Source organism: Schistocerca serialis, chromosome 7 (genome assembly GCF_023864345.2).
Source record: "Schistocerca serialis cubense isolate TAMUIC-IGC-003099 chromosome 7, iqSchSeri2.2, whole genome shotgun sequence".
Taxonomy (NCBI): Eukaryota; Metazoa; Arthropoda; class Insecta; order Orthoptera; family Acrididae; genus Schistocerca; species Schistocerca serialis.
In genome coordinates, this window is record NC_064644.1 from 362,497,525 (window position 1) to 362,569,613 (window position 72,089).

A 72,089-nucleotide genomic window follows, 5' to 3' on the forward strand; every position below is an offset into this window, starting at 1 on the left:
ACCAGTGTCTGATTTCTTGATCTCTGTCTGACCATGATGGGGCCAGCTGGAAAGTCCAATGCCTCGGGGGCTTTTCCAAGTATACCTCCTCCAGTTGTGAGTCTTGTACAGAGTACTCTCTATTGCCACCCGAAATTTATTTGCAGAACGCAGTCTCCCTTCCTTCTCATTTCCACTAACGAATCTTTATTCTCCTGAAACTCTGTCCTCTAATCATTCCCCTAAAAGACAATTATCTCGTTTTACACACTGAATTACCCATTAAATGTTCTCATATACATTTTCTATCTCTTTGGCTCATGCTAGCGACGTCGGCATGTATACCTGAGCTATCGGTATCGGCGTTGGCTTACTGTCGAATCACTGAACTGTTAACGGTCGTCCTCTCGCTACCCCACCTTCCATCTCATAATTAATCCAACCCTGGCCGTAGTATTGTCTACCGCTACCGATATTAACCTTTATTCTTCTGACCAGAAATCCTTATCTTCTTTCCATTTCACTGAAATAACCCCCCCTATATTTGGGTTGATCGATTGCTTCTCCTGTTGAAGTGTTTTAGCTTCCCTACCACGTTTGAACTTCTGAAGTTCCGCCCTCTGATTCGTAGAGTGCTACAGTTTCGTCGGTCAGCTTTTCTTTTTCACAGGGTCACCTTACCCTGTGCGGTCGCCTTCCGGAGGTGTGTATGGGTGGCGAATCTGAAATTGTTTTGCAATGGAGTGGTCATTAATTACACGCCTAATTACAGGTCACGTGTCCTGTGGATACAACTCATGTGTTTTTATTGCGCTGATCTCTGGTGCCTTCCAAATGTCATTGGCGAATCACACAAATCTGTTTACAGCAGTATGGATTTTTAAGAGTGACTAGTGATTTGAGTACCGAGTTACACCATAATTATCAGTGCATCGAGGAACCCTTAGAGTAAATTTTTTTGTCAAAAATAATTGTTTACTACGCTAGTATCAGTTGTATCAATCACAGAATACAAGTTAGGAAGTTACGAATCAAGTTTCATATACTTCCTAAAAGCAATGAGGCGAAACGGAAAAGGAGAAATGCTTGTAAACGTGCAGATCAGTTTCCAGTTACTTATTTGGACTATGAAAGGGATTTGAAAAGCAAACTGTTGAATACAGCTTCGAAATGAAAGTTGAAGAGCTATACTGTTTCACCACTAAATCTAGCATCATCCGGTGCTGATTTATGGCGTGGTGATAAGTCTAATAGTGAGGGAAACATTCCTGCACGAAAAAGAATCTACAGTGCAGAAATACGAGTGTAAAATATTTTACAGATACATATAACCAACTAATTAAGAAATTACTACTAAGCTGAACAGTACCGTGAAAACTAACACAGCTCTGAACGCAGGAATTCGATTTTACGTCAGTAATTAGAAATGATGGAAACAGGAGTAAAGGACTTTCGGTAAATGAATGTAGATGTAAATGAGCGTCTCTCTCTATGTAGCGCTGAGTTATTGAAATTAAAGCCTGTTCAATCAGTGATTCAGGGCTCTTTTCCTGAGTGCCAAAAACGGGTAGTGGTTATGGAAGGACAGTATACCAAACAGTGATCTGGAAATATTCCAAAGGCTAGGACTTCACGTTGCCCACCTTTCGTCAGGAACGTGTTGAATGACTCTCACCCTAGTGAAGTCAGTATTAAAAGAAGAGTCATGCAATTTATCATTCCACCAGGTGTTATTGATTTGAACATTAGTGCCTTGAAAACTGAATCAAATTTATTAACAAAATTAGAAAAAGACGTAATCTTAGCTTTGATGAAAAGAAAGTTAACAGTGATTCAAGTTTTCACCAGGCAAAGGAGATTAGCAGGGGATCACACAGCGATGCTCAATGTCCATCAGAAGTTTGTCATACCGAAGCAATCCATCGTATTTTTTTTCTAAAGTGAAAAGTGTTAGGCCTGAATTGGGCGACCCAAAGGCTTGACAAACGAAGTTTTGTAACATGCGAAACATGTACAATGTTGGTGATGATGTCGTCTTCAGTCAAGAGACTGGTTTGATGCAGCTCTCCATGCTACTCTGTCCTGTGCAAGCTTCTGAATCTCCACTTACCTACTGCAAATTACATCCTTCTGAATATACTTAGTGTATTCATCTCTTGGTTTCCTTCTACAATTTTTACCCTCCACGCTGCCCTCCAATACTAGATTGGTGATCCTTGATGCCTCAGAACATGTCCTACCAACCGATCCCTTCTTCTACTCAAGTTGTGCCACAAATTTCTCTTCTTCACAATTCTACTCAATACCTCCCAATTAGTTATGTGATCTACCCATCTAATCTTCAGCATTCTTGTGTAGCACTACATTTCGAAAGCTTCTATTCTCTTCTTGTCTAAACTATTTATCGTTCACGTTTCACTTTCATACATGGCTACACTCCATACAAATACTTTCAGAAACGACTTCCTGACATTTAAATCTATACTCGATGTTAACAAATTTTTCTTCTTCAGAAACGCTTTCCTTGCCGTTGCATTTTATATCCTCTCTACTTCGACCATCATCAGTTATTTTGCTCCCCAAATAGCAAAACTCCTTTACTACTTTAAGTGTCTTATTTCCTAATCTAATTCCCTCAGCATCACGCAACTTAATTCTACTACATTCCATTATCCTCGTTTTGCTTTTGTTGATGTTCATCTTACACCCTCCTTTCAAAACACTCTCCATTCCATTCAACTGCTGTTCCAAGTCCTTTGCTGTCTCTGACAGAATTACAATGTCAGCGGCGAACATCAAAGTTTTTATTTCTTCTCCATGGATTTTAATACCTACTCCGAGCTTTTCTTTTGTTTCCTTCGCTGCTTGCTCAATATACAGATTGAATAACATCGGGGATAGGCTACAACCCTGTCTCACTCCCTTCCCAACCACTGCTTACCTTTCATACCCCTCGACTCTTATAAATGCCATCTGCTTTCTGTAGAAATTGTAAATAGCGTTTCGCTCCCTGTATTTTAGCCCTGCAAGCTTCAGAATTTGAAAGAGAGTATTCCAATGAACATTGTCAAAAGCTTTCTCTAAGCCTACAAATGTTAGAAACGTAGGTTTGCCTTTCCTTAATCTACCTTATTAAACTGATAGTTCTGTAATTTTCACATCTGTCAACACATGCTTTCTTTGTGATCAGAATTATTATATTCTCCTTGAAGTCTGACGATATTTCGCCTGTCTCATACATATTGCTCACCAGATTGTACAGTTTTGTCAGGGCTGGTTCTCCTAAGGCTGTCAGCAGTTCTAATTGAATTTTGTCTACTCCTGGGGCCATTTTTCGACGCAGGCCTTTCAGTGCTCTGTCAAACTGTTCACGCAGTATCATATCTCTCATTTCATCTTCATCTACATCCTCTTCCATTTCCGTAATATTGTCCTCAAGTACATCGCCCTTGTACAGACCCTTTATAAACTCCTTCCACCTTTCTGCTTTCTCTTCTTGGCTTAGAACTCGGTTTCCTTCTGAGCTCCTGATATCCGTACAAGTGGTTCTCTTTTCCCCAAAGGTCTATGTAATTTTCCTGTAGGCAGTATCAATCTTACCCCTAGTGAGATGTGCCTCTAGATCCTTGCATTTGTCCTCTAGCCACTCCTGCTTAGCCATTTTGCACTTCCTGTCGATCTCATTTTTTAGACGTTTGTATTCCATTTTGACTGCTTCATTTACTGCATTTATAAATTTTCTCCTTTCATAAATTAAAATCGATATTTCTTCTGTTACCAAAGGGTTTTTACTAGCCCTCGTCTTTTTACATACTTCATCCTCTGCTGCCTTCACTATTTCATCCCTCAAAGCTACCCATTCTTCTTCAACTGCGTTTCTTTTCTCCATTCCTGTCAATCGTTACCTTATGGTCTCCCTGAACCTCTCTAAAATCTCGGATTCTGTCAGTTTATCCATGTCTCATCTCCTTAAATTCCCACCTTTCTGCAGTTTCTTCAGTTTTAATCTACCGTTGTGGTCATAGTCCACATCTGCCCTGTAAAATGTCTTACAATTTCAAACCTGGTTCCTAAATCTCTGTCTTAACATTATATAATCTATGTGAAACCTTCCAATATCTCCAGGCCACTACCACGTTACAACTTTCTTTCATGATTCTTGAACCTATTGTTAGCTATGATTCAGTTATGCTCTGTGCAGAATTCTACTAGGCGGCTTCCTCTTTCATTTCTTACCCCATTCCATATTCACCTACTACCATTCCTTATCTTCCTTTTCCTGCTTTCGAATTCCAGTCACCCATGATTATTACATTTTCGTCTGCCTTCACTATCTGAATAATGTCTTTTACCTCAACATGCATTATATTAATCTCTTCGTCATTTGCAGAGCTAGTTGGCATATAAACTTTTACTACTGTGGTAGGTGAGGTCTTCGTGTCTTTCCTGGCCACAATAATGCGTTCACTACGCTGTTTGTAGTAGCTTACCCGCACTCGTATTTTTTATTCATCATTAAACCTACTCCTGCATTACCCCTATTTGATTTTGTATTTATAACCCTGTATTCATCTGACCAAAAGTCTTGTTCCTCCTGCCACCGAACTTCACTAATTCCCACCATATCTAACTTTAACCTATCCATTTCCCTTTTGAAATTTTCTAACCTACCTGCCCGATTAAGGGATCTGACATTCCACGCTCCGATCCGTCGAACGCCAGTTTTCTTTCTCATGATAACGACGTCCTCCTGAGTAGTCCTCACCCGGAGATCCGAATGGGGGACTATTTTACCTCCGGAATATTTTACCCAAGAAGACGCCATCATCATTTAACCATACAGTAAAGCTGCATGCCCTCGGGAAAAATTATGGCTGTAGTTTCCCCTTGCTTTCAGCCGTTCACAGTACCAGCACAGCAAGGCTGTTCTGGTTAGTGTTACAAGGTCAGATCAGTCAATCATCCAGACTGTTGCTCCTGCAACTACCGAAAAGGCTGCTGCCTCTCTTCAGGAACCACACGTTTGTCTGGCCTCTCAACAAATACCCCTTCGTTGTGGTTGCACCTACGGCACTGCTATCTGTATCGTTGAAGCACGCAAGCCTCTCCACCAACGGCAAGGTCCATGGTTCATGAGGGGTGGGGATGTGGCTGTGCGAGTTTGAAACCAGAAAAAGGAAAGAAAATATGAGAAGTGGAGTATTAACAGATGATGGAATTATTCACCGTTCATGTAGTGTATTATTAATAACTTCAGTACCGAGCGGGTCTTGGCGCTACAGTCTGGAGCCGCGCGACCGCTACGGTCGCAGGTTCGAATCCTGCCTCGGGCATGGATGTGTGTGATGTCCTTAGGTTAGTTAGGTGTAAGTAGTTCTAAGTTCTAGGGGACTGTTGACAACAGCAGTTAAGTCCCATAGTGCTGAGAGCCATTTGAACCATTTTTGAACTTAAGTACACTCTTGATCAGAAAAAAAACATAACACCTTTAATGACTGGAGACAGTACGTTCATATTCACAGGACATATGCGTTAGTGTATTCTGAAGAAGTAATTATCATTTGGACCATGTCGGCCCGTGGGTTCCAAATCAACATCAATATCGCGGCGGCGGCGCCACACCATCTCTCGGTAAAATTGATCTGTGGCTCTAGCTGTCGGTGTAAATCCCAGGTAATATATCAGTGCGACTTGACCCCCCAGAAGTGCAATATGCCTCGCAGACCTATGCGCTAACCATACCGTCAAATCGGTGAATCTGAATGAAGCATTATTGGCATGAGCGAATGTGATGCTTCCATCCGGGAAACTGCTGCTCTTGTAGTAGGATGAAGTATTGCGGTAGTGCAACGGCTGTGTCTAAATGGATCACGGAAGGCCGTTAACCATCGACACACACGCGTTGCCGTGAGCCCCATGAGTGAGTGGGTAGCACCACCCAGACCACCCTACGGGGAGATCGACACCTCATCCAAATGGCACTGCTCGAGAGATATGCGTCCTCCTCGGCTCTGCCGCAGCAGTGCAACAGTGGAACACATCATACACTGTCAGGAATTACAGTGCGTCGCCGTAATTTACGGCATCGGTTACGTGCGTGTCGTCCATAGCTATACCCATACCCTTTTTGCACAACACCCCAGATGCCATTTTTCAGCAAGTAAATACAGGACTACATGTCGCTGCATTATCTGAAGACGTGTCTTCTCGGTGTCACAGGATGTCAATCTTTTTCCCTGTCCCACCAGATCATGAGACTTGTCGCAAATCGAAAATGTGTGCCATATGATGAAGCGACGAGTGCAGCACTGTGACCCAATGACATCCATCAGAGATGAACTTTGGAACCAGGTGAATGCAGCGTGGATGGCTATACCATGGGACGCCATTCGCGCCTTACACTCCTTGGTGCCATCACGTATGGAACAAGTATCAGGGCGTATGGTGGAAACTGAGCCTACTAGACAACAGGACACATACTGATTATTTCTGTAGAACATACTAATGCACATGTCCTGTGAATCTCTAATAGTTCAAGGTGTTTTTTTTCTGAACATAACTATAGCTACTGGTATCTGATAGTACACTGTAAACCGAAAATCAAGAGTAGCATTTTTCATAAATCGCTTTTAATAATTTTTCAGGTGCATGCGTCAGCTTTTTAGTACTTCCAGAAGCTGGAACTTCCAGACCAAAATTATATACCACGTAATAGCGGGGCAACGCCATTGTCACCGTCATCCTCACCATCAATGGAGCACCGTTACAGTTTTCAGGTTTGTAGGCTTACTTAAAGTAATCTTAACACAGCTGATAAATGCATGGAAATATTTTCCGGATAATTCTATCGTTTTATTGAAATTTCTGAATATTTGCTGCCTTTTGATATAAATGTTTAGTACGTAGTGTACCGGTACCTTACTACGCACTCTGCCACTGGCGTGAAGGTTAAATACTGCGTGTGTCTACACAGTAGCATCATACATTTTTGTTTGCACCAACCGAAAACACAAAGCTGTATACTTTTATCTAAGCCATTGTTTTATGTATTTCAAACAGACATGGCAGTTGAAGTATCGTCGGCAGCAACAACCTCGAGTGTAGGACAGAGTGCTGCATCACGATATTCTACACCAAGAAAAAGAAAGAGAAAGAGAAAGAATGGAAACAATTCTACTGCGCTTTCGTTTATTGCTAAAACACTTCAGTCCAATACTAATGACGATGTTGATACATTTGTTAAATACTTAGCTAAGGAAATAGAAGCCATTAGAAGCCACGAAATGAGGATGATGGTTAAAAAGAAAATTCTCAAACTTGTTTGTGATGATGTAGTTAGTCAATAAATATGTGAATTTGGTGTGGTATTTTTTATTCTTTCATGGAAATTCACAAAATCCTTATCTCGTCCTGAGAGATGTGAGCACTTCCATAGGACGCCTGGCTTGTCAATACTAATGTTAGCGCTAGTAATATACCTTTTAGCTGCCAAATCACTTTATATTTCGTCAGCCATAATGACTGTGTGATATAGTGTGGGTTCTGTCACATTTTGATCATAATTTGTGGGTATAGCTACGTCAAGCCATATTTTCTTGTATTTATCCACCATAGGCGTGAGTCGCATTATAAAAGTTAAAGTGATGCATACTGAACTAATGTTCAGAATTTATGCATAAGTTTCGATAGCTGCATGATTTGTGCTTGTATGCAACAGTACTGCAGACAGTATGTATTTTGAAAGACAAATCAGTGCACAACTGAAATAAAGTATGTCTCTAAGATGTGTGAATATTTCTACCACAACTCTCATACTCGTAGTGTAGATTTAAGAGGGCTAATACATTAATTTTTTAAGTTGGCAATTTATTAGAGGAATGTCAATGAATATAATTGTTACACATGGATTGATCTGAAGTCGTAAGTGATTACTATAGAGTACAACCTCAATATTTTACATTAGATAAACATATTATACATGAGTAACATCAGTACCTAGAGCCAAGGTCCAACCTTCAATGGTTGTCCTCCTTGTAACCAGCACCTCCACCAAATGATTAATAATAATGCAATATTACCATCAGCATGTGCAACAGTACATAACTGGTAATGCAGTACATAGTAAAACAACGATAACCTTAATATAATAAAGTAAAAAAATGATGGAATAAATTATTTTAGGTCTGCAATTGACTAAAAATTCATCCTAAATGGTTTAAATGGCTCTGAGCACTATGTGACTTAACATCTGAGGTCATCAATCCCCTAGAACTTAGAACTACTTAAACCTAACTAACCTAAGGACATCACACACATCCATGCCCGAGGCAGGATTCGAACCTACGACCTTCGGATTACGAACCACAGCGCTTACCGCTGCGCCACGACGCTGTAGAGAATTATTAATCGTAGAGAGTATTTCACTGCAACGGTTTCTTTTAACTGTCGATTTTCTCGACAACGGCTGAGAAGTGCATCTTGGTGCTTTACCACATTACACCTCTGGCCATGAGCTTTTATTATGCGCAGTTTGAATCGAATCTGAATTTCGCAATTGGCGGCCTCCCCTTGTGAGAGAAAATCTGTAATACATTTCACATAAATTTTTTCAGCATGTTATAGTCTTAGGTGGCGATTTCAATTTACCAGACATAGACTGGGACACTCAGATGTTTAGGACGGGTGGTACGGACACAGCATCGAGTGACATTATGCTGAGTGCAATATCCGAAAATTACATCAAGCAATTAAACGGAGAACCGACTCGTAGAGTTAACATCTTGGACCAACTGATAACAAACATACCCGAACTTTTCGACTCCGTAAGTGCAGAACAGGGAATCAGTGATCATAAGGCCGTTGCAGCATCTCTGAATATGGAAGTAAATAGTAATATAAAAAAGGGTGGAAGGTTTATCTGTTTAGCAAGAGTAATAGAAGGCAGATTTCAGACTACCTAACAGATCAAAACGAAAATTTCTGTTCCGACACTGACAATATTGAGTGTTTATAGAAAAAGTTCAAGGCAATCGTAAAATGCGTTTTAGACAGGTACGTGCCGAGTAAAACTGTGAGGGACGGGAAAAACTCACCGTGGTTCAACAACAAAGTTAGGAAACTACTGCGAGTGCAAAGAGAGCTTCAGTGCAACTTTAAACGCAGCCAAAACCTCTCAGACAAGCAGAAGCTAAACGATGTCAAAGTTTGCGTAAGGAGTATGGGTGAAGTGTTCAGTGAATTTGAAAGTAAAATTCTATGTACCGACTTGACAGAAAATTCTAGGAAGTTCTGGTCTTGCGTTAAATCAGTAAGTGGCTCAAACAGCATATCCAGACACTCCGGGATGATGATGGAATTGAAACAGAGGATGACACGCGTAAAGCTGAAACACCAAACACCTTTTTCCAAAGCTGTTTCACAAAGGAAGACCGCACTGCAGTTCCTTCTCTAAATCCTCGCACAAACGAAAAAATGGCTGACATCGAAATAAGTGTCCAAGGAATAGAAAAGCAACTGAAATCACACAATAGAGGAAAGTCCACTGGACCTGACGAGATACCAATTCGATTGTACACAGAGTACGCGAAAGCACTTGCCCCCCTTCAAAAAGCCGTGTACCGCAAGTCTCTAGGGCAACGGAAGGTTCCAAATGATTGGAAAAGAGCACAGGTAGTCCCAGTCTTCAAGAAGGGTCGTCGAGCAGATGCGCAAGACTATAGACCTATATCTCTGACATTGATCTGTTGTAGAATTTTAGAACATGTTTTTTGCTCGCGTATCATGTCATTTCTGGAAACCAAGAATCTACTCTGTAGGAATCAACATGGATTCCGGAAACAGCGATCGTGTGAGACCCAACCCGCTTTATTTGTTCATGAGGCCCAGAAAATATTAGATACAGGCTCCCAGGTAGACGCCATTTTCCTTAACTTCCGGAAGGCGTTCGATACAGTTCCGCACTGTCGCCTGATAAACAAAGTAAGAGCCTACGGAATATCAGACCAGCTGTGTGGCCGGATAGAAGAGTTTTTAGCAAACAGAACACAGCATGTTGTTATTAATGGGGAGACGTCTACAGACGTTAAAGTAACCTCTGGCGTGCCACAGGGGAGTGTTATGGGACCATTGCTTTTCACACTATATGTAAATGACCTAGTAGATAGTGTCGGAAGTTGCATGCGGCTTTTCGCGGATGATGCTGTAGTATACAGAGAAGGTGCTGCATTAAAAAATTGTAGCGAAATGCAGGAAGATCTGCAGCGGATAGGCATTTGGTGCAGGGAGTGGCAACTGATCCTTAACATAGACAAAAGTAATGTATTGCGAATACATAGAAAGAAGGATCCTTTATTGTATGATTATATGATAGCGGAACAAACACTGGTAGCAGTTACTTCAGTAAAATATCTGGGAGTATACATGCGGAACGATTTGAAGTGGAATGATCATATAAAATTTATTGTTGGTAAAGCGGGTGCCAGGTTGAGATTCATTGGGAGAGTCTTTAGAATATGTAGTCCATCAACAAAGGAGGTGAATTACAAAACACTCCTTCGACCTATACTTGGGTATTGCTCATCAGTGTGGGATCCGTACCAGGTCGGGTTGACGGAGGAGATAGAGAAGATCCAAAGAAGAGCGGCGCGTTTAGTCACAGGGTTATTTGGTAAGCGTGATAGCGTTAAGGAGATGTTTACGAAACTCAAGTTGCAGACTTTGCATGAGAGGCGCTCTCCATCGCGGAGTAGCTTGCTGTTCAGGTTTCGAGAGGGTGGGTTTCTGAATGGGATATCGAATACATAGCTTCCCCCTACGTATACCTCCCGAGGAGATCACCAATGTAAAATTAGAAAGATTCGAGCGCTCACGGAGGCTTCCCGGCAGTTGTTCTTCCCGCGAACCATACGCGACTGGAACAGAAAAGGGAGGTAATGATGGTGACACGTAAAGTGCCCTCCGCCACACACCGTTGGGTGGCTTGTGGAGTATAAATGTAGATGTAGATATTGGTACACTTTGTTGGACAAAAGAAACATCGGTCAATGACAAAAGATATGTAATGCAGAACATAAAATCTGTGCGGGATTTGATAAAACATGATAATGGAAAGGCATATCTGGGCATAACGTGGAAATCTAAGATGGGAATTGTAAAATTTTGTAAGTCAATGTTTCTCTGGTAGGGTGGTATACGGAAAACAAAAAAATCCCAAAACAGCAATTGTAAATACTTTACACAAGGAGATGAGAAAGATTTATGAAATATACATTTCTGAAGAGACAACAAAAGGGGGCAACTGCTTTCATGGTGGGATGCCACCACAATTTCGCAGGTGGACATGAAGAGGTATGTGGGCCATAGTTGAATGGTTACACAAAGATTGAGTCTTTACTTAATGTGGACTGTTGTGTGCTGGTCAGGTGAAGCGGAAGTTATCCTGTCACTTGGTCTGTTGACTGTCTGTCTGTTGGGATGCCGTCGGATTGAAAATTGTTGGGCCGACTGCCTGTCTCACCTAAGCGAGCGTTAATGTTTGAATTCCAGGCTGACCCTTGGAAAGTTCTGAGCGCCATTTGATTTGCTTCCTTTTCTTATTTGTCCTTGTGGTTTGTTTATGTATGGCTTCTGGACGACTTTAAATTAAAGTTTTTGCCCTTGAGGCGTGAGACTGTTAGGGCCTTTAGCCTAATTTTAATAAATGTTTTAAGACAAGTCTTCCTGCCTTATAAATTCAAATTCTTGTTTTGAGTCTTAAGTTATTGGCCTTCAGCCGATTTTAAATTAAAGTTGCTTTGCCCTTAAGGCGTGAGACTGTTTGGGCGTTCGTCCTAGTTTGAAGAAATGTTTTAAGATAAGGCCTGCCTTTTAAAATTCAAATTGTTGTTTTTGAGTGTTAAGTGATTGGCCTTTATCAGGTTTTATATTAAAGTTGTTTTGCCCTTAAGGCATGAGATTGAATGGCGTGTTTAGCCGGGAATTAAGTTCTGAACTTAATGTTTGGCTTGTTCTGTTTTTAATGTTTTTTTTTTGGTCTTGTAATGTTTGTCAAATGAATAAAGGAGTATGTTCGAGTGCAGCTGGTAGCTACTCATTTTTGGCTCCATTCCACAAATTAAACTATCTGTCTTGTCCTGCGGGTATAGCAAGGGATCTGAAGATGATCACAATAAATAAATAAATACATAGAAATGAATAACATCAAACTCGGACAGCACTATATACTAACACATTACTCGTCATGCAGCACCCAAAACTGAGTAATAAGATTACCAACGCCAGTTAGGGGGTTAGTATGTGTGAGGTACACGTTACATCTGTGCACTTCTTTTCCAAATTATTAAGAACTGCCTGCAGTGTCACTGTGGTGGTTTTCGACGATGTATTTGGAGTTATTCTCGTTCCATAACCGAGAGAGTGGAACGTTTCCCCAATCGCCAAAAATCTTAAAATCACTTTAAGTCTACAATAAAGTATGTATAAGCATAACAACATTACACACAGGATATTTTTGCTACCAATGAACATTTACGTAGAAGATACTTACCTATCTCTTAATAGTAGTGAGTCTTTCAGGTTCGTATCTTGGGAGCAAATGTCACTATTAACTATACTCAGTAACTTTGAGAACACGTACTCACCTATTATCGTGAAGTTCCAAAACGTCTCTGTGGCTTTAAATCTAAGTGAGAAAGTAAGTTACATTAGGGCAGTAAGCCTTCAAAGCTTCAATAAAATGTAATTATTTACACAAAACTTGAAGGTTGACTCTATATTTTAACTAAAACACACAATCTAGAATGTCTGACAAATTTGTGTTGTTGAACAACTACTGTAGTGCCTACCCCAGCTCGTTGTGCAGCATGTGAGTTGCGTCTCTACCATTATCGCGCTGCCAAATTCACCGACGTGCCCGTAACCTTCTGGGTGGATTGCTGCACTCATGTTTAACAATAGCCAACCTAGCTAATTCAGTTGGATCCATTATCACTTTTAACTTCGTGTACTTCGGGCGCCAAGCAGATAGTTAATGATTCGCTCGCCAAATAAATGCAACAACTGCCACTAGAGAGCGGTGGGAGGGCGAAATCGCGTGAACCGTCTTATTCCCTATGCTGACGTCGCTGTATCTCGCGACGTGGGATTCGTCGTGGGATTGCTCGTCTGCGTCCACGTCAGCGTTAGCTGCCTCGTTCAGTGGGCCGGCCGCATAATAGATTGTTGACTGAAACGATTCAAGCAACAGAAAATGTTGAATTTAAAGGGAAAGCATATGTGTATGATTTTAGGCGACCAAATATGTAAAATCGAAACAGCAAATTATGTTATGATGTGCCTTACTCCTCAATAATGTTACGGAATCCTTTCCTTGCTGAAGTTTATCGGCTGAAATATGGTAGTCTGCTCACAAAGCAACCGTTAGATAAGTTAGATGAAGAGGTACGGCATTTTTCACAGTCTTACTAAGTTTAGTTATATCGGTAAAAATGGTTGACGTCCATCGGAGGCTTTACATTAGGATTTGACCGACCATACAAGAAAACAGTCTAACTAATGCAAAACTCAATAATCATAACAATAACAGTCTAGCTAATGAAAAACTCAGTAATCATAACGCCCGCATCTCGTGGTCGTGCGGTAGCGTTCTCGCTTCCCACGCCCGGGTTCCCGGGTTCGATTCCCGGCGGGGTCAGGGATTTTCTCTGCCTCGTGATGGCTGGGTGTTGTGTGCTGTCCTTAGGTTAGTTAGGTTTAAGTAGTTCTAAGTTCTAGGGGACTGATGACCATAGATGTTAAGTCCCATAGTGCTCAGAGCCATTTGAACCATTCAGTAATCATAACAATAATAATAACCCACTAAAACATGAAATCTCGTTTACGTTCGTACCTGCATATGAGTTAAACATGTGTACGCTGTGCGCCTGTTATCTTGAATGTAGTGTGACATGGCGAGATAGTTCACGGTCTGATGTTACTCCAAGTGCACTTCTTGACAAAATATTTTTCATTGCGAGAGATTCATCGTAGACTGAGACTGGTGTAGTTTTTGTAGTGGAATACTTGGCTTTGAATTTTCTAATCTCCTACATTCCAGAAGGGGATCTATATTGCAGGTTTGCTTACATTTCGGACGAGGTGAAAATTTGGAAGACAAAATAATATTTTCCAAAACACTGAATAATCCTTTTAGCAGGAGATGTATTTTCCGTAAGAGTCTACGTAGATAATCACGCATAAACTGTTTTATACTGACAAAACAAAAACTGTTACAGACTTTGCGTCATTACACTGGCCTATCTGTGACTGCCCTCAAGCGCTTTGCGTTGCTCAATGTATGCCCTATCTTAAGAATGTATAATCTTTGGTCTATTGTCAAAAGCAATTACATTTATCGCTAAATAGGGGAGATAGTGCCATAGACATGATTCGTAAATTGGAATGGCAATCGTTAAAACAAAGGTGTTTTTCGTTGCGACGGGATTTTCTGACGAAATTGCGATCATTAGTTTTCTCCTCCAATTGCGGAAACATTCAGTTGGTACCCACCTACATAGGGAGGAGTGATAATCACAGTAAAATAAATCAGGGTTCGCACAGAAAAATCTTATGTGCTCGTTTTTCCCACGCTCCGTTCGAGAGTGGAATGGTAGAGAGACAGCTGGAAGGTGGTTCATTGAACGCTCTGCCAGGCACTTTATTATGAATTGCAGAGTAATCATGTAGATGTAAATGTACATATACTAATTTATAATGAAATGTTAGTGATTAAATAAACAGTTTTAAAGGTAATGAATGATGAAACATTCTGAATACATTTCTAAATAATGTTCTGTTGATTTTTTTGTGCAAATTTGTTTAAGAATTTACAATAACAATAGCTGTCGTATAGTCATTGATTACATCGAAATTTCACATTGAATTTTATTTCTGACATTCGATAGGTAGAGTATAAAGTTCCTAACGGAATTTCAGGTTAAAATTCTGTATGATAATTTCTTCGTTTCAAAATGACTGAAAGTCAGTACTGTTTACATCATAATGTTCACGAATCGTTAGTAAGAAAGTTAATTACGACTAATCTAATAGGTTTTACATTATTGACATGATACATAAAGTCACTTTAAATACATCAAATGACTGATTAATTTTCCAAAGTCTGTTTCTAGGCATTTAAAATTTAATAATTTTGCTAATTAATAATTGGTTTACTTGCAAAATAGATATTTCTCCTAACATTCTATGGGAGTGTTGTAATGCAAATTGCGAGAATGAAATTACAAATGTGAGTGTGAAATAATGTGTGAGAAATCTTATGGGACTTAACTGCTAACGTCATCAATCCCTAAGCTTACACACTACTTAACTTAAATCATCCTAAGGACAAACATACACACCCATGCCCGAGGGAGGACTCGAACCTCGGCCGGGACCAGCCGCAAAGCCCATGACTGCAGCGCCGTAGACCGCTCGGCTAATCCCGCACGGCAAATTACTAATCATGCTGAAACTGACAACAGTATGTTATTTCACAATATCAGATTTCTATTTATTTATAATTTTCTGTTAATTACAGTTAAATGATATGAAAAATGTTAATGATGTTGATTCGTTATAAAAGTGAACCATACAGTTTAATTTTCTGATAGAAATTAAGAAAAGCCATGCTCTCTAACCTTCGTGTGTTGGATATTATACAATCTGCTAAACTTTTTGCGGTATCTACCATTCATTAACTGTCCTATAGTTGTCCTATAACAATCGTGACGTTACATCTCATAGCCCGCCTGTACGTGACCTCTACCTTGTATTCTTGTATCCGTGGGTGAACGAACGCGCCGTTAAGCAGGTGGTCAAAACGTTTCGACTCATCACGCCGTGGTGGCGGTTGTCCCTGATGGGTTCTCGCCCTGTGGCCGAGCGGCCCGTGAGCTGCCAAGTTAGCGCCCGTCGGCTTTGGCTGTCTGCCCACCTTCTCCAGCACTTAAAGCCGAGCTGCACGTCCCACATAATACCGCCCCTCTACCCCACCAGCGGGCGTTATGATCTACTCGTAAACTCTCCCTAAAAATATTCTCTGCGAGCTGCCGAGTCCATAAGAGACACGGGTTTGCTGTCGGGGAAAAAAAGCATCGCAGACTTGACAAATTTAACGGGCACACAGCCATAATGGGGGCTGTTTTTTCTCCAGCATCTAAGCCTTGGATCAGTGTTCACCATGGCAACAGTAGTTAACTCCTAAGCTATGGACTTCTTACGACCTTACACATGCATGAGAAAATATAATTATCTTCAAATACTATCGTTTGTACACTGGGATATTACACACTGTTTCGATTCTCGTGTTAATATAGACAGTCACAGTAGTGCATATTCTTCCTCCAGGAATCATTCTTTTCTTGGACGACGTCTCCATCTTCATGTACAGTTCCTTTTGGGCCAACTTCCATATTCCGTTTTCGTAATATCACCAGAACAACGTAACTGCCGTTTGCTGCAAACCGTTGACTTTGTTTGTGACGTACTGCAGTCGTGAGACTTTATCTGAGAGTCGCAGTTAGTTATTTAGGTGTCTTTGAGCATAGCTTCCGTTCTGTTTGTCGAGTGAGCACATTTTGTGCCGTACATTGCAGTTACACTACTGTTAACGCTCACATATAGTGTTTGCTGGGTAGACTGGTTTCGACACTCTGCTAAGATAGTGAATCTTTGCCTCCTAAAATACAATTTAAAGAAGAGTAATATGAAGACGACAAAACAAATTATCTGAATACTAGCATCAGCAGAATTAAAAACAAATATGATTTTAGCATTTTCCAAAGTCTCCAGTTACGGACACTACAAGTGATGCATCTCGCTGACACCCACAATATCAAATACATCCCTTCTTCACTTGTGTCTTGCGTATGTTACACTAGCTTTCCTTGAGTCACGATAACCTATATAAATAAAATGTAAAGATTAATATCAACACAAGCGAGTAAACATTTCTTTTTAATATGACTTACAGCGATACAGTCTCAGGAAACGCAGCCAAATATTTCAATACCGCTACCACGAAAGTAACTTTAAAAGCCGCCGATCGACTGATGGACAAGTGAAGAAAATACACGAAAAATATTCTGATCATTCAAAATGTCGGGCATCTACCAGATCAGCTTTACCAAAGAAAGTACCTCGGATAAGCTGTTAGAATGTTATCACAGCGATTCAAATAACATAGTGAAGACACAAGGTGACCTTCTAACATCAAGTACATTATTTCAATAGTACAAATGACAATTTGGAGTTCCTATATCGTGCCTGGAAAGGCAGCTAACGATTGCTCTTGAGGAGATTGAAATTTACTGAACCTCTCAAAAATGTTCCAGAATTTACGTGATGAGCAAGATGGAGGTAACAGCGATTCCCTTCATGCCATATTATTTCAACTTCGTCTTCTTTCGTGAAGGAATTACGGAAAACTGAATTTAGTAACTCCGCTTTAGTGGCACCATCATCGGTAACATATCCATCGCTGTCGCGCTTTGATGGTATTGACTGTTTATGGACACTGGTGTACTTTACATACGACCAGAATCTCTTTGAGTTTTCTGCCAAATTTTGAGACAATATTTCATAATGGAAACTATTAAAAGCATCTCGCATTGCTGTCCGCACTAAATTTCTAGCTTCCGTGAAACTTAGCGAGTCTTGGGGATTTTGCGTTCTTCTGAATTTGGCATGCTTTTCTCGTTGCTTCTGCAAGTGTTCTGAGGTGTTTTGTCTACTATAGTGGATCGGTCCCGTCTCTTATTAACTTATGCGGTATGAATCTATCTATTGTCATGAATCTTTGTTCGCTTGGAGAAATGTACTCTATGTGATCAAAAGTATCCGGACACTTGGCTGAATATGACTCACAAGTTCGTGGCGCCCTCCATCGGTAATGATGGAATTCATTAGGAGGTTGCCCACCCTTAGCCTTGACGACAGCTTCCACCCTAGCAGGCATACGTTCAATTAAGTGATGAAAGGTTTCTTGTGGAATAGCAGCCCATTCTTCTGGAGTGCTTCACTGAAGAAAGGTTTCGATTTCGGTCGGTGTGCCTGGCATGAATTTGGCCTTCCAAAACATCCCAAAGGTGTTCTAAGGGATTCAGGTTGGGACGCTGCGCAGGCCAGTCCATTAAAGGGATGCTATTGTCGTGTAACCACAACCGCCACAGGCCGATAATTATGAGCAGGTGCTCGATCGTGTTGAAAGATACAATCACCATTACGAAATCGCTCTTCAACAGTGGGAATCAAGAAGATGCTTAAAACATCAATGTAGGCCTGTGCTAAAAATGAAATGGTCGTATGGCATTGTTGGCCGGGAGGTCCCATGCGCCGCCGTATTGCAAGTCCTTTTTAGCTGTCGCCACTTCGGTGATTTGCGAGTCAATGATGATGGAAGACATACGACACCCTGTCATCACGAGGCAGAGAAAATTCCCCGACCCCGCCGGGAATCGAACCCGGGACCCCAAGCGCGGGAAGCGAGAACGCTTCCGCAAGACCACGAGCTGCGGACGTAGGCCTGTGATTTGATAGTGCTACGCAAAACAACAAGGGGTACAAGCCCCCTCCATGAGATACACGATCACACCATAACCCACCACCTCCGAATTTTACTGTTGTCACTACACACGATGGCAGACGACGGTTCCCTGGCATTAGCCATATCCACACCCTGCCATCGGATCACCACTGCTCAATCGTCGAATGTTGACGCTCCTTCCACCAAGCGAGGTGTCTTTTGGCATTTACGGGCGTGATGTGTGGCTTTTGAGCAGCTGCACGACCATGAAATCCTGGTTATCTCACCTCCGGCAAACTGTCATAGTACCTGCAGTGGATCCTGATGCAGTTTGGAATTCCTGTGTGATGGTCTGGATAGACGTCTGCCTATTACACATTGCGACCCTCTTCAACAGACGAGATCTGCCTGTGCACCTTTGTGCTGTACGTGACCCTTGACGTTTCCACTTCACTATCACATTGGAAACAGTGGACCTAGGTATGTTCAGAAGTGTGGAAATCTCGAGTACAGACGTATGACACATGTGACACCCAATCATCTGACCACGTTCGAAGTCTGTGAGTTCCGCAGAGCGCCCCATTCTGCTCTCTAACTATGTCCAATGACTACTGAGGTCGCTGATATGAAGAACCTGTGAGTAGGTGACAGAAAAGGCATCTAATACGAAAAACTTATGTTTTTAGGGTGTCCGGATACTATTGATGACATAGTGTGAGCTGAATAAATCTTCTGTTTAGTGTGTTATCTCTTTCGCTTAACATTTCTGCTCCAGTCTAGCGACAGTTTCCACACCACTCTGCAGCCCACCTCTCCTTACATTTGTGTACCAAGTCCAGCACAACAGGAAGTACAACTGAGATTAAATACATATCAAAACCAATGTAACCGGCACAAAGTGCATGTGAAGCAGCAGAGAGCTGGTTGGGTGAGTGGCAAGTTTCTGGACTACTAAAAGTACATAAAATTTTAAAAATAATTTATTAATATTAAGAGGCATGAAATACGCTAATACAAATAGCAAAATGAAAAAAACTGAATTTCTAAATTTTAAATATGATGAAGATCTGCTGGCTAACGAATAAATAATAATTAAAACTTAAAAACAAATAGCAGCGACCACCAGTCATAATTTTATTGCAAGTATCGCGCCTCAAAATTGTACTTGAAATTTAAGTCAGGATTCGCCGACATTGTCTAGTTACAAGGCAGAGACTTAAATTTGCCCTACTATGGTACTAGTAAATATTTTTGTTTTAGTTTCTTTAATCAAAGGAACTGCCATTATTGGCAACATACGATGAGGCTTAGAAGAAGCGGCTTAGAGCGATAATCAGCGACATGGGGCAATAAATACCTGCCGCCAATGGGATCTTACAACCTAGATATTTAAGTAAAACGCACAAATTTACATATCAGGTAAATCGCTTTACGGTAACAAGAAAATTATTTTTTTAGAAATAAATAGAAATTCTTTATGATCAATTAAAAGAAAGATTAACAGTTAATACCCGCTGAATCGCATAAACAGCAAATACAAAATCCTTAACTTAGCTTTCACCTACAGGGCCACATGAGGAAGGCAGAACAATACCAAAAATTAGAAAATGGTAGGAGTATTACAAAGCGTCGAGCTCACCCGAAGCCTGGACCAGGCGTTCAAATATTGCCATAGAAGCTCAAATATTTAATCAACCGTCCAGATGCTTTAATAAAAGCACGCAAATACATTTACAGGAAATAACCAAATTAAATAACTAAATTAAATAGTATGCCAAGGTGTCTCTTTGTTTTGAATTAGTTGTCAATTTAGGTGCCTGACAACAGGCATGTATCACAATACAGAAAGGCCGCCTTCCTCTTCTCCTTACCATGCACACACAATAACTATACTACTATGATACATTGCAAAATACGAAATTATATTAACAAGATTGCTACTAATACAGGCACACATGCATTGATCAGCTTGACGGCATAGACAAGAGAATAAAATACAAACTATCAAGGAAGTTTTGAAAATAATTTATTAACAGCAGAGAAGAGTTACAGATCTTCTGTAAGTTTGGCAACCGCTCACACAGTGCAGTTAACAAGAAAATTCAGCAAATAATACACGCATGCAGCAATTCACAAGGCTTGCTTAAAATGGCCACATACCGCTTAATACAGTTAACTACCAATCGCTCCCCTGCCCCGGTTCTATTAAACATTAAAAAAACCACTTGCAGGTTGTGACATAACCAGGGAGGCGAGGTTGCAGAACACCTGTATAGCAAGTTGAAGTCGCCGCTTCATGACTCAGGCTGACGCTCTTCACAAATTCTCCAACTGTTTTCTGATGAGAAGAAATTGCAGGCCAAGTTCCTGCTCGTCAAATGGTTGAGTGGCACCACAGGTACTCAGGCCACGCTATTGCATCTGCCCCAGTGACCAGCCCACCAGGAATGTAAAGAAATCCAAGGCAACAGAAAACTCCGAGCTGCACTCTGTACCTCCAGTAAGCCAATTCTTATAACATATGCCATGCTTGTGCCTATACCGCCTCTCAGCACCGCAATCGCTGCCCCCTTGTGGAAGGGCTGCTACCAGTTTCCCAGTAAACGGGCAAAGACATTTCCGCAGAGGTGCTGCAATCAATACTGCAAGCACACAGGTTAGATACGGCTCGTGCGTGGTTCAATACATGGTCAACCAGAACAAAAATATTTCTCGTTGCCCCCCATGTCAAGGTAGCTTTGTCTCGCACGTGATTTTTACATACATGAAGTCTTCAAGGGTTGTCAGCCGAGTAGCATCGTCGTCTCGTAGCAACGTTTCGATGGAATGCGTCTCCATCGTCTTCGCCTGAAGATGATGGAGACGCATTCCATCGAAACGTTGCTACGAGACGACGATGCTACCCGGCTGGCAACCCGTGAAGACTTCATATATCAAATTCGCAGAGAAAGCCTGCACTCGCATATGATTTTTACAGTTTCCATTTATTTTTTGAACACAGTCAAGATAAAAGTGTTCTTCCTCATGTGTAGCTGTTCCTTTCCCAATATCCAAATATACTGATGGCTCCCCTACTGTCACTTGTTGGTATATAACGTATTGGTCTCCAAGCTTTCTTCTTCAGAAACCGACCTTAACATCATTACGCTTAAGGAAACACTCTCATCGCTGTATCCTATTAGCGTCTGATCATCGACTGTGAAGAGACTGTTCTTATCTATTTCTGCTATCATTTAAGAACACTGATCATCCATGTTATTATTGTTACTAATAACAGACGTATAGTATTTCAGGGGAGATTCATGCGTAGTTTAGCTAGGCATTTGGCTGCTACGTATATCCCTAATATATAATTTACCTACATTGCATGTCCGCTACATCTCTATTAGTATACTTAGAGGCCCAATACCGTAAGCATTCTACAAATTACTATAATCCAAGTGTGCATCAAACGTCATCTCCAAATGTTTCTGTATCAACAATTGTTTCAGTTTGTGTTGTATCCGCTATCAGATACGGCACACGGCTGTAAATACACAGGATATCACACGAGAGGGCCAGACCACAGTATTGAGTAACATCATTATGGTTAGAAACGTTTGAAAATTGTCATTGTTAGTGCCTCTAGCTGCAGATGTAATTCTTTATACATTAAATTTCAGTTGATAGACTATCATGAAGTTCTTAAAAGTACTGACAGCGTCATATTAAACGAATATGAAATCATAGACGTCAGATAATAAAACCAGGAATATATTACTATTGTCATAGCGTTAAAGTAGCAACCCTTCGGTACCAGACGTGAGATATTCGTGTTGAAGTCTCTGCTACACTTTGGTGAGACGGCTGTGCAGTGTAGTAGTGACTGTCGTGGATGCAATGTATTATTTCTAACTTACTTTTGATGTTTGATGAATGTTATGTGAGCTCTCTCTTTATTCGATGACTGACACTTCATATATTTGCGCTGGATAACTTTTCAGACAAAAGACTTGAACTGTCGAATTGTTACGCCACAGAGGTTCTCCGCGCAAGCAATGTTATCGTTGCTTGTCAGCAGTATTCCCGTTGGCATTATAGCTATCGAGAGCGTTAAGTAAGTGAGTCTGATGTTCATCACACTGATGAGCGGTCTGCGAATAACTAGCATAACAGAAAGATACAAACTCAGAGGACGTCGATTTTCCTGGAAATATGGTTTTGTAAAGATTGATTTTAGAAGTGAAGTGTGTAGATATTCGAGTAATGATATCTCTTCACTGCTTGCTTGGTCGTAATTTTTGATGCGTTTGTGAAAGGCAAATTCTCAGTGGATTTTTTGTTATTGATCCACGTTGATTAATGTGATTGTCCAGGCGAGATTAAACAAAATTATCTGCTCACATGTCTTGGACTTAGCGCTACAAATTCCCCATTCCTTTACTATTTTATTATAGAATTACATAGCTGAAATACTATTGTATTAGAAGAGAATTTTGTGAAAATTGTTGTAATAGGTAAAAATCAGTATCACAATACAGTTTTTAAATTCTAGGCTCTTCTATGTCATCCAGTCAATTCAATTTCTTTCACCGGCCCCTAAACAAAATTGGATTTCGTAATCGTGTCTCACCGTATTGTACTTCGCGAAACACATTTGCTCAAGCATGAAATATGAAGTGCTTTACATCGTTACTTTTCCTTGTACTGCAGTTGGACAAGGTTTTCTTTTGGTGGTTTGCTTCTGCGGTGCGTTTTAACGTTCACCACTTTAGAGTAGTGATGGGTTTCCCTTGCCACAAGGTAAGTTTCGGAAGTTTTTAGGGCCAGTTTAACATCACTGTTAGGACACAATTAGATTATTCACAGTTACCCGATCTCAAAATTTTGCGTTGTCAATCCATAGGACGTGGGTGATGATAATTGCACCAGTGAACTGATGTGAGGCAAGGATATCTGTCCGTGTCACATAATGATAGCTCTGTCCGCAGTAGTAGCAAACAGAATGACTCTTCATGACTGGCAGCCTGAACCAATACATGTCAAAGTCAGGCACATTGACATCACACTTCTCCAGGAGTCGCGCAACTTCCCATCACGATTCTGCCAGTGCATCCTGGATTTTGGTAATACCACAGCTTTCTGTCTGAGTGGTTGTACGGAAGCCTGCCATGGTGGTGAAGTACTGCGCGAGCTGATTACGAAATTAGCTAGGCTATGGCAGTGGTGGTTTGCACCATCCAGAGCTGCTGCATTAGGAACGGTGCCAGATCATACTGCAGCTTATCACAAAAGTTTTTCAACTATTATGCAGACCAAATAGAAGAAATGAAAGTCATTTTTTGAACTGTAACAAAATTTTAACGGAAACAAAAATATTGACTGTCAGAAATATTGAAACAAATAGTTTTTCTGTTAATCAGAACCTGGAAACATTTGCTTATGAGCTGTTACCGCAGAATACAGATCATTGTAACCGACCATATATACCCTCTACAAAGATTTCAGCTGTTTATGAAAAATCTAAATGCACTGTTGACTTACCTGTCACACGAGAAGAAAAAGGTACCAGTTTGGGGACGCTTTAGTATAGTTTTCTTAAAGCTTAAGGACAGAAAAAATTATCTATGATTATTGGTTGAGTTTTTCAATCTAATTTCAGCCATGGATAGCTAAGGAAATTAAAGCCTCACGGAAGAGTAAGACAAAATCTGACATTACTTACATACTACAAAAAATACTGTAGTTCTTAAGAAAAGTCATTAAAATATCCAGAAGTACGTATGTCCAGATAGAAGTAGATAATACAGATAACAAGATTAAAACTATACGGGACTTTGACACACAGGACGCAGGATAGCCCATCTGTGTACGAGATTCCATGACAATTAAACTAAATGGCAACCTTGTGACTGATAATTGACATGTTGCAAGTACTTATAACACACACTTTCTAAAAGTGGCAGCAAATACAAGATTAAAGGCCCAGTTGAAGAAGAAAGGGAATATATTAAAAATGCCATTCCACAAAACTTAAAGCAAGTGGAAGTGGCACCAATATCCTTCACTGAAAATAGTTATACAATTATAATAATTTTAAGAAACAAAAGTTGCCTTGGGGTTGATGGAGTTTCAGAAAGAATTCCGAAAAGTTTTTCCAACTTAATAACTTATTTCCTTAGTGATACATGTAATGCGTCACTCACTGAAGGGTTTTTGCAGACTGGTTTAAGCATGCAGTTGTCAAATCACTTCGTAAGAAAAGTGACATGATAGACTTCAACAATTTCTAACATTCTGCGTGGTGTCTGTTTGTTCTATATCGTGTCTCCCAACCACTTTCGCTCAACGACGCTCTGAGCGTGTTTTTTAGGGAACAGACAAGCTTGAACCTGGGATCTATTGCTGGTAAGGAGACGTCAGACCACACATGACATGTAGAGTTCAGAAGAGTTCAGTGAGACTAGCGATGATACAACCAAATACTTAATGATTTCAGCGTCAGCTCCACTGCACTCACTGTAAAAGAATCTTAATACTAACTAAATTTAGTGGAAGGGGTTCAAGGCTTTCCTATTTTTAGTTAGCTGGTAAAATAAAGTCGAAAAAGCAGTTAAGTTTACCATTGGAAATTTTATTCTACTCACAAAACATTGTTTATAAATTGCGCTATTGATAAAATGAAATGTTTTAATACAGTATGGTAAAAACCAACTGCGTTCAACAAAAATGTGGACGAATATTCCCTGAATGGGTTTCCAAGTTCTACAATGGATCGAAAGATGACCTATGCCATATCACATCTATAATCAAGGTTGAAATTAAGTTTCACAAAAGAGAAAACTATCAAAATGGTCTACAGTGACCCTCAATTATCTATAATTATTTATCTAACTTGTCGTAAATTACAGTGGTTGATGGGGCTTCTCAATAACTATATAACAGAAAAATCATCGCGTTTCAGATTTTTACTTCAAGTGGCAAATGTGAACACCATGAGCTTTAATTGACGATCGACACTAGTATTACGCAAAAAAGGGGTGTAACAGATGAGACTTCTGCACTTCTGAGTGAAGTTTTACGTGCTGTTATGTGGCATCGCGTGCGTTCATTACCTTGTTGGTGTTTGTCAGGGGGCGGCGGGCAGCACAGCTCCGCTCACTTCGCCGTCTCGGAGGCAACTCTCTCCTAACTTCTCCTTACTACAATTTACCAAAGTTGGTTTAAAAAAACTATCTGGCTGTGTTTTCATCTAACCAATCAGGGTCTCAATGTTAACCTTAAGCTCCGCCTACAAAAATTCTGTCTATCCAATGAGAAACGTTATACTTTTCGTGGTGGGGCAATGTTATTAAGGTTTGCAACGTAACAGAGACGCGAAAGAGTCTCACGCTAAAACTTGCAGCTGGTGTGGTCCTTTTAGTGTTATCATAAGATCTATACTGTTCTTCTGGAGGGCTCTATCTTTTAACATGGGCTGGGGGGTGGTCCTGACGCAACAGAGACGTGAAAAAGTCTCACTCTGAAAGGGTGGTTCTTTTTTTGTTATCGTAAGATCTATACTGATCTTCTGGAGGGCTCCAGCTTTTAACATGGGCTGGGAGGTGGTCCTAGCTGTTAGCTGGCGACGTGGGTGTCCGTCCCTTATCGTAGGGTCTTCAGCTTAACACGGTTCTGCTCTCGGCTTCTGTTCTCGTTTCTCCCCTCGGGACTGCGTCTGTCCCACGGTGGGAAGGTATGACATGCATTTAGGCATTCTTGTGTTAGTCTGTAGTATTCCATTTGCTCACTTGATACTCGTTTTACTTTGGTTAATTTAATGTCACGATTTATTCGGAGCTATGTGACATACTGCTGGATTTGCTTATCATGTCAGGGTTTTCATGGGAGGTGTTGGATTTGCCTGATACCTTACAAATTATTGTCTAATTTCCTTACTGATTTAGTGTACAAAGTATCCTAAAAAGTAAAAACTCAGGAGCAGTCACACACTTAAATAGAAACAATTTACTTAGTATGGTTGCTGTACTGAGATTACAGTTTATACATTCATTCAATGATCAAATAGTACCAGCCTTAAATAACTATATATTGGCAGTTCTTATTTTTTGTGATCTTTCCAAGTGGTATTATTCCAGATTATGTTAGTCTATCAAAAACACCGAAGTTTTATGAACGTGAGAGCTTTACCCATAGCTGGAATGATTCATACTTAAGGAATACGATGTAAAAGGTTGTTCTGAATATTTCGGATATTGTCGGAAAGATAGAAAACTTTAGTCTCCGAGGAAAAGAAATCACAATGGCAGTCCGACATGGTTGATTCTGGGTCTACTCCTATTCCTTATATAAGTGAATGAGATTCCATTTAAGATTTCGTGTACAAAACTGGTATCTTTTGCATATGGTACTAGTGATATTATAAGTCCCATTACAGAGAAAGTAACAGAAAAAGGTTAAATGATAGTTTCTAAAGAATTATTAAGTAGTTCTCTGGGAATGAACCCTCCATAACTTTGTAAAAGCACATTACACTCAGTTCAGCGCAACAATGGAAGTAACTCATGAGCAGCGTTTGGTAAAAATGGTAGAATGTACCAGAGTTTCAAATGTACATGTTTATGAAAACTTCAACTGGAAGGAGCATATTACTGAGTTTCTTAAATAGTTGAGTTCAGGTACTTTTGTCTTAGTATAATTGCTTATCGTAGAAGCAAACGTAACCTTCTCCTGGCATGTTCTACGTATTTCCTCTCAATAATGCCTTATGGATCAATTTTCTGAGGTAACTGAACACTCAGAAAGAAAGTATTGATCGCACAAAAGCGAGCAGTAAGAGTAATATGTAGTGTTCACCCATGGAGGTCATGTAGGTACCACTTCAAGGAGCTAGGTTTCTGTCTCCGTCCCCACAATACATACGGTACATTCGCTACTGAAATGAGTCAAAAATAATAGATCACAATCAGAGAAGAATTACGGTGTCCAAGCCTGCAATGTAAGAGAGAGTGATGACCTTTATTACCTTTGGTAACGCTGTTAGTGACTCAGAAAAGAGTTCATTATAAAGGAACTAAAATTTTTGATCATTTTCGCTATAACATAACAATTCAGAAAAGTAGCGAAGCTAGTTTTAGATCTAATTTGCAATAATTCCTCCTAGACAACTCCTTGTATTCCATTGACAACTTTATTCTTAGGAACTGGTAGCCAGAAAAAAATTTAAATGTATAAAAATTTGATTTCTGTTGCATGACTAGGCCTAAAATAATGTGTCCATTAATGTTGACACGGGTGACGTATGCATATTCTCTAACCTGAGGCGTTCCACATAAACACAATAAAAGAATCGTTCAAATAATATATGGAACATGTAGCTTCTATATAACTACCACAGATAAGTTGGGGGACTATACAGCTCTTCTGATCATCTGTAAAAGTAAATTTAAAAAAGCAGATGAAAGGAATAGCCAACATATTGGAAACTAAGTACAGTTTAAGGGCGAACAGAAGCTAGATTAACGAAGAGTAGAATAAAGGGGAGTAACACCATAAATAGGAAGTACATCGTAGTGGAAGAATTGAAAGAACCCTCGTGTCTACAAATCAAGATTTCACAGGATGAAGTATGGCAAAAACAGTAAGCTTTATACAATAACAAAGTTCTTCTGATACCTGAGATTCAAATGTGTGGCGCTTACGCTGCAACTATGCCTACATTTCATTACATTTTTACTACTACGTTTCATCATTCAGTATAGGAAGATCCATGTCGCTGTAGGGTGGTCAGGAACCATACTCGTTACATCACACGAAAAATAGTCACAAAGCGTCAAAACAGTGGAATGGGTAAGATACGTATCATACTGAAACTGTACAGACAGGAGGGATTTACCTGAAGAGCTTGGTGCAAAAGAGCATGACTTTGGTCATGTAGCAGTGGCAGACCTAGGCCAGGCGAGACGTCTGAGCATTTGCGCTCTCGTTAAGAAAAGTTATTTACATTGCAATGACAGCTAGTTGAGTACAAATTACTCGTAAGTCTACCAGTGCCTTTTTCAAGCTTACTATGGAAGGTATCACTTTTCTTTACGTATTAGTCCACAAAACGTGAAAACATAGTAATGTCCGTTTGTATTTGTGTATTTGTTTACATTTTGATACCATCAACATAGAGAATACGGCTTAATTGCTCTGTTTTTCTGTCCAGCATTTCAATTCGAGTGTGTGTGTCCCCCACTAGTAGCTGAATGGTCAGAGCGACAGAATGTCAATCCTAAGGGACCAGGTTCGATTCCCGGCTGGGTCGGAGAATTTCTCCGCTGAGGGACTGGGTGTTGTGTTGTCCTGATCATCGTCATTTCATCCTCATCGACGCGCAAGTCGCCGAAGTGGCGTCAACTCGAAAGACTTGCATCAGGCGAACGGTCTGCCCGACGGGAGGCCATAGCCACACGGCATTTACATTTATTCGAATGTGTCAATCTACTGTTAACCCATATTCCCAAAAAGAAGCTAGACATGAATTTGATTGATTTACAATCTTTCTTATTAGTCGGTTGTTTACGAGCAATTTGCGTACAGTGAAGTTACATTCTATTTTGATTAAGATAATTTCTCGTATACTGCATTGTGTGAGTGATACGTTCTTGTTGTAAGCGGAAATAAAAAACTTTTTACGTTGTATCATATATTTGAAGCGCTATCATGTAGGACTGATTTTCGTTGCTCGTACGTAACGAAAATGCTTGTAGTGTAAAGTGTGTTAAGTGATATCATTCTATTTTTAAGTGTGTAGCCTGTTTTTCAATGAGTGATGAGTGTGGATTTAACCGTAGGATAATCAGAGAGGGAATGCTATGTGTAGATCGCTGGTTGGAATTTGGCTAGAGTGACTGTAATGGGGAAATGAAGGGGGATTTCAACGAGGCTCATCCACGGAATTGCAGGTTTTTCAAAAAAAAAAGAGAGAGAATCGCTGAGCAGGAGGCAAAGATTTGTGCCCTTCGGGCTGACTTAGATCACGCGAAATTTGGACTAGATAAGTTGAAAGGGGGAAACATCTTCGGAATTAGGTGAAGGTAACAAGCAATGGGCGAAACGAAAGATGTTATTCATCTATATTTGAGCTAACACTATCCAATAAATTTTTCTTGTTACCTGATACCTGATGTAGGAGGGGAAGACCCGTATCCAGTTGCTGACCACAGCAGGGTGCAGCAGGCTTCTAGCAAAGAAATACAGTTTAAGTCGGTACAAAAAGAGACTAGGAAGAAAAGGCTCTTGCTGATATGTAGTAATCATGAGAGGGGTATTGGCTGGATGGTACTGGACAAATTAGGGACAGGGTACCAGGTCACATTTATTGTGAAGCCTAGATCTAGTCTTAGCCAGGTGAGAGAGGACATCGAAAATTCGTGCAAAGGTTCTGCCAAAGAGGCTCAGGTTATTATGATTGGTGAAGGAGGGAACAGCCTGAGTGAAATAAGAGTAGCAGGCTCACACATCAATGTAGGTTTGGGAAGATCCTGCAGCGCCATGACGAGCCCCTGGCAAACACTACTGTGAGCAATGTGAACAGTGAAATGAAAAGTCTGCTACTGACTGAAGCAAAATCTCATATGAATGAAGTAGCACTTGCTACGATTGGGAGATTCGGAATATACTATACATGGCCTACAGAGAGGGAAAGATAGGTTGAGTGAGCTCCTTGCAGGTAATATACGGGGGGGCCACCATCACACACAGCAAGATCCCTGTGGTTACTGGCGTCAGAGCGGGATCTTTTGCTGGCTAGAATCAGGATTCAGGTATCTTGTTTTTAAAGAAATGAAAATAACAGAAGATGCCACAGAAGGCTTAACAATGGACAGAAAAGTATTCAGAATTCAGTGAAAAGGCAGAAGAGCTGGTTGTGTGTTTAGAAAATTGAGAGAGCTCTGAAAATGTAGACATCCTGTGGCTGTCTGAGTGCCATATAATCATAGGGCTAGGGTAGATACATATAAAACAGTACACTATTGCAGCTTGTTCATGCAGAATTAACATGGCAATAAGAGAAGTTATTTCATACATTAAAACAGAACACAAGTTCAAAAAAAGTGAGACAAGTAGATTTTCTTGTGATCAGCACACAGAAGTGTGTGCTTGTGAATTAACAATGAAAAATAGTTAACTTTTAATGGTAACTTTCTATAGATCCTCCATCGAAAATTTTGAACAGTACGAGAAATCTGAATTCCTTACTGTGCTACCTCTCAGGCAGCAGTAAGTAGTTAACAGTCTTTGGTGACTTCATTGTAGATTTTGTAAATAATTGTGGTAAGAAAAATTATCTGGAAACCTAAATTTAGCCTGGAATTTGGTCTCAGTAATTAACTTCCTGACACGAGTGGATAAAGGCAGTAGAACCCTAATTGATAATGTTTTCTTTGACGAAGCTCAAAGCAAAAAAGTAATACCTAACCCAGTAACAAATGCTCTCTCTGATCAGTAACTTAGGATACTCGTAAATAGCATAGCACCTTGCTATATGTATACTCCTCAGAGGAAATCAGTTAGAATAATTAATGACTCCAGGACAGATGTTTTTAAGAACAGCTTTCAGGAAGTGACACGAGATGTAATTTATAATGAAGCAAATGCTAACATTAAATTTTAATTGTTCCGTGGTAAATTCATATCATGATATGAAAACATGAATCTCTAGAGGGATTAAAGCAGCTTGTGAAAGGAAAAGGAAAATATATTTTTCGGCAGGGACAAATAGGGATCCAACACTAGTTGCAAACTACAAGAACTATACACAATTATTAAGACAGGTTCTAAAAAAATAAAAGAACATGCACATAATGTCTGAAATCAGCACTTCCGACAACAGACATAAGCCTGCGTGGAATGTAGTAAAACGACACTCAAGACAACATTACTATAGATCTGTGTGGAGGGGCCATAAATGATGAGTCACGGGTAGCACATGCATTTAATAATCACTTCTTAAATATTGTAGAAAGCACGCGGTAAAACAGTTCAAGAGTAAAATCACAGCAGTATGTTGAAAATGTAACATTCATAAAATTCAATCACTTGAATGTATTAACAACTACTTCTCCTTGACAATTCCTACTTTGTAGAGGAATCTATATTGCTGTAATGCGTAAAACATTGTGGGTAGGAATTACTGATTCACATCTGTACATCTTTTTTTTTAAGACACCTTAGAAATGTTCAGAATCTAACCGTATGTACAAATTAATTTGAAATGAGGATGTAAAATGACTCGTTCCACATCATTACGATCTACCGAGCAAAGTGATTCATGGAACATGTAACTAACTAAATAACTTATGTTTACCGTTGAAATATGCAACCGTGGTTCTGACATTACTTGGACTGAAAATTGTTAATAATAATTTCAATAACATTCAGTCCACCGTTGAAAACTAAATAAAAATTTCATTTAATGTTGACAGTCATTTGTGCATTAATTAATGCCTCATACAGTTGTTGCAAATGGAACTGAAGAAGGAGTTCTGCAAGTTTCCTGTCAGTTTGTAGCATTCTGTAGATGTGAAACAGGGACTTCCAGAAAACAAGAGATGAAGAAGAAAAATCTGAGGAAATATCAGACGTGATACTACCAAAAATGTTAAATTTCTTTTAAAAAAGAACGGGGGACAGTATAGAAGTCTGTGGGACATACTTGAAAGATCTATTAACGGATTGGTGGGACGTCAGGTATTAAATCCATGAATAATCCACCTGGTGCTGAAATGAGCAGAATAGCGCAGAGGAAGGGCAGGACTTGAATGTATAAAACACATTAAAGAGGATGTTGGCTCTAATAGTCACGAAAGAATATGACTTGATTAGCGCGAAAAAAGGAAATGTGGGGTACACTTAAAACCTGTCAACACACTGAACATTTAAAAAATCTTAAAAATTCATTCTCTGTCTCGTTACCAGTAAACATTGGTTGACGAGCGTGAAGATCATTTTAATTTTACAATATTCTAAGGCTATATGCCGTTCTATTTACTGAAACAGATGTGGAATTTATGATTGCTTATATAACAGTGCGTGAACTGCTATTAACAGAGACTTAATGGGAAATGTGAAGTAAATAGGTGGAAAGAATTAAGAATGATGCTTCATATTCAGTTCTTGGAATATTCATTGTAAGTATCTGTTGGATATTAACCACCTTTCTTAAAGAAAGTCGCGAGATTTAGCGAGAAAAACCTCTGATCTTTCAACATTGTACTCTATAAACGTCTTACGTTCGATGTTTAAGTTGAACAGAGTTCAGTTACAGAACACACTAATTTATACACCCATTCCCTTTCATAAAATATTTGAAGATACCGTGCTTTGTGCCAATAAAAACCCAAGACTAACTTGGCTAATTTTAATTTTGACTATCTTCTTGTGTATATTTGTACAAAATGACTAACTGTGACTCATTGGCACTGAATGAAATGGCTAATACACTTCTCAGATTCATGTAGTGCCTATCATCATTTTTAGTTACATTAAGATTTTCCACTGTTTGTATCAGGCAAAGATTTTGCCAATAAATTGATTCCAGCTTCTATAAGACATCCGTTCCCCGTAGATAATCAACTATCTCTTGTATCAAAAGTCAAAAACTGCAGTTCGTACTGCCTGTTAAATCATTAATGATTTACTGTCGTACGATTTATATATTAAGCAGTGATCAAAGCCGTAATGAAAAAAATCTTGTAACTGTCAGTTACTATATATCATCTTTTTTTTAATTTTTACTCTTTGCTAATCGTCTCAATAAATTATAATTTACAAGCCTTTTTAATTTAGCCATTAACTGACGATATTTGATGAAAATCTTAACTAACCTCTCTGGGAAGCCGCTCGGCGTCTAACGTTTGATTACGCAGATTTGCTTTAACGTGAAGTGTGACGTGAGGCTGAGAACAAACGCGATGCTCTCGTCATAATATGATGGAAACAACACTTTGCATCGCTTTCTCTGCTGTTTTAGTGTATTTGGCAGCTGACGATCGTGTTAGCATACATCTCGAGATCCGATGTCGAAATGAACGTTTACATTGGCTTCACACTGACAGATCATCCCGCCCTTACGGCTGTAGCAGCTTGTGTTCTCCGAAGCGTGCAACCGTGTGTTGTGTTAGGATTTCACCTCATCGGCATGAATTGTTGTGTTTGCAGAGTTTCACATGTTTGTTTAGATTTGTGAATTTAGTTCTACGTATGAACCCACTGGAGTAAATATCTGCGGGATATTTACCGCTTTTATGCGGTAATAGGAAACGTTACGCTAGAAAGGATCAGTGTCTTCCTCTGCTCCACATCATACATTCTCAGTAACTGCCGTAAAAAACATCAGTGAAATAAAACGGAAGGGTTCTGACACAACAGAAATACTAATTTACACACAGCAAAAGCAATGAATTACGAAACAACTGAAACAAAACTGAGAGTATAACGTAGAAAGAATAGATTTAACGCCCTGTCAACGACGACATCGTTAAGGAAATTATAAGGTTACCTCCAATCTTAATAGCCGCAAGCAAAATACCGTAAGAGAGACAGAAATAGGGAATAACGAACTGCGCGAATGCTGTTTCTATATACACATACGGCACAGGAGCAAATCACAGAACTGCCGAATCTTACTCTAACACCCAAACATAAATAGGTTAGACGGGATTTCGCCCAAAAACGTATGTCATGGGCTTCAGAATGGGATAATGTGGTTTTCAGTGATGAGAATAAGATTAATCTAGATGGTCCGAATAGATTTCAATATTATTGGCGCGATCTGAGAACAGAGCAGGAGGTAAAAATGAACAGAAATTTTGGTGGCAAAAATGTTATGATTTAGGCAGCCTTTTGCGCTAAAAGTAAATTACGGATGGCTTGGCTGAACACTAGAATTAATACTAACATCAATTAACACTAAAATCTACACTGAGATGCTAGAGACAGAACTGATTAGACTTAAGAAGCGGAAGTCTAAGGTTTCGACATAGTGATCAATCTGTGCATGTTCTGCTGCAACCAAATGTTGTTTGAAGATAAAGATACCGACGTCTTGTCCTGGCCTACAAGCATGTGAACCACGTGGAAAGGGTTGGAGGACACTCACAAGCGAAGGCAGCTTGAAGCCGTATGTTAGCTGGAAAGTGCGATAAGAGAAGAGCGGACGATGATTTCACTGCAAGAACTACAACTCTATAAATATCAATACCGAAGAAAGTATTTGAGGCAGTTCGGGGCAACGAAGACTGGACGAAGTACTAAAAATGCAACAACACAACAGCAGAATATACCAATTTCGACACAGGAAATGCAAACTATTTATGAAAAAAACTGTGTAATTTTGTCACGGCTCTTTCTGTCTTATATGCATTAAGTACTTGTACTTTCGTAATAAATTCGATGCAGTATGCTATAGACATTGTACTGTTACATTTGTAGGAATCCTGCCTTCGTACTACTTTCCACTGCTGTGTAGCTCCATACTTAACAATCATATAGAACCGTTCGCTCGACGAAAGATCCGTACCCAAAACTGGAAAGATGAGCGGGTCACACCAGTATTCAAGGAAGGTAGTAGGAGTAATCCATTAAATTGCAGTTCCATATCGTAAACGTCGATATGCAGCAGGATTTTGGAGCATAAATTGTGTTCAAACTTTATGGATTGCCTCTAAGAAAACTGTCTATTGACAACCAGTCAACATGGTTTTAGAAAACATTGTTCCTGTGAAAGACAACTAGCTCTTTATTCACATGAACTGTTGAGTGCTATTGACAGGTATTTCAGATCTAGTCCGTATTTCTGGATTTCCGGAACGCTTTTGACACCGTACCACAAAATCGGCTTGTAGTGAAATTGCGTGCTTATTAATATCGTTTCACATATGTGACTGGATTTGTGTTTTCTTGTCAGAGAGGTCACAGTTCGTAGTAACTGACGGAAAGTCATCGAGTAAAACAGAAGTATTTCTTGCGTTCCCCAAGGTAGTGTTATAGGCCCTTTGCTGTTCCTTATCTATATAAATGATTCGGGAATCAATCTGAGCAGCCTTCGTAGGTTGTTTGCAGATGACGCTGTCGTTTATCGACTAATAAAGTCATCATAAGATCAAAACAAATTGCAAAACGATTTTGAAAATATATCTGTATGGTGCAAAAAGTTGACAATTGATACTAAATAACGAAAAGTGTGAGGTCATCCACATGAGACCTAAAAGGAACTCAAACGTCGGTTACATGATAAATCAGTCTAATCTAGAAGCCGTAAATCCAACTAAATACCTAGGTATTACAATTACAAACAACTTAAATAGGAAGGAACATGTAGAAAATCTTATGGGGAAGGCTAACCAAAGACTGCGTTTTACTGGCAGGACACTTAGAAGTTTAATAGATCTACTAAGGAGACTGCCTATACTACGCTTATCCGTCCTCATTTAGAATACTGCTGCGTGGTGTGGGATCCTTTCCAGATAAGACTGACGGAGCACATCGAAAAAGTTCAAAGAAGGGCCGCAAGATTTGTATTATCGCGAAATATGGGAAAGAGTGTCACAGAAGTTATACAGGATTGGGGCTGGACATCATTAAAAGAAAGGCGTTTTTCGTTGCGACGGAATCTTCTCATGAAATTCCAATTACCAACTTTCTCCTCCGGATCGAAAATATGTTGTTGACTCCGACCTACATAGGGAGAAACCATCACCAAGATAAAATTAGGGAAATCAGAGCTCATTCTTTCCGCGTGCTATATGAGATTGAAATAATAGAGAATTGTCAAGGTGGTTCGATCAATCCTCTGCCAGGCATTTAAATGTGATTTGCAGAGTGTCCATGTAGATGTAGACGTACCGCAGCCAGACATTTGATTTAGTAGAACACTGCCGGGATTGAGTAGCATACGAAAAATCTTTAAGAATCGAAAATTCAGTACAGAGCCAGCGTTACGAATGGGAGTAACATGAGCCCAAAATAAACGAATGAAAGCAAGAATCGTCTTCCACAGCAACACACAAGCCAAGAACTGAGTGAACTAGGTCCAGTAGCCAATGTAATAGCACTGTTATTACAGTGTCAGCGTTACTATGACTTCACCTGTGAGGTTTGTCTGCCATTCCTGGTATTTATTTGCAGTAGAAGGCTGGCCACCCGCCACATGCTACGTGTTTACCGGGACTGCTACAATTTCTACTGCCGCAGGGCAAACTGCGAACCGTACAGGAAATATCGCTGGCACTCGCTGAGCCAGATTCTATATCGCAGAAGTTCGTATATAAAAACGGTCGCCTTTATCAATGTGCAAGCAGACGTAATCATGTGGACTATACGAACTTCATCTGTGAAGAGAGAGAGAGTTGTGTTTCACCAAGAGCGAGTTGTGTTTCACAAGACTCATATTTTCTGAACCCATGTAGGCTGTTTGTGAATAAATCGTTGTCTGCGAGACTACTCAAGATTTTCGAACACAGTATACTTCAAAAATCCTACTGCTATTCGACATGACTGACATGGGTCTGTAATGCAGCAGATTACTTCTGTTTCCTTTCTTGGGTAATGGTGTGACTTGTCCAGCATCCCAGAATTTATAGACGGATCATTCGATCAGCGAGCGGCTCTATATGATTGCTAAGTATGGGGCTACTATATCAACATACTGTAAAAGGAACTCGAGTGGTATACAATGTGGGCTGGAGGCGTTGCCTTTATTAAGTGATTTCAGCTACTTCGCTGCACTGAGGATATCTGCTTCTAAGTTACTCATGTTGGCAGTTGTTCTTGATTCGAATAATGGTGTTGTGTCTAGACAAGACAGCCTAGACACAATGAGAGGAAGCCGAAAGGCACGCGCTAAGCCAAAGCAGGGTGCGTGAGGTCTGAAACAGGATACGTTATGAATGCTATAAAGAAAAGTACGTAGCTTCTGGAATACTTAACTTTAATCCATCCTTTTGGTACATCTGGAGATTGTGTCGAAACAAGTGAGACTCTTTATATACATGCAATGTTACTAATGGCGCCTTGCTAGGTCGTAGCCATTGACTTAGCTGAAGGCTATTCTAACTATCTGCTCGGCAAAGGAGCGAGGCTTCGTCAGTGTAGTCGCTAGCTACGTCGTCCGTACAACTGGGGCGAGTCCTAGTCCGTATCTTGAGACCCGCCTTGTGGTGGCGCTCGGTCTGCGATCACACAGTGGTGACACGCGGGTTCGACATGTACTAATGGACCGTGGCCGATTTAAAGCTACCACCTAGCAAGTGTGGTGTCTGGCGGTGACACCACAAATGGAATATTTAACTTCGTCTTCTTTGGTGAAGGAATTTCGGAAAAATGTGTTTAAAAGTTATACTTCAGTGGCATTTTCATCCGTAACATTGTCATTATCACCGCGAAATGAGGCTATTGGTGGTGTCTTCCAACTGGTTTAGTTTAAATACAACAATAAACTCTTTGGATTTTCCGATGGACATGACAAAGTTCCACTGTGGAAACTATTAAAAATATTTCGCATTGAAATTCGCCCCTAATTTCGAGCTTCGGTAAAACTGCAGTTCACGGGGATTTTGCGTTATTTATATTTGGCATGCTTCTATCGTTCCTTCTGCAATGGTGTTCTACCCTGTTTTGTGTATCATTGGGGACAGTAACATCTCTTAGTAGCTGATTTCGTATACATCTCTTACTTGCCGTCGATAGTATTTCTTTGAATTCAAACCACATCTGGTCTACGCTTCCATTGTCATATTATGAGTGGGGACTGTCTCTCAGGGACTTGTCAAGCAAATTTTTCTCTGCTGTTTTAAATAGATATATTTTGTGTTAATTTTTGCTGGTGTTGATGTTACAGTATTAAATCTCGCTACAGTAACCGTGAAGTCAATAAATCCTGACCGCGCGAGGTGGCGCAGTGGTTAGACACTGGACTCCCATTCGGGAGGACGACGGTTCAATCCCGCGTCCTGATTTAGGTTATCCGTGATTTCCCTAAATCGCTCCAGGCAAATGCCGGGATGGTACCTTTCAAAGGGCACGGCCGACTTCCTTCGCCGTCCTTCCCTAATCCGATGAGACCAATGACCTCGCTGTCTGCTCTCCTTCCCCAAACCAACCAACCAATACGAAAAAAATAAATAAATCCTGATGCTCCCCATCTGCTCAGAATTATTTGTTGCTAATAGTTCAAGTATGTTTTCACAACCATTACATTTCGACTGGGCTACTGAATTAATTGTTCAAAATAAATTTCTGAGAACAAATTCAGAACGATTTCGAATGATATTTTGTGCCTACCACCAACTTTAAACATGTATTTGCGCCAACATATGCTGGGTTGATTGAAGTAACCACCAACTATAATTATGGGAGTGGGGCACCTATTTCGAATGAAACCCAAGTCTTCTTTGAACTATTCATTAGCTAAATCATTTGAGTGGAGAGGTCCAGTATAGTGAAACAGTTATTAATTTATTCTGATTGTCAGATATAACCAATAGGCATGCTAGCTCAAAGGAATTCTCTACTTCAATTTCACTACAAGGTAAACTACTTCTGCCAGTAATAAACGCTCCACCACCAACTATATTTAACCTATCGTTTCTGTAGAGGGTTCGGTCCTTTGTAAACATTTCAGCTGAACTTATTGCGGGTTTTAGCCAGCTGTTCATACCCATAACCATTTGAGCTTCAGTGCTTTCTATTAGTGCTTGGAGCTCTGTTTCTTTTGCAACACAGCTACTACAGTGTAGAACCACAATATCGATTGTTACTAGGTCTACCATACCCCGTTTGTAGTGTACCCTCTAACCTAAAGAATTACCCCATATCTTCGACGCAGCCCCCGCAATCCTTACCATTTGAACTGTTAATGACAACAAACAGACGCAAAAAACTGTTACAAGCAACACTGTATGAAGTTCATCCTTGTTGGCTAACAAAGGCGTCAAATAACCGAGCTAAAATGCATGTATATGAGAATAGGTCGATTTAATGCCGTCGGAAATTAGTGGTACACGATCATTACCTTAAAAATATGTGATCACTAGGCAAACTAATTAGGGCAAATTAAACTCCCTCTACAATAATCAAAAGTTTTAAAATTGCAGAAACTGACTGTTTTAAACATTGAAGAAATTCGCATCTTACAATGACGAATGGTCAGTTAACATCCATTGGTCATTCCAGTGTCAATAAACATCCACTTCAGTGTGTTAGTTGTTTTCCCTCTTGTCCACCAGTCTTACCGAAAACAATTCACATAATTTACTGCTTTTTTTCTACACTACTGTACCTGTGCCATGAAGTTGACGATGCCTATCACTATAGATTTCCCGATTTACGCCTATGCGTCCACATTTCGATATATGACCTGCTACCCACAGGAACATAAGCATTAATGACTTGCTTGTGCCAAGAATATTTGGAGGTAGGCCTACCCACCAACCTAAAAACATACTACTCGTAACAGGTAATGGCAAATGGTTCAAATGGCTCTGAGCACTATGGGACTTAACATCTATGGTCATCAGTCCCCTAGAACTTAGAACTACTTAAACCTAACTAACCTAAGGACAGCACACAACACCCAGCCATCACGAGGCAGAGAAAATCCCTGACCCCGCCGGGAATAGAATCCGGGAACCCGGGCGTGGGAGTAACAGGTAAATTATTAGTCTCCAGATCAGGTAAATAGTGATGTAATGTTGCTCAGTACACCGTCCTAAGACGTCAGCAGAAATATTTGTAGTGATGTAATGTTGCTCAGTACACCGTCCTAAGACATCAGCAGAAATATCTGCACTTATACCACTAACATCTGTATATGTGAGGTTTTTCACGGTTTTACATAAGAATGTTGCTGTGGTACGATAGAGGCAATATAAGTGCATGAATTTCGGAAGGATCGCTACAGTCGCTTAACACAGGGCTGAGGGTAGGCGTGAAAGAGAAGATGAAGGAGCCGTAGGAGGATATTAGAAAATTTATCTTTATTTGTTTTAAAACATTCTTCTACTTTGGGGCCTATATAATCTGCTATGTTTTGCGTGTAATGAATCATGACTTTGAGGTTTCATGCATGTTATTGAAGCCGGTGTATACATGCGGGGGACATTGGACACAGATTAGTATAAACACTCATCGTCATCGTCGTTGTCGTCTGACATACAGACATGAGGTATACCTATTCCGTCTTCGCAAAGTTTATGTCTGTCGACTGCTAAGTCAACATTTATGCTACATTACCTACGGATTTCGGTTCATGATCTTGTCGCGTAGTATTAATCTCTCTTTTTATCTACAATCTGTTTCCACACGTTTCTGTTTTCAGTTATCTCCTTATATATAGCCAGTGCTCTTTTTCTACAAAAAAGTTTTAGGGTACTCAGACATTGGACATAATGCTGCTAAAATTACTAATAACTGAAACATGGGATACCACCCGTCTGCTTTTAGCCATGACGTCATTACTTTCGTCATCCTCTGATGTTTAACTTCCTGGCTTTACACTCGCACGCGAATTATTGACAATTTTTCGATTTTTAGATGCAGGAGATCAAGTAAAATAGTTTGTTACTTTTCTGCTGATCTCTCACCTCCAACTTAAATTAAAAGTTGCAACGAAAGACAGGACGCACTGTAACACTTCGCACAGCCGACAACAACGTAACAGCAAACGCAAACGAATAAAGAGCAACAAAACAAAGACGGCAATGAATCGCGAAGAATCATGGTTGTGGGACTGTAGACACATCTATTGCCCACTATTAGCGGGCGAGGTCACTACATGCATGTCGAACTGGCTGCCAGCGATTCAGTTGTCGAGAACGGTTGCCGCAGCTTCGAAATGCTTGAAACATCCAATGACATCGCTTTTCCCACCAAAACTGCACTGGTTCCGTTCGTGTTGCAATTACCAACACGAAAAAAATGAAAAAAATTACGTCTGTTAAATAAATCTTTGGCACTCTTCCAAGTTCTCAACATCGTAAAAAAATTACTTTGTCGACGAAAACGTTTAGGGGTACGCATTCCCCAGCGTTCCCCCAGAAAAACCGCACTGTTTATAGCCTTACATTCATCGCCTTTCGAATCATTTCACTCTCCATTAAATTTCTTCTTATGGTGGTCTACACTCTGCTCAAGAATTCTTATTTTATTATTTGCAGTTTTCAATCATCCATCTGTTTATTCCCATCTCGTTTCCATACAACAGTAACTGGGGCGGTAGGAAGCTTGTTGGTTGGTGGTATGGTGTTACATCAATCAAATTCTATAGACCCTACTGTCAAACAGTAGTCATTTTAATCAATAAATTGGCCAGGTGCGAATAGGACTCGCGCTGTGTGAGTTCCGCACAAAAGAAATACTGTAGCGTTTCAGATAATTACAAATTAGCATTTTCTTATTGTTTCCTTTAGTTGTACAGTGAAACTTTGCTTTTTGCCAAATTCCATTACAATATGTCAACGGGAAGTGCCCTATAGAGTCGTCAGGTTGAGTCTGCAAGAATGTATGTGACATAAAATTCCGCATACTTTGATTATTCTGACATAGAAGCTTCAGTCTTTTACCACCAAGAAACCGTAGACTTTAGTACGTGACATAAATTTCGATATGGTATGTATATCTGTCTCCGAGAAAATGGGTTATCAGATGGCGGACAGACAAAGGCAGACAAACGAACGACAATGTGATCCCACAATGGTTACATTTTTACCGACTGTGGTACTGAACCCTAAAACAATTTAACACTTCACAATTAGCAAAATACGTAATACAACTTTGCGACTACTGATAACTAATAAATAAGGAAGTTAAATCAGAACCTCACCACACCAATTATTACAATTCTTAAAACGAAAACAAAACAAAGATCGCACCCGTTGGCTGATCGATAATAAAATGTATTTCTTTGTCTTATCAAAACAATTTAAAGTACTTAGCAGTTGCAGCAAGAATTATTAATCGCCGTTGGGCGTGGCTCATTAACATACAATCGCAAGTGAAGCGCTTCCCAACTGCATAAACGGCTTAAGGCTCAATGATAAATGTCTTTCACGGTGAAATCCGTTCGAACAGTAAAATTCACTTACTAATTTCACTGAGGGACGAGATGTATCGTCTCCAAAGATCAGCTTACGATAACACTGTACAACCAGCACAAGCAATTGGCGAAGGTGCTGTAGAGATCGCACGAAATCTGACGCCCATTAGTAATTATCTTAAGGGACCTGAAGCGTTCATCAAAATACTCCTCCGCGAGCAGGCAGGCTGTCAGGCTTATAAACACGTTGAGCCTTACGGCGCAATGGCTGTTAACAACGCTAGTTACAAGGCGTGAAGTTCGTGAGACCTTCATGGCAAACTGCTTAGACCAAACAGGGTGCCGCAAATGGCCGAACCGAAGGACGACTCGACTCGAACCTCCAGCGGAGGGGGGCGGGCGTGTCCCGTAGGTTTACTTAAGTGATGCATTGAGGGAATCAGCTATATTAAATCGTAAGGAAAACTAATTACACATCTAAAGGCACCCTGGCCGGTATTATGTGAACTTGAAATATAGAGCGCCAAAGTAGGGAAAAAACAACGGCGAATATAGAGAATGAATTAGCTAAGCCCAGGGGATAGAAATGGCAAACAGACAAATCACAGTATAATTATTTCTCTGGTGGCTAATTTGACAAATAGCTAATAACAAGTAATGCGGATGTACCAGAACCAACCAGTTTTACAAAACCAGATACGTTTTTCATAGAGGTACAAGGAATTTACACAACCAAAAACAATCTGATGGAAGCCACAAGACCAACTACAGCATACAGTAAGCTCTTTTCCGGGTTCGCTCTTGAATTCGATAATCAGGGTGTTAAATAATGGCTAATCTGTCATAAGACGTACACACAGGCAGAATTGAATTCAACTGTAATAAAATGCAAAACACCAAAAAATAGAATAAGGATGGCAAACACTGAATTGTTAATATGCCAGACAAGCAGTTTATAGAAGTATTTCTGGAATTAGGTTGGAGTGGTGGTGGTGGTGGGGGGGTTGGAAAGGGGTGTACACAGTCAACCAAGCCATGATACCCCGGAACTTGATAAACAAGAATCAAAATCAAAATTAAAGGCCACATCTGCCTCAAATCGCGGATGTTTATGCAAATAGACAACTAAACACAGCCTAGTAGATAAATACAAATGAACACCTTCGTTCAAAACAGAATATTGGAGGAGCGACCACACATATCAGCAAGATCAGAAAGGAACGAGGATGCAGTGGGTCACATGTTATTTAAGAACAAAATTGTTGCCTATTACAGAAAAGGGTTCATGGTAAATTACACAATATAGGCACGCACCTGCACCCCGAGGAGGTTCGCTCCTTCCAACGGTCATCTGACAAACTCCAACCGCCTTGATGGCGCCAGTAGCGTTCCAGTACTCCCAATAGGGCTCCCACAGGTCCTAGGTAAAGTCGCAATTGTGACTCTTCACCCATCTGCTAGCAAGTCGCTTTCCTACTGCTTGTCGCACATCTATCCTGTACTAACGCCCGCCGCTGTTCACATGCCCTCTTGCGGTGTCCTCCAGTTTCCCAGAAACTGGACAGAGATAGTCACAGGGCAGGTACAATCCACAACTGAGCGTAAAGGATGTCCCGTGCACACGGCAAAGTAACGATAAGTGTTCTACTTATTATTCCCATTATCGCTTAAAACCAGAAATGTATTTCATCTGTGTCATAATCACAACCCATGTAGCACACAATTCATTTAAAATGTAACATCTATAAATTTACTTTGCTGGTAGCTATTAGTTTCGATCATATTAGGTAGATGCTTTGAATGTCCATGTCATTAATGCTGCTGTTCCTGTCATTGAGTTCTTTAGTCCTAAGACTATTAATGCAGCTCTCCACATTATCGATTATTTATCCTATGCAAGGTTCTGCTTCTGCTGCAATCAACATCCATTTCAATCAATTTGCTGCAGTCCTCCGTTACTCTCCTCTGCAATTTTTACCCCCAACACTCCCCTCTCTTGCCGAAATAATGATTCCTTGATACCTCACGATACGTGCTATCAACCGAATACTTCCTATAGTCATATTGTCCCATGGAATTCTCTTTTGCTCAGTTTGGTCTAGTACCTCTCCATTCGTTATTTCATTTACCCATCCGGTTTCGAGCATCCTTCTCATGTCTAAATTTTAAAAGCTTATTGTCTCTTTTTGTTACAATAATTTACTTCCTTACCAGGCTTGACTCCATAAAACATATATTTAGAAAATGTAAAACTGAGATTGATATGCAATGTCAACGAATTCCTGCTTTTCAGGTGTTCCTTTTTTGGTGTTGACAGTCTGCATTTTCTGTACTGTCTACTGTGTTGTCCAGAAAGCAGAATTCATCTACTGTATTTAGTCTGATATCATTATGTAATTCTCGCCGCATCACAGGATTCAGTTCTACTAGATTCCATTTCCCTTGCCCTACTTTTGATATTTTTATCCTTCAATCTATTTTCGAAACACTGTCGATTCCCATCAGCTTCTCACAGACCCATACATTTTCGTCTTATGTTGTGCACGTACACTGAAGCACCAAATAAACTGGTGTAGGTATGTGTATTCAAATACAGAGATATGTAAAAAGGCAGAATACGGTACCGCGGTCAGCAACGCCTGTACAAGACAGCATGTGTCTGGCGCAGATGTTATATCGGTTACTGCTGCTACAGTGGCACGTTATCAGGGTTTAAGTGCGTTTGGACGTGGTTTTATGGTCGGCGCAAGAGAGATGAGACACACCATCTCCGAGATAGCGATGAATAGGGGATTTTCCCGTACGACCATTTCACGAGTGTATCGTGAATATTAGGAATCCTATAAAACATCAAATCTCCGACATCAATGCGGCAGGAAGAAGATCCTGCAAGAACGGGACCAGCGACGACTAAAGAGGCTCGTTCTACGTGACAGAAGTGCGACCCCTCCTCAAATTATTGAAGATTCCGGTGCTAGGTCATCAGCAACTGTCAGCGTGCGAACTATTCAACGAAACATTATCGATATGGGCTTTCGGAGCCGAAGGACCACACGTGTAGCCTTGATGACTGTACGACAAAAGGATTTACGCCTCTCCTGGGCCCGTCAACACTGACATTATACTGGAAACATATTGCTTGGTCGGAAGAGTCTCGTTTCAAATTGCATTGAGCGGATGGACGTGTACGGGTTTGGAAACACCCTCATGAATTCATGGACCCTGCATGACAGTTGGGGCTGTTCAAGCTGGTGGAGGCTCTGTAATGATGTGGAGCGTGTGCAGTTAGAGTGATGTCGGACCCCTGATACGTCTAGGCGACTCTGACACGTGGCACGTACGTAAGCATCCTGTCGTATCACCTGCATCCATTCATACCAACCATTCATTCCGACGGACTTGGGCAGTTCCAGCAGGACAATGCGACACCCCAAACGTCCAGAATTGCAACAGAGTGGTTCCAGGAACTCTCTTCTGAGTTTAAACACTTCCGCTGTCCACCAAACTTTTCAGACACGAACATTATTGAGCATATCTGGAATGCCTTGCAACGTACTGTTCAGAAGAAATCTCTAACCACACGTACTCTTACGGATTTATGGACAGCGCTGTAGGATTCATGGTGTCAGTTCTCTGCATTACTACTTCACACGTTAGTTGATTGCATACCACGTCGTGTTGCGGCACTTGTGCAGGGGCCCTACACGATATTAGTCAGGTGTACCAGTTTCATTGGCTCTTCAGTGTATAATCACTGCGTATTGAAAAATGGAAGTTTCAATCTGACACAACTGTCATTATCTTATTTCGGATGGGTGACCATACGGATTTCATGATCTTAGTCTACGACTAGTGCAACGCACACATGGTTCGTATGCAGGGTGCCCCTGGAGGAATGTTAAGTATTCAGGGAAATAACAAGAATGATCATTCGTAGAAAACATTTACAGTATCGAAGTTGAGCAACTTCTTACAGCTTAGAGCTTATGTTTACAGGACAGCTTTATCTCATTTTGATTCATGCCATCACTTCTCAAAATCTGGAAAGCAAAGATCTTACAGAAGAAGAGATTTGTTTCAGTATCGAACATGAAGAAGCGCCCATAACTCTCATGACACGCATTTTAGATCCCAAGGTTACAATAAGTTTACTAAACATTGTGCTTGGAATTATCGTTCCTGGCACGTCCCTAATAAGGACCATTTCTTCTTGGAAAGTCTAGTCAAAAGAGTCCATCGCTTACAATTCTACAGATCCAACACGTCTTTAATACAGCTGAACGGCAAAATCCCATTAAGCAGCCGTTCGTAGTCAAATCTGGGTCAATGCCGCGTATCTACCATCACCTTTCAGACGGAACTCACTGTAAATACAGCAAATTAGATGAGTTTTTAATACCTTTCTCCATCCCATGCCCAATTTATTTCGTTAGAAACTCCTCCAGCTGTTTGTAATTTTTTCCACCTCATTTCTGACGTTGGGTCATCATTTTTCCACTCTAGCCGCAGTGATCGTTTGTAGAGTATGAGGGGCCCTAGTTACAGCTCTCTCTACCACCCAAATACCACCACTCTGTTCCTCGTGTCCTTTCACATTTTTCTTATTGTTTTTCTTGTACAGCATATTTTATACTGAACAAATGAACATGAATGTGGAAAGGAAATAGAAACGAATTGATTTGTTCTTTAGGAAGCATAAAAGGAGATGGTGAATGACAGAAGAGTTAGCGCCATCATCGATTCTGACAGGCAGTGAATACCTCGCAATAGTGCCTGCGAACTGTTGGCCGAGTCATAATTCCGCAATTTATCTTAGTAATAGGTCGATGGTAGTCCAGTCCATTTCCTTATGCGATAATATGCATGCATTTTCTTATATTATCTCAGTTTATCTACGAATTGACAGGGAATTTTCTCGTTATTTTAGATGCAGTTACAAATTCCGTTGTGTAATTTTACCTGTCTTTCAAGGTTAAACATTGGAAGTTACATTGTTAGTTATCCACCGCTTTCTTCTTCTTCGTCGACACGATGGATTCTGTCAGTGAGTTGAATATAGGCTCGCCATCTGCAAGGTCTTGTTTCCTTGTAACGCTCATAGGGAGACTTTGGACATTTTCTCTGTTAGGACGTTCAGCTGAGTCTGTTGTTCTTCACTTCGAGATGTGGCTTTGTATCTAGGAAAAATCGAAATCTGTATGTCCAAGCGGTTCCAAAGTGAAACCTACTCCTTAAAACAGAAGACTCTGCGTTCTGCGGAATTTTCTTCCCGCCGTACATGTTCCTGTCTGACTCAAACGGAAACCACACGGCTAGCGCCCGTAATATCCTAAAGGAAGATCGTCATTACGACAGGTAGCGTGGCTCTATGATAGTGTTGGCTTGCAGTGTGGACGTCATGGGTGTCATTTCCAGCTCATGCCATTTATTTTACCTCTGAGTGCCAACAATATGGAAACAAATATAACTTTAATAGTTTCAAGTGGGTAACCTGCTTTAGCGTAGTAAGCAATGAAAGAAGAAGATTTTGGCAAAAAAGTAAACCGTCAGATATTCTAAGGAGGTGTTTTCATTTTGAAATAGAATTTTGAAATTTTTCACATAATTAATTCTCATTATAGCACTGGGCCAAATACAGCAAGAAACTGACGAAAAGAAAACAAACAGTTTCTGAAGGAAGTGGTTTGGAACCACTGAGAGATACAGATTTCAACCACCCATCATGTAAAATAATATATTTGACAGCAAATTCTCATTTTTCATAGTCACAATCCCACATGTCGAATTGTCCTTGAATTTATAATGCCTAAGACAAATTAACAATTAAAAATAAGCCTATAATATAATTCGATGTTGGTTTGATAGGTCTGGTAAATTCCCGCGATGGAATGGAATAAGGAATTTCAACAATGTACAGTCCACAGTTCATTGTTGACAGCCGTCTTGATCAGTCCGTGTGTCCCCTGTGGGTTCTGGGGTAAGAATAGGCCCGCGGTAATCCTACCTGTCGTAAGAGGCGACTGAAAGGAGTCTAAAAACGTTTTGGCCTATATGTGATGGTCCCCTAAGGGGTTTGACCACTACCTTTCAAAATGTTCTGTTAGTGCGTACCATTTGGGGAAGGACACCTTACATGGTGTATTGTATATCCATCTCGCCATAAGATCAGGCACATTCGTTATTGTCATGGAGTTGGACTTACACCGAGCTTCCGGCCACATCAGCTGCAGTGTACTCCGGTTAACATAAATTCTCTCCATTGAGCACTTCCATCTTCGCCCTCGTGATATACATGGTTATTTGACACCCGACATCCAGCACGGTAGCCAGTCCGTTGTGGTGGGGTCGTCATGTACCCTCTTGGTGGTAGCCCCCTGACTACACAGGTATCACACTGCTGATGCCTGAGCTGCTACCTCCCAACGTATGGCAAGAGGTTGATGCCTATCTTTCTAGGGCGTCAGGACACCCGGCAAAGGCCATCCTGCCAGGTGGCCTTTGCTGTGGCTGGGTGGCGCCCCTGGGGAGAGCCCCTGCTCAGAGTGGATGGCAGCAGGGCGGATGAACCGCAATGAAGCCTGGTACATCATCTCTCGCTGGTGGGCCTCCACCAGTAGTCTCTAAGCCATCGAGGTCTACCCTCAATGGCAAGAAATACGATCTCTCTGGCCACTCTATGGGAGGAACGTATGGTTAAAGAAGGCAGTGGAGATTATTCACCCCTGTACCTCGTCTGCACGCGAGTTGATGGTGACTCATTTATGTCGACCAAGCCTCAGATTTTTGTGGAGCATTTGGAGGACAAGTTCGGCGAGGTGGAGGGCTTGTCCAAAATGCGCTCTGGGTCAGTTCTCATCAAAACAGCATCCTCTGCCCAGCAGAGGTTGCTCGCTTGCGCTAAGTTGGGGGATGTTTCAGGTACCATCACACCCCATAAGAGTTTAAACATGGTCCAGGGTGTTATATTCCACAGGGATCTTCTTCTGCAGTCAGACGATCAACTACGCGCCAACCTAGAACGAGGGGGTGTTCACATCATCTGGCACATCCATCTGGGCGCGAGGGATAATCAGATAGCCACCGGTGCCTTCATCTTGGCCTTCGAGGGTGATGTCTTACCCAAAAAGGTTAAGGTAATGGTTTACTGCTGTGATGTGAAACCATTTATCCCTCCTCCGATGCAGTGTTTTAAATGCTGAAAGTTAGGGTGTATGTCATCCTGGTGCACTTCCAGCATCACATGTCGAGATTGTGGATGTCCTTTGCATCCCAATACTCCATGTGCCCCGCCTCCCATCTGTGTTAACTGCAGAGAACACCATTCCCCTTGCTCGCCGGACTGTAGGATATTTCAGAAATAACGGAAGATAATGGAATATAAGACCCTTGACCGCCTTACCTACACCGAGGCTAGGCAGAAATATGAGCGGCTACATTCTGTGCCAATGCCATCAACCTATGCTGCTGCTGCAACACTGGTTCTATCATCTACAGTGTCTTCACGTATGGTTGGCTCTATGGTCCGTCGAGATCCATCTGCCCCTTGATTGTAGCGGGCACTTCACTCCCTGTTGATCCTGCTCCATCTACTTCAGGAGCAACACCTCCTCCCCCCCCCCCCCAACCATCGGGGACGTCAGTTCCCCCTTCCCAGCCACTTAAGCGTAAGACTTCTTCGGCTCCTCTCGCCAGGAAGCGGTCCCTTGGGGACCTCCCTTCGCAAGTTCAGACCAGGGGAAACGCGGATACCCGCAAGTGGCTGAAACAGCCACCAGTCGCTGGTCGTATGGCCTCACGGTCGTCGTCCATCCCTGAGACTGACCCGGGGAAGCCCTCCCAGCCAGAACCACCCAAGGCACATCGCGAGAAACAGAAGAAGAATAAAGTTCCCAAGAATCCCAACATTGTGATGGGACCCGTCACACCACTTCCAACAAGCTCAGCGTCTGAGGATGAGGTCGAGATTCTGGCGTCTGCTGAGGATCTGGATCTCGCTGGACCCTCAGACGCAATGGATGTCACTCGCACAGGTACTCAATCAGTGGCAGCAAGTGACCCAGTGGCGTAAACTGCCTCACCAGACCACTCACGCCTTTCTCAGCCATGAACAATACCATCCTCCAGTGGAACTGCAGCGGTTTCTTCCACCATCTAGCTCCGACAACTTCTCGCCCTTCACGCTTTCCTCTGCATTATTCTACAAGAAACTTGGTTTTTGGCAATGCGAAACCCTACCCTCCATGGCTATCGGAGTTATTATAAGAACCGGGCAGCTTATTAAAGGGTATCTGGTGGCGTCTGCATCTAAGTCCTTCACTCCCTTCACAGCGAGTCTGTCCCTCTACAAACACCTTTAGAGGCTGTTGCTGTTTGGGTGTAGACGCCACAGCCTGTTACTGTCTGCAGTCGTTATCTTCCACCAGATGGTGATGTCCCACAGCATGTCCTTGCTGCGCTGATAGCCCAATTGCCGCCACCTTTCGTGTTACTGGGCGACTTCAACGCCCATAACCCTCTGTGGCGTGGGTCAGTGGCAACAGGTCGAGGCGCCACTGTTACGAAAGTATTCACACAGCTTGACATTTCCATTTTAAATGATGGTGCCTTCACACATTTCATTGTGGCGCATGGCACGTACTCCGCCATCGACCTTTCGATCTTCAGCTCTAGCCTCTCACCATCTGTCCAATGGAGTGTGCATGACGACCTGTGTGGAGGTGACCACTTTCCGATCTTTCTGTCACTGCCACAGCGTCACTCTTCTGGGCGCCCTTGCAGATGGGTTCTGAATGTGGCTGACTGGGACTTGTTCTCCACTGCCGCCATTGCGCCTCTTTCTAATGAGGCCATTGATGCGGTGGTTCACTCGGTCACCACCGGTATCGTTACTGCCGCAGAATCTGCCATTCCCCATTCTTCTAAGTCCCCTCGGCGGAGGACTGTGCCTTTGTGGTCGCCTGCGATCGCCGAGGCGATTAAAGATCCCAGGCGGGCGCTACAGCGTCACAAGCGGCATCCCTCATTAGAAAACCTGATCGCCTTTAAACGGCTCCTTGCGCGGGCCCGCTGCGTCATTCGCCAACACAAGCAGGAGTGCCGGGAACGGTATTTCTCGACCAGTGGCCTCCATATCTCTCCATCGCAGGTTTGGGCCAAGATTCGGCGCCTCTATGGCTATCGCACCCCTGTCAGCGTCCCTGCCCTCTCACTGAATGGAGCAGTTTGTACTGACTCCGACATAATTGCAAACCGCTTAGCAGACCATTTTGCTCTCAGTTCCGCTTCTGTAAATTACCCACTGGCCTTCCGCTCCATTAAAGAGTGGTTGGAACGTCGGAGCCTTTCTTTTCGCACACGCCATCCTGAATCCTACAATGTCCTGTTCATTGAGTGGGAATTCCACAGTACCCCAGCTGCTTGCCCTGATACAGCTCCCGGGCCAGATCGCATCCACTTTCAGATGCTGAAACACCTCTCAGTGGACTGCCAGCGGCGCCTCCTCGACCTTAACAATGGCGGGAAAGCATTGTTACCCCCGTTTTTAAACATGGCAAGAACACATTGGAGGTAGACAGCTACCGCCCCATTAGCCTCACCAACGTTCTTTGCAAGTTGCTCGAACGCATGGTGAGCCGGCGGTTGAGTTGGGTACTCGAGTCCCCGGGCCTTCTGGCTTCGTCTCAGGGTGGGTTCCGTAAAGGCCGCTCTGCCGCCGACAATCTGGTGAGTCTGGAGTCAGCCATACATGCAGCCTTTGCCCGCCGTCAGCGCCTCGTCGCTGTCTTTTATGACATGCGGAAGGCATACGATACGACATAGCGCCATCACATCCACTCTACGCTCCATGATTGGAGTCTTCAGGGACCAGTGCCGATTTTCCTACGAAATTTTCTGTCGCATCGTACCTTTCACGCGAAAGTCACGACCTCCCATAGTTTCTTCCGAGTTCAGGAGAACGGGGTACCACAGGGACCTGTCCTAAGTGTCTGCCTGTTTTGAATTGCAATTAACGGGCTCTCTGCGGCGGTGGGAACGTCTGTCTCAGCTTCCTTGTATGCTGACGACTTCTGCCTCTACTATAGCTCCACTGGCATTGCAGCTGCTGAACGTCAGCTGCAGGGCCCTATCCGCAAGGCGCAGTCTTGGGCTGTAGCGCATGGTTCCCAGCTTTCGGCTGCCAAGACCTGCGTTATGCATTTCTGCCGGCGACGAACAGTTCACCCTGAGCCGCGGCTTTATCTTGCCGGCGAACTTCTTGCTGTGATGGAGACCCATCGGTTTTTGGGTGTGGTTTTTGATGCACACTTGACTTGGCTCCCACATATTCGGCAGCTTAAAGAGATGTGTTGGCGGCATCTTAACGCTCTGCGATGCTTGAGCCACACCAGATGGGGCGGCGACCGATCTACCCTCTTACGGTTCTACCAAGCGTTAATCCAGTCCCCTCTGGATTATGGGAGCTTGGCTTATGGTTCAGCATCCCCATCTGCGTTGCGGGTGCTGGACCCAATCCTTCACAGCGGGATCCGACTTGCCACTGGTGCTTTCCGGACCAGCCCTGTGGACAGCATACTTGTAGAGGTAAGTGTTCCTCCACTGCGGTTAAGGCGTCAACGTTTTCTTTTTTTCATCAGTCTACTGACTGGTTTGATGCGGCCCGTCACGAATTCCTTTCCTGTGCTAACCTCTTCATCTCAGAGTAGCACTTGAAACCGACGCCCTCAACGACGCCCTCAATTATTTGCTTGACGTATTCCAATCTCTGTCTTCCTCTACAGTTTTTGCCCTCTACAGCTCCCTCTAGTACCATGGAAGTCATTCCCTCATGTCTTAGGAGATGTCCTATCATCCTGTCCCAACTGCTGTGTTTGCACATATTCCTTTCCTCTCCGATTCTGCGTAGAACCTCCTCATTCCTTACCTTATCAGTCCACCTAATTTTCAACATTCGTTTATAGCACCACATCTCAAATGCTTCGATTCTCTTCTGTTCCGGTTTTCCCACAGTCCATGTTTCACTACCGTACAATGCTGTACTCCAGACGTACATCCTCGAAAATTTCTTCCTCAAATTAAGGCCGGTATTTGATATTAGTAGACTTCTCTTGGCCAGATATGCCTTTTTTGCCATAGCGAGTCTGCTTTTGATGTCCTCCTTGCTCCGTTCGTCATTGGTAATTTTACTGCCTAGGTAGCAGAATTCCTTAACTTCATTGACTTCCTGACCATCAATCCTGATGTTAAGTTTCTCGCTGTTCTCATTTCTACTACTTCTCATTACCTTCGTCTTTCTCCGATTTACTCTCATACCATACTGTGTACTCATTAGACTGTTCATTCCGTTCAGCAGATCATTTAATTATTCTTCATTTTCACTCAGGATAGCAATGTCATCAGCGAATCGTATCATTGATATCCTTCCTCCCTGTATTTTAATTCCACTCCTGGACCTTTCTTTTATTTCCATCATTGCTTCCTCGATGTACAGATTGAAGAGCGGGGCCGAAAGGCTACAGCCTTGTCTTACACCCTTCTTAATACGAGCACTTCGTTCTTGATCGTCCACTCTTATTATTCCCTCTTGGTTGTTGTACATATTGTATATGACCCGTCTCTCCCTATAGCTTACCCCTACTTTTTTCAGAATGTCGTCATTCCTTAGTACTTCCGTATCCCACTTCTTTGCGTATTGATTCTTCCTGACTAATGTCTTGAACTTCAGCCTACTCTTCATCACTACTATATTGTGATCTGAGGCTATATCTGCTCCTGGGTACGCCTTACAAACCAGTCTCTAATTTCGGAATCTCTGTCTGACCATGATGTAATCTAATTGAAATCTTCCCGTATCTCCCGGCCTTTTCCAAGTATACCTCCTCCTCTTGTGATTCTTGAGCAGGGTATTCGCTATTACTAGCTGAAACCTGTTACAGAACTCAATTAGTCTTTCTCCTCTTTCATTCCTTGTCCCAAGCCCGTAATCTCCTGTAACCTTTTCTTCTACACCTTCCCCTACAACTGCATTCCAGGCCCCCATGACTATTAGATTTTCGTCCCCCTTTACATACTGCATTACCCTTTCAATATCCTCATACACTTTCTCTATCTGTTCATCTTCAGCTTGCGACGTCGGCACGTATAGCTGAACTATCGTTGTCGGTGTTGGTCTGCTGTCGATTCTGATTAGAACAACCCGGTCACTGAACTGTTCACAGTAACAGTCCCTCTGCCTTACTTTCCTATTCATAACGAATCCTACACCTGTTATACCATTTTCTGCTGCTGTTGATATTACCCAATACTCATCTGACCAGAGATCCTTGTCTTCCTTCCACTTCACTTCCCTGACCCCTACTATATCTAGATTGAGACTTTGCATTTCCCTTTTCAGATTTTCTAGTTTCCCTACCAGATTCAAGCTTCTGACGTTCTACGCCCCGACTCGTAGGACGTTATCCTTTCGTTGATTATTTAATCTTTTTCTCATGGTAACCTCCCCCTTGGCAGTCCCCTCCCGGAGATCCGAATGAGGGACTATTCCGGAATCTTTTGCCAATGGAGAGATCATCATGACACTTCTTCAATTACAGGCCACATGTCCTGTGGATACACGTTACGTGTCTATAATGTAGTGGTTTCAATTGCCTTCTGCATCCTCATGTCGTTGATCATTGCTGATTCTTCCGCCTTTTGGGGCAATTTCCCACCCCTAAGACAAGAGAGTGCCCTGAACCTCTATCCGCTCCTCCACCCTATTTGACAAGGCCTTTGGCAGAATGTGGCTGACTTCTTATGCCGGAAGTCTTCGGCCGCCAATGCTGATTATTTATCAAAATTTAGGCAGTGGCGGTGATCGAACCCGGCACCGAAGACGTTTTGATTATGAATCAAAGACGCTACCCGTAGACGTTTACTGACCGCTTATGCTACGCATGTTTGAAGCTTGCCCGGGCATCCTAATTATCGTCTCGTGTTCCCTCAGTCAGTCGTCCATCTCCCTGAACGTCGGCCCCGGTCGGGTTGTACGTTCGCGCTCCGCGTCAGAGGGCTTCTCTCCGGGCTTGATGTTTTCCCTCTTTCACCTGCTTTCCGAGCCCCTCTGCGTACACCCCCGTGGTGAGTGCCCCGCCCTTGCCTTCGGTTCGAATTGGCACAAGGCCTGAAAGACACAGTCCCACCAGAGGCCCTCCGCCACCGCTTTCTTTCCATTCTTGCCATGTATCAGGGCTCTGGCGTTGTTTACACTGACGGTTCTATGGTTGGTGGTCGTGTCGGTTATTCTCTGACTCTAGGGGACCATTATGAACAATATTCATTGCCGGCGATTTCACTGCTTAGCTGGTCGCCATCTCTCCTGCCCTACAGTATATCCGCTCCTGCTCAGGTGAGTCCTTCGTTACCTGTAGCGACTCCCTGTGCGGTACGAGCTATCGACCAGTGTTTCCCTAGCTCTCGTCTGGTGATGGCTATCCAGGAGTCCCTCCACACTCTTGCCCGTTGCGGCCGCTCTGTGGTCTCTGTGTGGACTCCAGGCCATGTTGGGATACCCGGCAATGAACATGTTGACCACCTGGCCAAACAGGCCACCAATAAACCTTCTCTGGACATTGGCCTCCCGGAGATTGATTTGCGAGCGATCTTACGCCGCCAAGTTTTCGAACTCTGGGACACTGAATGGCGCAACCTGACCATACCAAACAAACTCCGTCCTATCAAGGAGACGACGAATGTGTGGCGGTCATCCATGCGAGCCACTCGCAGGGACTCAGTACTCCTTTATAGGCTCCACATCGGCCACAGCCGCTTCACACAAAGCCATTTACTGCGCCATGAGGACCAGCCTCTATGTCGCTGCGGGTCGGCTTGGACAGTGGGCCACATTTTGTTGGCCTGTCCCCTTCTAACTGTGCTCAGGCAGACGTTTGCGCTGCCTGATACACTCCCTGCCCTTTTAAAAGATGACACTGCTATGGCAGGCTTAGTTTTGCGTTTCATTTGGGCAGGGGGCTTTTATCACTTAATCTAAGTGTTTGCCCTTTTCGTATTGATTCTGGCCTTTGGCCTACGATTTGAGTTTTTTATGTGTTTCTCGGTGGTTGGCTTTTCGTTTTTTGTCTCTATGGTCGGCCAACCACTGTCACACTCTGTGTGATTTTAATTTGTTTTGTCTTGTCTCTGTCTAAGTCTTTCTTGTCGTCTGTCGTCTGTCCTTTTAACTATTGTACGTTTTTATTCTGTGTGGGTGTTTTTTAAGTTTTGGAAAAAGGGACCGATGACCGCAACAGCCTGGCCCCTTTAATCCCACAAACCAACCAACCAATCAGTCCGTGTGTCGTCTGCCACTGAATATGGAGAAAACTGAGTGTCTTCATATTATTAACGTTTTTATTAGAAGAGGTGGACTGCCGCAGAAATAAAAACAGAACTGTATGAAATTCCACGGATTCTGCACCGTCATTCAAGACCATTTACTTTGGGATTAATGAATTTAAGAGTGATCGGACAAACACTACATATGTAGCGCGCTCCAGGCGTCCAATGAAGGTCATACAAAGAAACCATTAACAAAATCCCTGATATGGTAAAGCAAGACCGCCGAATAAAAATTCGTCAAACTGCTGAGACTGCGTCACATCCTGCATGGAGAATTGGATAATAAGAAGCTGTACATGACGTGATATCCACGATTGCTTACAGTCGACCAAAAGCGCATCCACATTTCAACACAATCTCTGGCGATGTTTAATCACAGTCCTTAAGATTTCCGAGTCTGTGATTATTGAGGAAACCTAAATCCATCACTAAATACCACAGTCAAAGCGACAGTCAAAACAATGGACAATGGCTGGTGAAATTGCACTGAAGGAGACAAAGAGCATTTTATCAGCTGGTAAGCTGATGGGCGCTGTTTTTTGGGATTGCCAAGTAATAATCCTCATGCAGTTCTTAGAAAAGGGCAGAACCATAAGTGGAATGTATTACTCTTTATTGTTGTATCGTCTGAAAGTTTTGCTGAATGAAAGAAAGAGAAAGATTGGGACAGAAGAAAATGCTCTTTTACCAGGATGCTCCAACCCACAACCCAAAGATAACAATGGTGAAAGTGCATGAACTGTACTTTGAACTGGTTCCTCATCCAACCTATTCGCCAGACCTGGCCCCAAGTGACTTCTTCCTGTTTCTCTAAGCGGGAAATTTGGCTTGCTGGGAGGAAGAAAGGGAAATGAGAAGAAGGCATTGTTGGCTGGGAGGTCCATCCGGGGAAGTTCGGTCGGAAAATGCAACTCTTACTTCAGTCGACGCCATACTGGCCGACTTGCGTGAAACACAACACCCATTCCACGATCGGAGGAAATCTACAAACCCGGCCGTGAATGTAACCCAGGCCACCTGTATGGGAGGCAAGCACGTTACCACCCAGCTCAGCAGGTGGACTTCAGAGAAGTAATTATCATCAAATGAGGATGAGATTAAAGTCAACGTGTATTTTTCAGAGTTTCACAGAACCTATATTTGCAATGGTATGAAAAGGCTGTAGGATCGCTGGGCTAAGTGTACAGGGTGTTACAAAAATGTACGGCCAAACTTTCAGGAAACATTCCTCACACACAAAGAAAGAAAATATGTTACGTGGACATGTGTCCGGAAACGCTTACTTTCCATGTTAGAGCTCATTTTATTACTTCTCTTCAAATCACATTAATCATGGAATGGAAACACACAGCAACAGAACGTACCAGCGTGACTTCATAGACTATGTTACAGGAAATATTCAAAATGTCCTCCGTTAGCGAGGATACATGCAACTACCCTCCGTGGCATGGAATCCCTGATGCGCTGATGCAGCCTTGGAGAATGGCGTATTGTATCACAGCCGTCCACAATACGAGCACGAAGAGTCTCTACATTTGGTACCGGGGTTGCGTAGACAAGAGCTTTCAAATGCCCCCATAAATGTCAGGAGACCGCGGAGGCCATGGAATTGGTCCGCCTCTACCAATCCATCGGTCACCGAAACTGTTGTTGAGAAGCGTACCAACACTTCGACTGTAATGTGCAGGAGCTCCATCGTGCATGAATCACATGTTGTGTTGTACTTGTAAAGGCACATGTTCTATCAGCACAGGTAGAGTATCCCGTACGAAATCATGATAGCGTGCTCCATTGAGCGTAGGTGGAGGAACATGGGGCCCAATGAAGACATCACCAACAATGCCTGCCGAAACGTTCACAGAAAGTCTGTGTTGATGACGTGATTGCACAACTGCGTGCGGATTCTCGTCAGCCCACACATGTTGATTGTGAACATTTACAGTTTGATCATGTTGGAAGAAAACATTTGCACTGAAATGAGAATTGACACATTGTTGGATGAACCATTCGCAGAAGTGTACCTGTGGAGGCCAATCAGCTGCTGATAGTACCTGCACACGCTGTACATGGTACGGAAACAACTGGTTCTCCCATAGCACTCTCCATACAGTGACGTGGTCAACGTTACCTTGTACAGCAGCAACTTCTCTGACACTGGCATTAGGGTTATCGTCAACTGCACGAAGAATAGCCTCGTCCATTGCTGGTGTCCTCGTCGTTCTAGGTCTTCTCCAGTCACGAGTCATAGGCTGGAATGTTCTGTGCTCCCTAAGACGCCGATCAATTGCTTCGAACGTCTTCCTGTCGGGACACCTTCGTTCTGGAAATCCGACTCGATACAAACGTACCGCGCCACGGCTATTGCCCCGTGCTAATCCATATATCAAATGGGCATCTGCCAACTCCGCATTTGTAAACATTGCACTGAATGCAAAACCTCGTTCGTGATGAACACTTACCTGTTGATTCTACGTACTGATGTGCTGATGCTAGTACTGTAGAGCAATGAGTCGCATGTCAACACAAGCACCGAAATCAACATTACCTTCCTTCAACTGGGCCAGCTGGCGGTGAATCGAGGAAGTACTGTACATACTGACGAAACTAAAATGAGCTGTAACATGGAAATTAAGCTTTTCCGGACACATGTCCACATAACATTTTTTCTTTATTTGTGTGTGAGGAATGTTTCCTGAAAGTTTGGCCATACCTTTTTGTAACACCCTACATATCCCTCAGAGAAGACTCTATCGAGAAGTAATGTGAGTTGCTTAAGAAATAAAAAACTTTTCTTAGTTTTTTACCAGACTTGTAAATTTTGTATGAAACTGCATACTGTCCCAGAGGTCTCTTTTCGAAATCACTCAGAAAAACAGTAGCACACACTCAAATTTACGTGACAATAACTTTAGATATGCCTACTTTCTCTGCCAATGAATTCCAGAATACGATCACCATAAGAAACCACATGTCGAATGTCAAAATGTCGAAAGCTGCATGTCAAAATGTCCTGCAATCACGTAGCACAATCTCAGCGCCAACTGCGGCGTTGAACACTGTGAAAGCTACAAAGCATTAAAATCTTGGAAGTGCATCAGTGTACCACCACAGATATTTGTTTTCCAGCAAGTTCAGTGGTTTCATGCTAAAGGCACTGGTACATAAAAAATAACAAAAAATAACAAAAAGACAATACAATTGTAGTTTCAGACAGAAACCGCTGGCAGTCAAATGGTTAAAAACGTCCATGCTCTACGATCATTTCTTTGACGCCTACAAAACACAAAGGCAGGAAAAATCTGTTACCCTGAAGACTGGTAATAGCTTACTCGAGTCTCTTTCCGGTTGTTATTCTTTTCCTTTCTCGTTCAATTCTAATATCTAAGATAATCTAATTCTAATATCTAAGATAAAAATAATCAAAGATATGCTACGTAACACATACGTAATTGCCATTTTTATCCAACTTCCTTGGCACTGAACTCGCAGTTTGAACGAGGTCGAAGTACGATATACTTTATTTGAAGATTTTTACTGCACTGTTTAGTTATTTGCTAGTAGAAGTACAAGTTACACGACGATTTCGTTTCAGCGTTTTGCCGCATCAAATGTACCTGTGAATATGGTGTAACAGATGTAATAATTCCCCTTACGTCTATGTTTGTCTATGTCTACATATGACACCTTATGCTTACGTCTTAGCCAATATGACGTGGTCCATTGACACTTTGGAACGTAAATGTCTATTGTCTTTTTGTTATAATATGATCGCATTATTTATGGGTCTATTTCTTATTTGCATGATCTTGTAAAGTTATTTTTAACAGCTTCGTCTGCTGCGATGCTAGAGTTTAACCATGGAATTTCTATTACGCAGAAAGTCAGGGAATACGTTTAATTTTTCTGAGATAGTGTTTTAGCGGTATTTTCGTAAATGATGATTGTAACATTGTTTATTATAATGATAAACTCAAAAAATAGAACACTTGTCGTTTACATAAACAGAACACAAAACTACAATGTCTGACAAATGAAAAGTAATCACTGGTTGCTTGGTTGGTTTAAAAAGTGGGAAAGGGTTCAAACTGCTTGGTCATTGGTCCTAGTAATCACTGACTTTCCATTGTAAACACAGAGCTTGTCAAAAATAACAAGTTGATGCAATTAAGAAGTAAATCCATAAATAACTGGGTCACATCGTAATATTAATACGTGAACACTAAATTTAAAGTAACGATTTTAATGTTAATTATACAAGTAGGCCAATCAAGCGTACATAATTCGAAAGTTATTTTGCCATAGATTTCTATGATAGAAATGACGTAACAAAAATAACGTCTCTAGAAATCGCATTCTAGGGACGTTCGTGTTTACATGGTTCATTTGCACTAACACATGCATATGGGGCAGCTACAATGCGACAACTACTAGGCCGCTGAAATCAAAATATCCTAGTGTGAAAGTCTGTAAATAACGATGTGTTTCAGGAAGAATTACTTTGTAGTCATTTGCAAAATTCTGAAGGTAGTTTCCTTAATTTTAATTTCTTCGCATTCAATAACTACGACTTCCGACTTGTCTTATGATACGGAAACTATATTTTCTCAGGCTATGCCTAGAAGGAGAGCGCTAACTGGTTGGAGTGAAAGACACAGAGTTAACATACGCAATTTTTGACTAGAGAAGGTTTTATTAACGGAACATTTAAAGATGCACGTAAGGTAATTACACGTATTTTTCACAGCTATAGCTGCGATTTGATGACTTTAAAGTGCACATTTCGCAATGCAGAACCTTTCACACCAGAGGCTGTTGTACGTCATTTTACGGCATTGATATTGTGCTGTCATAAGTGAAAAGTAAATCTGCCGACGGTGACACAAAACTTTTCTACGCTCTTTATCAAGGACGTACTTCACATGATCCAAAAATTAGAGATATGTCAAAGTTTTATTTCAGTAATATTCGCAGCTAGAATGCAGTATTTGCTATCATCAGTTCTGATGCTGCTAAGATTTCAGACACAGTTTTAAATGGAGTAAACACGAGTTTTTCTTTATCATCTATTGCAGGGGCGGGCAGGAATCCTGCACGTGTGCAGTGCACTTGCACGCGTGCAGTTAACAGATGTTCTGTGTGCACACAGGGGCAAGCTGGCCACCCGCTTATCTCCCTTCCCCACCATACCTTCTCTCCGCTCCTTCCTCTGTAATGCGTTTTGTTTCCTAGCTTGCTTTATTGAATGAAGGAATAAGGTAAGTGGGAGTGCTCTTAACCGAGACTTATTAATTCACCAAATGGTTTTCCAACTCTCGCTATATTAAGCGCAATCTTATAACTTGCACGTACCTCTGGGCTATTATTGTTGTCGCCCTGAAAAATTGAAAACAGTGCTCCATAAAATGTTAAATCAGTTAGATGAGAGACATGACGAAAGAAAGTTGCAGATCTCTGGTGACAACAGCAACTGTGACAGATTCATCTAGTATCGTGAGATCGCTTTCTTAAGCTCAGTCAGTTTCCCCATCCGCTCAGAATCCGACAATAAATTGTACTCGTCCTTGTGAAATTTATTATAGTGGCCTTCAATACTAAACTTCCACTGACCAGCGAGAATACTGCCACATATTAAACATTTCGAATTTTCACGTTTTTGCACAAAGAAAAAATGATTCTCCCATTCCTTTTTAAAAGCTAGGAAATCTCCACTTCTCCGTTTCCTTGTTTCACTCTGAATTTTCCGGTTCTTGATATACAACATTCACTACGTAGTGGTCGCTTCGCATCAACGTCCGCAGCTTAGCCTGGCACTACACTGCCGCAATCTGCCGGCTGTCGCCACTGCCCCGGTCGACGATTGCACGCGAGCAGCACACGTGCATCGCTGTGCGCTCATGAGCCGCGTGCAACGTTTGCCCGCCCCTGGTCTATTGGGTCGAATGACTTCAGAATATAGCCATTCAGCATGTTATGTGCGGTCATATTTTTACGAAAGTTGGTCGAATTTACACCACAGGAGATACTATTCATAATAAAAAGACAACAGTTGTAGGGACTACGTCATACCAGCCAAGATGCAAGGGTAAAGTGCCATATGTAGACACAGACTAACAGAGACGTAAAGAACAATATTATAGTAATTATACCATCTTCACGGTTACACTTGTAATGGCAAAACGCCGAAAGGAGTGTATCGTGTATTGAATGATTATGAGTAAATATATAAACAGAGCGGCAAAAGACTTGTACTTCAAACAAAAGCTGGCCGGAGTGGCCGAGCGGTTCTACGCGCTACAGTCTGGAACCGCGCGACCCCTACGGTCGCAGGTTCGACTCCTGCCTCGGGCATGGATGTGTGTGATGTTCTTAGGTTAGTTAGGTTTAAGTATTTCTAAGTTCTAGGGGACTGATGGCCACAGAAGTTGAGTCCCATAGTGCTCAGAGCCATTTGAACCATTTTTTTAAACAAAATGTGTCGTGTCATTTTTATGACAATACAAGTATTACAGTTTCCTGTTACATACTACATACTACACACAGATATTTTTCATTGTAAACGTAAATTCTTGATTAACGACCTCTCAAATAAGATAGTTAGTAAAATATTTTTAAACCGAAAAATTTGATTTTTTCAATATTTGTACTCGTAGAAAATGTACTTTTGTTTAAAAATTTGCATGGGCCGGGAATCGAACGTATACCAGCCACGTGACAAGTGTCCACTCTACCATGTAGCCCCACAGCCCCTTACTTTGTTGCATTTCAAGTCCAAAAAGAAAAAAGATCTAAGTAAATTTTCTCGCGAATTTTTGAGACTTGGATCGACTTCGTTAGGGAATTTAAGAAACTTTGCGTCTAAATTTACTGCTCCGTACGTACAAAAAAAAAAAAAAAAAAAAAAAAAAAAAAAAAAAAAAAAAAAAAAAAAAAAATCCGGTTTCCCTATGGTTCCTTGGCAGCCTTAAAAATGTTCGAAATCTTATGGGTCTTAACTGCTTAGGACATCAGTCCCTAAGCTTACACACTACTTAACCTAAATTATCCTAAGGACAAACACACACACCCGTGCCCGAGGGAGGACTCGAACCTCCGCCGGGACCAGCCGTACATTCCAGGGCTGCAGCGCCTTAGACCGGTGCCAGCCTTACTCGGTGTACGAGTATCTCAGTGGAATAGAGTTCGCGTCCAGTTAAGAAAATCACCATACCGGAGCTGGTGTCGGTATGGTTCATTCTTGGCAAATCGCGTAGACTGCCCTTACGCGATGTAGGGTCTACCAGTATCTCCGTGGAATAAGGTCCGTGTCCAGTTAAGAAAAGCAACATAATGGAGCTGAGATCGGTAGGCTTCATTCATAGTAATTCCCGTAGCCTATATCGGGAAGAATACCGTGTAGACTGCAGCCATTATTACCTATGCGTTTAAAATTACGATAGCAGAGTGTTTTCCATTTTTGATTCTGTGAAAGGCTGCGCCGCTGTGTCGCGGTGTGACGTGTCTGCCGGCGCAGCCCGCCGGCCCCTGGAGAGCAGGCTGTCGGTGGGCGGGGGCCGCGTCTGGCGCGCGCTATTACCGCAGTATCGTTTTCGCATTTGGCGGCGGCTCGCCGCGGCCTTGGGGACCAAGGTGCCGCGCGAGACCGGTCGATACGAGCCACATCATCGCGCACTCTCAGCCACACACCGCCTGCCGGCGTGCTGTCTGACAGATAAACGCATCGGCAACACACGGCTCAGCTAGTAAGCGCTCCAGGCATAGTACAGGTTCGGGGTCTGTTAACTGTCGTCGTATGGCCACAACCACGTCCTTTCCATAGCAATAACCTGAGAGCAAATGACAGCTCCGCCAATGCATTGCTCTTTTTTACCTGGTCTATGCGATACTACCGTCATCTGTATACGTGCATATCACTCTCTCATAACTTTCTTCACCTCAGTGTAGAAAATAAGTCCTAGAAGTAGTGCATCACTATATTTAAAACCTCAAAATAATTTATCCGGTGATAATGACGGAGTCTAGAAAAAACATACGGTGGCGCGCCGTCATCAAATTTTCGAGAGGCATTTCAAACTTCTAGAAGTTACCGATCTTCCACATCAAAATTTTGTTCACCTCCAAGCAACAATTACTTTTTTGTATTTTTTAGCTTATGTTTTGTAGTATGGTTGCCGAAGGTGCTCGGAGGCATGTTCGGAAAAACTTGCTGATATTAAAATAGTCTACTGATAAAAAAATTACAATTTTCCAAAAGGTTCATGTATTTTAACAAAGGCAACATCTTAATCGAGTAACGTAGTTAAGAGTCATAAATTAGTTTGAGATAATTAGTGTGACTTCAGTGCGGATGCACAATAGTGTCCGAGCCACTTTCGGGAATACAGGACTGGCTGCGAGTTAGTAGGTGGATATACAGTGGACGCTTCTGGCGTGTGATAAGATGGGATGCCTGTCCGAATTAACGAGGCAGTTACGGCGACCGCTCGTGATAAGAGGGAAATCCGACTTCGACTCCCAGTCCGGCACAAATTTTCGACTTCCAATATCGATTTACTTCCACGCCCGATAGCAGCTGGCGTCGGTCTTTCTTTCGAAATTTGATATTTGTGGTCGATGTATCAGCAGACACCGTGGTGTCTGTTCCGTCCGACACACACACACACTATATATATAGTGCGTGTTTGTGTGTGTGTGTGTGTGGGGCCAGCTGCTATCGGGCATGGCGGCAAATCGATGGCGAAAGGTGAGCATTTGTGCCGAACAGGGAGTCGAAGCCGGATCTCCTTCTTAATGCGAGCGGTTGCCTTAATTGTCTCGGCAGTCTGGACGCGCTTCCAATATGGTGTTCTTTAATGAGAAATACTTGGTAAAATAGCTGCTGTTTTTATTAGGTTCTTTTTCCATACTAATTAATACATGCAATAATGCCCAATCTACACAGAATTGTTTTATTTTTACAAATCTTTTGGTAATCTCTAATTCTCATGAATAAATATGTGTTCTTACGAACATTGCATCATTTCTTGCAAGCTTCAAGTTTTTTGCCTCTTGTTTACGAGGTTGCACGATAGTGTTGCCATTAAATTACTCTTGCGTCATTGGTGTTTCGCAAGTGAGCTTTTAATCTTATAAAGGCGGAGAAAGGACGTTCTGTTGTACATACAGAAACTGGTACCGTTAACGCGACCTTTAGCAATGTCGTTACCTCTGGAATCAATTCACCGACGTGAATATTTGACTAAAAGATGCGCACTAATTCTTCAGTACTTACAACAAAATAATTTTTAGAGTTACACAGACAACACATTTCTGTCTAAAATGTTCTTCCTGGGTCTAAGTCATCCACGTAAAATTCTATTACATTACTTTAATCTTCAGTTTTGAAAAGGGGGAATGTTTGTATATCTCTGAAGTGAGTCACGAAAGCTTTACAGAGAGGTAACAGAATGTCCCATGATTCTAACTCTATCACTCCGCGTTCGAAGTCTGTTAACTCTCGTCGTACGGCCATAACCACGTCCTTTTCATCCGAATCACCTGAGCACAAATGACTGCTCCGTCAATGCCTTGCTCTTTTGTACCTTTTCTATGCGATACTGCCGTCATGTGTGGAGTTGACTATGTGGTAGAGTGGATGGCATACGTTTCATTCCGAAAGGAGTTCGTCGTGTATAGTATCATTATGAGTAAATATATGAACAGAGCAGCAAAGGACTTGTACTTCAAACAAAATACGTCGTGTCAGTTTGATGACAATCCACGTGTTACAGTTTCCTATTACTTGCTACATACTACACACAAAGAGCTATTTTTCATTGCAAATGTAAATTCTTCGTTACCGACCTTTCATAACTTCGTACCTTTCGTCACCTCAGTGTAGGAAAGCGGTCCTCGAAGTAGTGGATAACTATATTTAAAACATTAAAATAAGTTCCCCGGCGATAGTGACTGAGGCTGTCAAAAACATATCATTTAGCGCCGTTATCAAATTTTCGAGAAGCCTTTCAAACTTTTAGAAGTTACGGATCTTCGACATCCAAATTTTGTTCAGCTCCAAGCAAGAAGTCCACACCTCCACAGAACTTTCATCAGTTCAACATAACTTCACATCTCGCGAACTATTACTATGCCCATAGTTTTTTCACAGCTATAGATAGGACTTTAGCAGAAAAACATTCAAAATTTCAACTGGCTCTAAAATGTTAATATGAAGTGTAGTGTAAAAGATAAATTCTTAAGAACAAGGGGAAATTTAAGAAACCTTTAGCTTCAACACTGGCATGGGATTACTCGAGCTCGAGTTGCTCAAAAACTAAATTAATTGGACATGATTCCAAAAAGTATTTTTCGACAAACCTGTTCTACGACATTGCTTGTGGGGACAATAAGGCCAAAGAGCTGAGAATGACCCAAGCAAGCAGCTCGCGTAGCCTGCATTGGCTCAAATATTGCTAGTTGCCTGGGAGATCTGCGTTCAAAATTTGTCATTTCTTTCACATTTGAAGATAGCTTCCCACCAAGGTTTCACTTTGCATTGCCTCTTAGGTCACAAGATTGAAAGAATCGGTCAAACAGTGGACATGCAGAGCTCGCGGCTCAGTTCCTCAGAAGTTTACTTCCAAACCCAGAAAAAGCGCCGGTCATACTTCCCGCCCCGTCAGTAGCAATTCTTATGCATGGCTTGATATCTAGAGAAAAACGAATGAGAACGTACATTAAAACTATCAGCAATATTTCAGGTGTTGCAGATTCTGTATTATGGAAACCAAAAATGATTCTTTAATTTGAAAATTTTCACCACTGACACGTCTATAGAAAATCGGAACTAGCTCTTGTTGACAGACGTCACTAATTTCATCTAAATTATACAGTGTTCCGCAATAAAAAAAATGTAAACAGAAACTTACTGCTCCACAGGGAACGGTACTGAGCCACTGAATATCTGTCGACGCAAAGCAGGCTGTTCAATTGTCTGCCGGCCATTGCCCGCTTGGCAGAACTTTCAGAAACTTTCTTGACGTTTCCGTGAGAGAGAAGCACTGAGAATCTGTGAGCAGTTTTTGGAGGACCAAGTGGAGGATTGGGAAGCGCTAGGCCGAGCTTTCATGTGCCAATCTCGTGACGCCAAAATTGGCATAACTGACAGCCTTGAATTTTTACCCAGCGTTTCTGGTTTTGTTCTAAAGTTTTTCTGCTTTTATTTTCTTCCTCATTTTGCGTGGGTGCTGAGCAACCAAAAAGAAAATCGAGAGGTTTTGGATTATCAGTGTATTATGTAACAGATTGCTGAGCGCTTGTGAAATACAGACTGTTTCTTTGTGCTAGTAACATCAGACTGAATTGTTTTTCTTCCTGGACTTACTCTGCGTATATTACGTCTTTCATAAGCAAAGTAAGTATTACTGCCGTGATTTACATATTGAATGAAGCAGTAGCGTGCACTTAGTACATACTCTGTCAGACTTGAAAACATATTAATTGTTACAGGAAAAGAATAGTGCTAGACTAACAGCTGTTGATGTGGCTACAGAAACTGTTAGAATATCGCCACATAACGCTTGTTTGCAGGTACCGACACACAATCCGAGCTTGAAGAGGTCGACACACCAACGAAGTCTGCCAACTGAGACTGTGTATACAGTAATCCCAATTTCCTGAAAACCATGATACGTATTCAAGTAGAGATGGATAAACAAAATGGTTCAAGGGTAATACCCGTCCAGCAAAAACTGCTCATCAGAACTTGTGATACGACTTCCTGGAGTGATGATGGATGCAAGTAATTCGAAAACGTATCTGAATTTCCACAAACTGTTTTTTCCAGACAGTAGGATTGATCGCATTGTAAGACACACGGAGCAAGAACCAGACAAAATGGCATCAGTTTATTCGCGGTGTGCTCAAGGCTGCCCACGAGCAGAGTCTGTACTATACCTGCCTTCCTTGATGATTTATACAGTACCTCGCAGGAGTGATCTGACTCAGGTCAATAGAGCGGGGACGTAGTTAACCTTGGTTATTCAATTAGCATGATAAGCGGTGGTTTATTTTCAGCTACATAGAAAATAATTTTATAATCAGAATTTTACGTGCCCAGTCCAAAAATCGGTCACAAATTAGCCTAGTGTGATATTCGTTTCGTCGACTTAGCAGTGCTTCTGCATGGCAGTAGCAGTCAGCGAGAATCATGGCGGTGCTGCCGCGGCTTGGGTGCTGGTTATGCCTCTTGTTTTACTGTCCCTGTTAATGCATATCGATAAAAGGAATAGCACACTAAATACTAAACTAACCTGTGTCCGCTCTGTCGAATGGGCACGTAAAATTCCTCTTTCAGAATAATTTCCTTTGTAACGGGAAATAAAGCGATGCTCTCCGTCGACGGAAAGACATGACTAGCCTTATTTGTTTGGACTTACTCTAGCCAAATAACGCAAAATCGAAATCTCGAATCTGTAACGAATCACCAGAGAAAATGTGCCTGATAAATCATAGGAGATACACCTATATGATGAACCACCTAAAACTTGCCCAGAAAATATTGCGGAAGTGGAAAACTGCTATTGATGTGCAATTTGACAGAATGGATTGGTAGTCAGGGACTGGTATTGTTAGCCGATAAACAGATTGTAATAATACTTATAAAGAGAACAAACGTGCAGTATTTTAAAGGTAACAATGTCAGTTAACGATGACTAACGGAAAGTGCTCGCCAGTGATAGATACGTCTACTGTGCTGCAACTGCAGCCAGCTCTACCAATACTTATGTTCACAGGAAAAGTTGTGAAACACATATGTTAGTCAAAGCCCAATGCACGAGCATACGCGGTATTTTATTGTTGGAGATACTTAAAATTTGGTAACTCTTTATTTTGAGATTTAAAAACAATCATTAAATGTCTGTATGTAATGCATTTCATTATAGGATTTTTTCATTAGCAGAAATATATTAATGTTTTTGGAAAATAATTGGAAGAAAGAATCATTGCATAAAGAGTCCAGAATTCTGCAACAAACAGCGCTGACATTTTAATCCATCCTACTTTTATTCTGTTAATGTCAGTAGGTATTGTTCCATTTAAAAGGTGTATGTTTGCACAAAAAATACGCTTTTTACTAATATCACAATCTGTTGATCGGCTAACAAAAATGGGTCAAATGCTTTAAGCACTGTGGGACTTAACATCTGAGGCCATCAGTCCCCTATACTTAGAACTACTTAAACCTACATAACCTAAGGACACCACATACATCCATGGCCGAGGTAGGATTCCAGTCCCGAGGGGCTCAGCTTAATTTGCTGATTACGGGCTTGGCGACCCAGGGGTCCTGAGCTGGGGACTGGTCAGCGCCGCCAGTCTCCTGTTACAGTAACCCCCGGACATGCTTCAGCGACCACCTTTAGTGCCCTAGCTGCTCGTGGGACCGCAATGGACCCTTCGACCTCTACGTTTCCCCCTACCAATGGATTGGGTGGGCCACTGGTAGGCAAACACACCCCATCGAAAAAGCGACTTCGTGCTGCGAGTCCTCCAGCGCCTGATGTTACTAGAGATTTATCAGACTGTCGTAACAGAGCACATGCTGATAACCAGAATGTGTTTTTGATTGTCAAACGGAAGGAGGGTAGCTTTGAAAGGGTTTCTCCCTTTTACATCCACAAGGGTCTTGAGGGACTTGCAGGAACACTGAAATCGGTGAAGCGACTGCGCAATGGGACTCTGTTAGTTGAGACTTCTAGTTCCCGTCAAGTCGCTTCTCTTCGGAAAGCAACCTGTCTCGGCGAGTACGCTATCGAGACCGAGCTCCACTCTACTTTGAACTATAGTAAGGGTGTTGTGACATGTAGGGACTTGGTGGATATCCCCAAAGACGAGTTGAAATCTGAGTGGGCTGACGAAGGTATTGTTGACGTGCAGCATATTATGAAACGAGTCGATGGGGACCCAGTCAAATCCGACTCGTTTATTCTCACGTTCAGTTGTCCGAGACTCCCAGAGCATGTTAAAGGGGGTTTCTTACGTTTGCCAGTACGGCCATATTTCCCCAACCCAATGCGCTGTTTTAAATGTCAGCGCTTTGGACATACTACGTTGGGGTGCAATGGGATAGCCACTTGTGGTAAATGTGGTCAGCCTGCCCATGAAGGAGCCGATTGTTCATCGCCTGTGAAGTTCGTGAATAGCTCTGGGAGTCACCCTGTATGGAGCTGGGTCTGCCCCATCTATCTCGAGGAACGGAAGAGGAGATCAAAACATCTAAGCGCATCCCCTATGGTGAAGCCAAGAAGCTCTTTAAGGACATGCAGCCTCCTGTGTTTATAACATCTTTCGCTTCCGCTCTGAAGAAACCGGTACAGTTGGCCACTGTCGATTCACAAACGGAGGTTGCTAGTGTGAGCACTAATATCTGCGTTTGCCAGTGCACTTGTCCTGCTGCGGTTGTTTTGCAACCTGCAGCTCTCCCCACAACGTCGGACAAGGCCGTGGTGGCTGATATTGGGGTACTTCCTGCCCCTCCCCATATGGCGCCTTCTGTCCAGGCGAGTAAAGCTCCAACTGTTGACAAGGTCTGCATTCTAAGCCCCCCAAGAGAAAGACGCCGAAGGCGAAGGTTTTGCCACCTGAGGAGACTAGTCAGGGTCAGTCCGATGACGAGGCCATCGTACTGTCTCACATCTCCCTTGGGTTGTCATCGCTGCTGATGGACATTGATGTCGACCGGGGTCGATCTTCTCGCCCCAGGAATAAATCTCCGGCCAGGATGGGCTGTCCTCCAAAGCACAGAGGCAGGGTGAAAGTTCAGCCACCCTGATCACTGGCTCCCATATTACAGTGGAACCTGAATGGGTTCAGGACGGATGTGGCCGAATTACAACTCCTTGTACGAGAGCGCCCCTTGTGCTTATGTCTCCAAGTGACACATTTTCGGGCCACTGATGCTCCTTCTTTACGGGGATATACTGTATATCGAAAAGATGAACTGATGGGGGAAAGAACAAAGGGTGGTGTTGCGGTTTTTGTCCGTGACATGCACCACTCATCTGAGCTCCCTCGCGTTACGGACTTGCAAGCAGTTGCAGTTGACCTTGTGGGGTGGAGGCTCACAATCTGTTCCGTTTACTTACC